Source organism: Capra hircus, chromosome 10 (assembly GCF_001704415.2).
Source record: "Capra hircus breed San Clemente chromosome 10, ASM170441v1, whole genome shotgun sequence".
NCBI lineage: Eukaryota > Metazoa > Chordata > Mammalia > Artiodactyla > Bovidae > Capra > Capra hircus.
This window is the reverse complement of record NC_030817.1, coordinates 39,734,085-39,806,173: the sequence shown is the minus strand read 5'-3', so window position 1 is coordinate 39,806,173 and position 72,089 is coordinate 39,734,085. Positions and strand designations below refer to the sequence as shown.

Sequence of the window (72,089 nt, the reverse complement as noted above, 5' to 3'; positions counted from 1 at the left end):
TGATGTCTAATGTGGAGCTTGGGTATGATGTTTGAGCAATTGTTAGCAATATGTAACTGACATAAAAAGTTATCTTCTGCTGTTGTAGGTGAGTGTAGACATGTGGTGTTTATGTAGGTTAAGGAACTTGGAACAATTACATGTTGAACATTTATTGACAGTGTGCTAATCTTGGGGAGGAGTGAAGATAACGGTAGAGGATAGGGATAGATTTAAGTTTGGTAAGCCATACTGCTAACCTCAAGGCCTGACAATACATACAAGTCAGAAACACAAAGAACTTATTGAAATGCAAGGAAAATTTCTTAGAAAATTTTCATCAGTTTTGATTAGTGCTTAGGGATTGCAGGTTACGTTAGAAGAAAGCAAGATATAGAATAATTTCCTTCTTGCACAATATCAGATTTCCTAGTTTTAGCAACAGGAAGCTGCTTTTAGTTTCCTTGAACCCTTGAGATTGCCTGGGAGGGTGGTGGTAAGTAAGATTGCTACTGAATGAAGACTTTGGCAGAGAAAGGAATTATCTATCAGTTATTGGATAATAGCTTCTTATAATTATGCTACTTTCGCATTTGAAATGGGACTGATACTAACTCCAGGTCAGGTTTTCCAAGCACACTGCACACTCAACTACCTTCAGTATTGGGCTAGTCCCTGCCCAAACTGAAAGCATTTGAGAATATTGAATCAGAATTCAGGCAGATCTGGAAATAGGATTGCTGCTCTAAGTCCAGTATCAAGGTTCACAATGAATCATCAATTTCTTACTAACCAAGTCTAATGAATTTTCCCATTAGTTATAATTCATTTTGCCTTGATTACATATCAATACAATTCCCCTACTGGATCTGCATTACTCTCCCAAATGTTTTGATTGATATACTGACAAGTCGCCTATGGCCTTTTGGTTACACATTCCAGTAACTAGTGTGTCCATGTGTGCTTAGCCACCACAGTCGTATCTGACTCTTTGTGATCGCATGGACTCTAGCCCACCAGGCTCCTCTGTCCATGGGCTCCTCCAGGCAAGAATACTGGAGTGGGTTGCCATGCCCTCCTCCAGGGGATCTTCCCGATCCAGGGATCAAATTTGCACTGGAGGCAGGTTCTTTACTACTGAGTCACTGGGGAAGCCCTCCAGTAGCTGAAGTCTCCTTTAAAATAAAATCACTCACATGGCCATGCTTGTCTGATACTATCTCTATGTATCAAATAAATGTTTCAGTATCAATAGCAGCTTCATTCAAGTTTGAATTTGTCTTGTTTTGGGTGACAGATCTGTAGCTAAGTTGAATTCACCTTTCCCCTCTGGCTCAATGTTATCTTCTTTCTCTTACAGTTACCAAGATGCCGTTTTTCCTTGAGGCTAGGAGAAGGCAATGGCAACCCACTCCAGTACTCTTGCCTGGAAAATCCCATGGACAGAGGAGCCTGGTAGACTACAGTCCATGGGGTCACTAAGAGTCAGACACGACTGAGCGACTTCGCTTTCACTTCTCACTTTCATGCACTGGAGAAGGAAATGGCAACCCACTCCATTGTTCTTGCCTGGAGAATCCCAGGGACGGGGGAGCCTGGTGGGCTTCTGTCTATGGGGTCACACGGAGTCGGACACGACTGAAGCGACTTAGCAGCAGCAGCAGCAGCAAGCCTGTTAGTATCTGTATTGCTGCTGCTGCTGCTAAGAGATTTCAGTCGTGTCCGACTGTGCAACCCCATAGACGGCAGCCCACCAGGCTCCTCTGTCCCCGGGATTCTCCAGGCAAGAATACTGAAGTGGGTTGCCATTTCCTTCTCTAATGCATGCATGCATGCTAAGTCACTTCAGTTGCGTCCAACTCTGTGGGACCCCATGGATAGCAGCCTACCAGGCTCCTCTGTCCATGGGATTCTCTAGGCAAAAATAAAGGTGTAGGTTGCCATTTCCTTCTCCAAGTATCTGTATTGAGAACCTCTAAACCTATGTCTTAGTTGACTCTTTCATAATATTCTTCATTATGAAAAAATACATTCTAAACATTATTCCCATTCTAAGAACCTCAGCTATTTCTTTGCAACAAAAATGAAGTGGAAACTTGCCAAGTGCTGTGGTAGTAAAAGAAGGTAAAATCATTGTTCTGAATTATTCATAAAATCACAAAATTTAGGGGCAAACACTAAGCAAGAAAGCATTACTCAATGACCTGAAACTGAAAGATTTTCTCTAGTTTCTCATGTAATTTGAAATGTACTGCAATTCACATTCTTGCTATTATAAATGTATGGATGATTCTCTTAGTGAAAAGCACCCAATAGAATTATTAGACAAACAAGATGAGCTTTTCTCCTCTTCCCTTCTCTGAAAGCAATTTTCACACTGACATGTCTACAAATGTGTGTTTTAATAGACCCAGTCTCTCCATGATGTCATTTTCCCCCTGAATATCAGAATATATATTTATTTCTGTAGAATTATTTAGCTCTCAGGTGCTGAGTTACTATTTCCCTGGAGTTGCATTGCCCGAAGTAATATGGACATTTTTCTCATTTTAACTCTCACCTCATACGGTCCCTTGGTTTGTAACATTTTGCAGCTGTTTTGATTTCTTTTCCTCTCCTTGGAAATTCTTTGCAAATTCAGGAGAAAAGGTGTTGATGTTTTTTCCTTATTCAGAAATTATGGTGGATAAAAAAATCTGATTAGGTGACTCCATTGCAGCTGGTCCCAACTTTTTACTAAAATAATTGTGAGGGAACTGAAAAGGTGAGAACTCAGGCCATGAACAATTTAGAATATAGGACCACAGTATGCCGCAATTTGAGGAAGAGCATCAATAACTTAGTGAGAGATGGTGGTGAATTTGTAGAAAGCAATAAATAGAAGAAAAATGCTTTGACTCCTCTTTTTTGTGACAAAGAAAAGAAATCCTGAAAATAAGTAAGAAAAGTCTTTTATTTCATTTATATTCAATAATTGTTTCCTAACAGAATTGAGGACCTATGCCAATAGGAAAACCATGTAGTTAGATGTCTTTATTCTTTTGGCACTGGTGTTGACATAGGAGAGGAACTTTCCCTCTTCACTATTCCTCTAACCTCCATTTTACTGTACTGTATATTATTATATCAAATAATATCAAAACATTTAAACTGAAATAGACTGCTGATTCTCTAAACAGGATCTCGATCTAAGATGTAGCAGAAGTAAAAGGATTATGTTTGCACATGAGAAATGAAAGTAAGAACTGTGAAGAAACTCTGGAGAGTCCAGAAGTCTTTGAGCCTAATGTCTGGAAGAAATGGCAGCTGGAGGCTGATGACCTCTCATCACCTTTACTGTTTCTCATATAACAATATTGCAGTATGCACCTAACTGATTGTGCTTCTAGCTTTGCAGTACAGTATCTACTCCTTAAAACAGAATAATCCTTTTGAAATATAAGGCAGATCATTTCACCTTTCTGCTTAAAAACCCTATTCTGCTTTCTATGGCTTCACATTTTATCCAGCATAAAATTCAAAGTTCTTACAGAGCCTATAAATGCCTTTAGGGTACTGTCCCTCAGCTATGTCTCTGAAAAACTCACCAGCCTCCTCACTGATCATTCTTGTCAGTCACACCGGTGTCCTTGGTGTTGTTTTGAAGTAAGCCAAGCATGATTTCCCATCATGGTCTTTATCCTCACTGTTTTCTCTGTGTGTCTTACTGGATGCCTTGGGCATTCCGCATGGTTTACCTCCTCACTCCCCAGTTCTTTGCTCATATACTATTTTAATACAGAAATATTTATGAACTAAAATTGTACTCACACATTCTTGATTCCTCTTTTTTGATATGTTTACAACATTTAAGACTACTATTTACTAGTTATTTGTCCTTTCCCATAAAATGTCAGTTCAACAGAAATATTTTTATAGTGATAAGAAACATATAACATGAAATCTATCCTCTTAACAATTTTTAAGTGTACAGTACAGTATTGTCAACTATATTGTCAACTATTTTCATCTTCCTATTTAAAACTCATTGAAAAGCCAACTCTCTATTTCTTTCTCCTGCCTTTCCTTGGAAAATTTAATTTTACTTTATCTTGAGAGTCCCTTGGACTGCAAAGCGATCCAACCAGTCCATCCTAAAGGAGATCAGTCCTGGTTGTCCGTTGGAAGGACTGATGTTGAAGCTGAAACTCCATTACTTTGCCTACCTGATGTGAAGAGCTGACTCATCTGAAATGACCCTGATGCTGGGAAAGATTGAGGGCAGGAGGAAAAGGGGATGACAGAGGATGAGATAGTTGGATGGCATCACCAACTCAATGGACGTGAGTTTGGGTGAACTCTGGGAGTTGGTGATGAACAGGGAGGCCTGGCATGCTGTGGTTCATGGGGTCACAAAGAGTTGTACCCGACTAAACAACTGGACTGACTGACCTCTGTAAGTTAGACTAACTTTGTTGTTGTTCAGTTGTGTCCAACTCCTTGTGACCCCATGGACTACAGCACACCAGCCCTGCCCACCCATCACCATCTCCCAGAGTTTGCCCAGTTTCATGTCCATTGAATTGGTCATGCTGTCCAACTATCTCATCCTCTGCCACCCTCTTATCCATTGATTCTTTTTTATATATTGCACAGATTTCTACAGTGAAATCATCTGGTTCTGGGATTTTAACCAACATGTAATAAAGATTCATGTAAAAATCAGCTACTTACTAATTGGTTGTATGTTCATTTGGTGAAAGAATTTATAAATTCTGCTTTTTATGTAAGATCTCCACATTGTTAGGGAAGATCTTATTTCAGATAAGCTCTGGTTCCATCTTTCAGTTTTGAATTTGAACATCTTTTCTTCATTTTTTTTTATCAGGACCTTGTCTTGTTTTTAATTTAAAATTCATTCAATGTCTATGGTCATTGAGTTAACAGAGAGAGCTGGTTTATACAGAAATACAGTTTCTTGGGTGAATGTAAGGTATACTTTGCTTTTAAATCTCTAACATATAAATTCTAAAAATAAAGTTTGGGCAGTTTGCTTGATTCCTGAATATATGTAATGAATAATTTTACCAAAGTAAGCAGGCATTCTTGGAACACTTTAATATAATTAATAACTAGAGAAAGTTTTTAATATAATGTTAGCAATTCTATTTAAACAAAGAGAATCTACCAAAATTTTAATTTTTTATAAGACTAAAGTTCACATTAAAGTCACTTAGTACTCTTCATTTTCATTACTTTAGAAAATTTCTATTAATTTCTGATTTTCTATGTATATGATGTGTGGTGAAGGTGAAGTCGCTCAGTCGTTTCTGACTCTTTGCGACCCCATGGACTGTAATCTACTAGGCTTCTCCATCCATGGGATTCTCCAGGCAAGAATACTGGAGTGGATTGCCATTTCCTTCTTCAAGGGATCTTCCTGACCCAGGGATCGAACCTGGGTCTCCCGCATTGAAGGCAGACGCTTTAACCTCTTGAGCCACCAGGGAAGCCCATATGATGTATAGAACACTAGTATTATATACACATGGTGATTCAATATCTATTTTTCACATATAACAATGAGCTTTTAAAATTCTTTTTTTAACTGTTATATGCCTCTTACCCTTATCCCTCAGAGGGCAGACAGAATGAAAACCACAATCACAGAAAACTAATCTGATCACATGTACCATAGCCTTCTCTAACTCAGTGAAACCATGAGCTATACTGTGTAGGGCCACCCAAGACGGATGGGTCATGATGGAGAGTTCTGACAAAAAGTAGTCCACTAGAGAATGAAATGGAAAATCACTTAGTATTCTTGCCTGGAGAACCCCATGAACAGTATGAAAAGGCAAAAAGATAGGACACTGGAAGATGAACTCCCTGTTGGTAGGTTCCCAATATACTACAGGAGAAGAGTGGAGAAATAACTCCAGAAAGAATGAAGAGACAGAGCCAAAGCAAAAACAATGCCCAGCTGTGGATGTGAATGGTGACGGAAGTAAAGTCCAATGCTGTAAAGAGCAATATTGCATAGGAACTTGGAATGTTAGGTCCATGAATGAAGGTAAACTAGAAGTGGTCAGACAGAATGGGAAAGACTAGAGATTTCTTCAAAAAATTAAAGATACCTAGGGAACATATCATATAAAGATGGGCGCAATAAAGGACAGAAATCGTATGGACCTAATAGAAGAAGAAGATATTAAGAAGAGGTGGTACCAATACACAGAAGAACTATACAGAAAAGATCTTCATGACCCAGAAAATCATGATGGTGTGATCACTGATCTAGAGCCAGACAACCTGGATTGTGAAGTCAAGTGGGTGTTAGGAAGCATCACTTTGAACAAAGCTAGTGGAGGTGATGGAATTCCAATTGAATATTTCAAATCCTAAAAGAAGATGCTGTTAAAATGCTGCACTCAACATGCCAGCAAATTTGAAAAACTCAGCAGTAGCCACAGGCCTGGAAAAGGTCAGTATTCATTCCAATCCCAAAGAAGGGCAGTGCCAAAGATTGTTCAAACTACTGCACAATTGCACTCATCTAACACGCTAGCAAAGTAATGCTCTAAATTCTCCAAGCCAGGCTTCAACTGTACATGAACTGTTAGCTTCCAGATGTTCAAGCTGGATTTAGAAAAGGCAGAGGAAGCAGAGATCATTTTGCTAACATCTGTTGGATCATTGAAAAAGCAGGAGAGTTCCAGAAAAACACCTACTTCTACATTACTGAATACACCAAAGCTTCTGACTGTGTGGATCACAACAAACTGTAGAAAATTCTTAAAGATATGGGAATACCAGACCACCTGACCTGCCTCCTAAGAAACCTGTATGCAGGTCAAAAGCAACAATTAGAACTGGACATGGAACAACAGAGAGATTCCAATACAGGAAAGGAGTATGTAAAGGCTGTGTATTGTCACCCTGCTGATTTAACTTATATGCAGAGTTCATCATCCAAAATGTCGGGCTGGATGAAGCACAAGCAGGAATCAAGATTGCAGGGAGAAGTGGCAATAACCTCAGATATACAGATGACATCGCTCTTACAGCAGAAAGCATAGAAGAACTAAAGGAACACTTGATGAAAGTGAAAGAGGAGAGTGAAAAGTTGACTTAAAACTCAGCATTCAGAAAACGAGGATCATGACATCCCATCCTATCCCTCGATGGCAAATAGATGGGGAAACAATGGAAACAGTAAGAGACTTTATTTTGGGGGGCTCCCAAATCACTGCAAATGGTAACTGCAGCCATAAAATTAAAAGTCGCTTGCTCCTTGGAAGAAAAGCTATGACCAACCTAGAAAGCATATTAAAAAACAGAGGCATTACTTTGCTGACAAAGGTCCATCTAGTCAAAGCTATGGTTTTTCCAATAGTCATGTATGGATGTAAGAGTTGGACCATAAAGAAAGCTGAGTGCTGAAGATTTTATGCTTTTAAACTGTGGTGTTGGAGAAAAGACTCTTGAGATTTCATTAGACTGCAAGGAGATCAAACCAGTCATTCCTAAAGGAAATCAGTCCTAAATGTTCATTGGAAGGACTGATGCTGAAGCTGAACCTCCAATACTTTGGCCACCTGATGTGAAGAACTAACTCATTGGAAATGACCTGATGCTGGGAAAGATTGAAGGCAGGAGGAGAAGGGGATGACAGAGGATGAAATGGTTGGATGGCATCACTGACTCAATGGACATGAGTTTGAGCAAACTCCGAGACTGGTGATGGACAGGGAAGCCTGGCATGCTGCAGCCCATGGGGTTGCAAAAAGTCAGATACGACTGAGTGACTGAACTGAATTGAACTGAACTGTTATCAAACTACGAAAAGTTAAAACATCTCTATTTACATTTTTATGATGATATAGAGGTCTTTACTTTCTTCCCCAGAATAGCATGGGCAAAATCTGTAACTCATACATTGTGATTTTAATTACTAAGGCTCTTTCCATTCTGTGACAAATTTTAATTTTCTCTTTTGTGTTTCATGTCACTAACTTTAAAACATTCAATTTTCACCCAATTTTGCGCACTGTAGGACCTTCCTGTCATAATAGTTTCTAACTTCTTTGATGGACTAGCTCTATTATGAAAACAAAATAATTGCATATTCTTTAAACTAAAAAAGAATTTTAAAATAATTTCATTGTAGAGACTGTAATGAAAATGTAAGTTAATTCTAAAGTAAAGATTCCAGTTAGAAGGAAAACATTTGAAGATGAATGTTTCAATACACAGCTGTTATGTTGAAGCTGTATTTGGCTATAAGCCGCATTAATTATGCCCTTTTGGTTTGAATGTCAGAGTAGCAGATAATACCTTTTTGAAAGTGAATCAAATCTGAAACATGGTAGTGAAGTCTAATCCTTAACCAAGATATTTTTGTGGAAGACATGGGTTGATCTAAATGAATATTACTTGAAGTAATGAACAATCTCCTATTTTACTTTTTCAGAAAACATGCAATTAAGAAGTTTTCTAAATGTATACATAGATACTTTTGTGTAAATCATATATAGAAAGTACCTGATTAATTTAGATACGTGAATTCTTTAGGTTCTGAAGTAGACTTATAGTCACTTAGAAGAAACATGTGGTTAGTTTCTTTGACTTTTATCCCTTTCAATCCATCATTAATTCTGTGGATATAATAATTTATAATGTGGCTTTAATCATTGCATCTTTTGATCAGAAACCTACAAATATTCTCAATTTTCTTCTTTTTATATTTAAATTCTTCTTCATTGCTTTAATCTTTCTCCTTTCCTTGGTCCCATAGTACTTAACTAAGATTTTTTTTTTAAGCGTTTTAAACTCTGCTCCTAAGCACATTGAGTATTCTTTTCCTTCCTTCCTATTTGTTATCCTTAGGTCAAACCCATGACCTCTTTTGTGTTCTCCTGGCCAAGAAAGTTCTTCTCCATCCTGCCATATAACTATTAGCCTTCCTTCATTGACTGGATTTCATTTTTTCCCCATTCTTAACTATTCCCTCCTTGATCGCTGTCCTTTTTGAATTTTTTTCCGTACTTATAAACCATCCCCTAAAACATAGAGCTTAATTGTATACTCTTGGATGTTATTTTAGTATTTGTTTTTGTTTAAATTTTAAAATAATCGTGAATAGGTAGGAATAAGCAGGCCAGAAATCATTCTGAGACAAACAGCTTGTATTATTGCTGTAACTACATGATCTCAAAAGGGACTGAAAATGTCACTGAACCACAGTTTTTCCTTAGCATAGTTAATGTACCATTTTTTCGTACCTAACATGATGTTTTCACCACTAAGAAAATGTCCTTTGGCAAAAATAACATTTCACTAGTGCATATGGAAACTTGGACTATGTGGCTTCCCAGCTTGCTCAGGAACTGGTGAAGCCAGGGCACATAGTTGGGTAATCTTCCTTTTGTTTATTCTCATATCCTCACTGCATGCAGCATGGAATCTGTCTCTTTCCCTAATATGTACCCATTACCATGACATGAAGGCAAGAAATAGTCATTTATGAATACTAGAATGGCTGCAGTTGTTACCTGGTATTCTCTTTAAAAAAATTTGAAATACCATTTTAAAAATGATTATTGTAAATACTCTAACAGTCCAGAATGGACAAAGTGGATTAAGTATAATAAGTTAAAAATACCATCTTCTCTGTATACATACATATATAAAAATACTATTTATGGTATATAGTTTCTGACAGGGGCTTCCCTGGTGGCTTGGACAGTAAAGTGTCTGCCTATAATGCAGGAGACCCGGGTTCAATCCCTGGGTTGGGAAGATCCTCTGGAGAAGGAAGGGGGTTCATTAAAAAATACATTGAACATCTTACCATTATTTGAAAGTCTGTAAAGTGCTATTTTTTAACCTATATTTATTTTTCTAAGTTTCCTCTAATTGGATTTTTTTTTTACAGTCTTTCTTGAATTTGTTGCAGCATTGCATCTGTTTTATGTCTTAGATCTTTAGCCTTGAGGCATGTGAGATCCCAGCTCCCTGCCTGACTAGGGATCAAACCCACATTCCCTGCATTAGAAGGCAAAGTCCCAAGCACTGGGCCACCATGAAATTCCTTTTACATATATTTAAATAAGTCATAATTGATGAAAATGTATGGCATTTCCATTTTATCCATTTTGTAAACAATTGTATAATGAAAAACCTTTCATATATTGGTTTGCATATTTATTCCAATATTTAATTGGGTCTGAAATGAGAAGGGGAGTTGAGAATTTTCAAATGTCTCTCAGGACCACTCCCCTCACATGCTTTTGGGAATGTAAGTCATCTTAGGTTTAATCAACGACAGGGACATGGCTTGCTTTTACCAAGTAGAGGTCAGAGACGGTGTGCATCCTGCATTGGGCAGACAGTCCTAGACAAGGAAGAATTGTTTAGTCCTAGACAAGGTCCAATTGTGTAACCTTTGGAGAAACATGGCATCAGGAAGTATTTCACTATCTGCTCTAAGAAATTTTGGAGTAAATATGTATTACTCATAATCTGGAAAACAATATGCTTCCATTTAAAATATTAACCTTCCTCCATAACAACCAATAGAATTTTCATATAAATGAAAGGCTGTTTTTTTTTCCATACAAATGCATTAGACACCCCCTCACCCAAAAGAGAAAGAATATAAATAGATAAATCAAGAAGAAAGAGAAACTGGATGATTTAAATGGTTCTGAAGAATAAAGTATGTAAATATTGGCCAACATATTTAAAGTGTATGTGAAAAGGTTGTTTTAGAAAAAGTGTAAAAAAAAGTCTGAATTAAGAGAAATTAAAGCTTTTTGAATATTCCAACAACATAGAAGAAATGGAAAAAATTGTAAGGTCATACCACCCAAATAGCTTAAGGCCTACATGAATATCTCAAGCAGGTCCTATTAAACTTAATGGAAACGTTAATTCTTGTACTGTTTAAAGGTTTTTTCTTGTTAGTGAGAGCACAGGAAATAAATATAGTTCTGCCTTCAAGTGTGCGTGTGTGTATGTGTTTAAGATTGCTTTCATTTTTATTTCGATTTTCATAGCAATATGCATATCTAATTAAATTGGAGGAAATATTTCCCTTTAACTTGATTACAGGATCTCACAAATTTATTTCCTTTTTTCTTTTTAATTAAAAAAAATTAGCGCATTTCTGTTACCCTTTACCTCATGCCTCTGGTAACCAGCAATCTGTTACTGTTATCTGTATCTCTGGGTTTTTCAATTTTTTTTTCTTTGATTTCACATAAGGAGAGCTCATATAGTATTTGTCTTTCTCTATCTGACTTATTCACTTAGCATCATGCCCTCAAAGTCCATCTGTGTTGTCTGTGTTAAATATTTCATTTTTTTATGAATCAATAATACTCATATATTAAAAAGCGGAGACATTACTTTGCCAACAACAGGTCCATCTAGTCAAGGCTATGGTTTTTCCAGTAGTCATGTATGGTTATGAGAGTTGGATTATAAAGAAAGCTGAATGCTAAAGAATTGATGCTTTTGAACTGTGGTATTGGCGAAGACTCTTGAGATTCCACTGGACAGCGAGGAGATCCAACCAGTCCGTCCTAAAGGAGGTCAGTCCTGAGTGTTCATTGGAAGGATTGATGATGAAGCTGAAAATCCAATAATTTGGCCACCTATGTGAAGAGATTACTCACTGGAAAAGACCCTGATGTTGGGAAAGATTGAAGGCAGGAGGAGAAGGGGACGACAGAGGATGAGATAGTTGGATGGCATCACTGACTCAGTGGACATGAGTTTGGGTAAACTCTGGGAGTTGGTGATGAACAGGAAGGCCTGGCATGCTGTGGTCCATGGGGTTGCAAAGAGTTAGACACGACTGAGCGACTGAACTAAACTGAACTGAATACTGATATATATATCAACTTGAATAATACTCTGGAACAGTATTATATATTGAATAATATTTCTGAATAGGGTGAAATGTATTTCAATTAGGTTATGTTCCTATCTTGGCTATTGAAAACAATACTCAGTGAGCAAGGGACATTATTGGAACATATGGCAGTTCTATTTTTAACTCTTTGAGGGCCCTCATACTGTTTTGCATAGTGCCTACACCAGTTTACATTCCCACCAGCAGAGCTCAGTGGTTCCCTTTTCTCCAGATTCTTGCCAACACTTGTTGTTTCCTGTCTTTTTGATAATAGCCATTCGAAACAGGTGTGAAGTGACATCTCATTGTGGCTTCAATTTACATTCCCTGATGATTAATGATGTTTAGCCACCTGTATTTATTTTTTTTAGAAAAATGTCTATTCAGATTCTTTGCCCATCTTTTAATTGGATTGTTTGTTTTTTGGTTATTGTGTTTTATGGATTCTTTATATATTTGGGTTATTATCCCTTTATCAACTATATGACTTTCAAATATTTTCTCCCATTCAGTGTGTTGTCTTTTCCTTTGCTTTTACTGCTCTTGTTTTGTTTTGGTGTTAGATTAGAAAAATCATCACCAAGACTTATGTCAAGGAGCTTACCACCTATGTTTTCTTCTAGGAAATTTTTGTTTTCAGAAGATCTTACATTCATGTCTTTAATCCAGTTTAAATTAATTTTTGCGTATGGTATAAGATAGTGGTCTTGTTTCATTCTTTTGCTATAATGATCCCATTTTCCCAACACTACTTATTGAAAAGACTATCCTTTTCCCATTGAATATTCCTGGCTCCTTTATTATAAATTAATTGACAATATATGTGCAGGTTTATTTCTTTTCCATCTGTTTCACTGATCTATGTTTTTATTCCTGTATATACTTTTATTAATAATTACTATATCTTTGAAATATAGTTTGAAATCAGGGACCTTGAGGCCTCCACTTTTGTTCTCTTCTCAAGATTCACTTGGCTGTTCTGAGTTGCTTGTGGCCCATATCAGTTTTAGGATTATTGCTTTGAATCTATAAATTGCTTTGGGTAGTATGTTTATTTTAACAATATTGATTCTTTCAACCCATGAGCATGGAATATCTTTTCATTTATTTGTGTTATATTCATTTCTTTTTGTATGTGTCTTGTACTTGTCATGTCCTTGGTTAAACTTATTTATAGATATTTTACTCTTTTTGGTACAGTTATAAATGGGATTGTTTTCTAAATTTCTCTTTCTGATAATTCATTATTAGTGTGTAGACATGCAACCCATTTTGGCTTGTTTATTTTATATACTATAAATTTACTATAAGATTGATGGCTCAGATGGTAAAGCATCTGCCTACAGGGTGGGACACCCGGGTTTGATCCCTGGGTCAGGAAGATCCTCTGGAGAAGGAAATGGCAACCCACTCCAATACTCTTGCCTGGAAAATCCCATGGTTGGAGGAGCCTGATGAGCTACAGTCTGGGGTCACAAAGAGTCGGACATGACTGAGGGACTTCACTTGTTCACTACTATAAGATTTATTTGAAAAAAAAATTTAAAAAAGATTCATTGTTCTAACATCTTTTTGATAAAGCCTTTAGATTTTTCCATATATAATACTATGTAATCTGTTAATAGTGACAGATTTACTTCTTACTTTCCAATGTAAATGTCTTTCATATATTTTTCTTGCCTAAATGCTCTTGCTTATACTTCCAACACTATTTTGTACAAAATTGGTGAGAGTAGCATCCTTATCTTGTTCTGATCTTAGAGGAAAAGCTTTTAGGCTTTGACCATTGAGTATGATGTTAGCTGTGGGCTTGCCATGTATGGTATTTTTATGTTGAGGTATGTGGCCTCCACACCCACTTTATTTGAAGCTTTTGGTATATATGACTGTTGAATTTTGTCAAATGTTTTATCTCCATCTGTTGAAAAGATCATATGAGTTTTATCCTCTTATTGGATTGACCCTTTATCTTTATGTAACACTTACCTTGTCTCTTGTTACTGTTAAACTCTATTTTTTCTGATATGAGTATGTTACTGAAAATGGGGTCTGCTACTCATCACTCAAAAGCCACTAGAGAGGCAAGTTTGGTGGAAAGGAAGATTTGCGTTATTTCAGATGCAGGCAACCATGGGGGGTGACAGACTCCTGGTCAGAGGCTCCTTTGACAATCAGTGGGCAAGAGCTTTTATAGACTGAGGGAGGGAGCTCCAGGCAGAAACAGCACACTCAACTCTAATAGTCATTTTGATATTAGTCATGCAATGGTCTGATCAGTATCATCTTAATTGTTTTAAGAGCATTTAGTTGTTAGTTCCAGGGTCAGTTTGTCTCCATCTCTTTAAGACAGGTCATTGGAATTGTGGCATCTTATATCATAGCCACAGTCTGGTCATCATAGTTAACTTCTTATACCTGAAGGGGTTTTAGTATCTATAAGATAACTCAAGAATATGGCTCAGAATATTATCTAAAAAATAGCCCTTGCATAGAAGCTAAAGGTCCTTGACTAAATGACTAAACTATTATTATTTAGTCTTGTTGGACTGTTTTCCTTTGTTTCTGCATTTTCTCATTTCTCTGATTAAGGTTATTCTTTGGCTAAAATTATTCCCTAGACAAAAGGCAGGCTGTAGACATGATCGGGGAGGACTATAGGTTCCTGCTCTATTTCATATGGCTACCCCAGGTTTTGTTTGTTTGTTTCTTTTTTTGCATGAAATATCTTTTTCCATCCCTTCCTTTCAGTTTGTGTGTATCCTTATATCTGAAGTGAATCTCTTGTAGGCAGCATATAGATGGATCTTATTTTTGCATATATTCAGCCACTCTGTCTTCTTATTGCAGAATTTAGTCCATTTACATTTAAAGTAATTATTGATAGGTATGTACTTATTGCCATTTTGTTGTTTCTTGACTCTTTTAGTAGTTCCTCTCTTCTTTTGTGGTTTAATGACTTTCTTTAGTCATATGTTTATATTTCTTTATCTTATTTGTATTTATTACAGGTTTTTGCTTTCTGATCACTATGAATCTTATATATAAAAACGTCTCAGAGAAGGAGTAGAGAGAGAAAAGGATAGAAATTTTAAAATTGAAGAAATAATAGCTGAAAACTTTCTATATCTTGTGAAGGAAATAAGCATCAAGATCCAGGAAACATGGAGAATTTCAAATAAAATGAACTTAAAGAGATTCACGTGAAGACATATTAAAATTAAGTGTCAAAACTTAAAGACAAGGAAAGAATATTAAAAGCAGTAAGAGAAAAACAACTTATTATGTACAAGGGACTAACAACAGGTTTTTCAGCAGAAGCTTTGTAAGCCAGTAGGCACTGGCACAATATATTTAAAGTGCTGAAAGGGAAAAAAAAAAAATTTAACCAGGAAAACCTGGAACAGCTATAATTCAGAATTGAAATAAATATAAAGCTTTTTCCAGACAAGCAAAAGCTAGAGTTCATCACCACTAAGCCAGTCTTATAAGAAATGTTAAAGGAACTTTTATAAACTGCAAAGAAAAGGTGCTAGTTAGTAACAAGAATATATTGAAGGAAAAAATCTCACTGGAAAAGCAAATATATGGTAGAAGTAGTGTATTCATCACTTATAAAGCTGGTATATAAAAGACAGTTCAGTCACTCAGTCATGTCTGAAGTTTTGCGACCCTGTGGACTGCAGCACACCAGGCTTTCCTGTGCTGCACCATCTCCCGGAGTTTGCTCAAACTCATGTCCATTGGGTCGGTGATACCATTCAGCCATCTCGTCCTCTGTCATTCCCTTCACCTCCTGCCTACAATATTTCCCTTTCCCAACTTTGAACCAGTCCGTGGTTCCATATAAGGTTCTAACTGTTGCTTCTTGACCCACATACAGGTTTCTCAGGAGGCAGGTAATGTAGTCTGGTATTCTCATCTCTTGAAGAATTGTTCATAGTTTGTTGTGATCCACACAGTCAAAGGTTTTAGTTTAGTCAGTGAGCATAAGTAGAAATTTCTCTGGAACTCTCTTGCTTTTTCTATGATCCAGCAGATGTTGGCAATTTGATCTCGTTTTCCTCTGCCTTCTCTAAATTTAGCTTGTGCATCTGAAAGTTCTCAGTTCATGTACTATTGAAGCCTGGTTTGAAGGACTTTGACCATTACCTTGCTAGAATGTGAAATGAGTCTAATTTTGCAGTAGTTTGAACATTCTTTGGCATATGAAAGACAAAAGTAGTGAAAATAACTGTGATTATAATAGTTAAGGGATACATAAGATAAAGAGAGGTAAAATGTGACTTATAACAGTTTTTCATCATTAAAACAACTGAAAAAATGAATATAAAAGAGAAAACACAAAACCCAGTTATGTTAAAAATAAACACCATGAAAAAAATCCTTACGTAAACTCTGAGGAATAGTTGCTCAATGCCATGACAATTTATTTTGTTCTTCAAAATAAGGCAAGAGTAGGCGCAGAAACCTGAACAAATATGTCATATCAAATGCATATAGATTAGTCTCTCTTGAAATTACATAGTTTGATGGTAAATAGTTTAATAAAATGATATAAACTTATAGGATCAAAGAGAAAACAGCAATATTTTTGAAGATAGGACATGTAAATATTAAGGAGACTAAAGAGAACTGAATTTTACACTGACAATGGGGAAATCTGATCTCCCTAAAGTCTCTTGAATTAATGGTATAAGATACTATTGGGAAGTATAGAGAAAAGCTAAGATAAAACTCAGGAAAATTGGTTAGAAGTATGTTTTAAATGCTCAGATTACCAAGTCTAGTGAATCCCTTTTGGCCCCTCTGGCAGAATAGTAGAGGTTTATCCTCTGATCAGGTAAAAGGGAATCTTGGGATGGGAGAAATCACCTTTTTGTTGATACATGAAATAGGGGCTAAAACAAACATTTAATACTAAAAGCTGAGATATCTCCAGTCTTTAATCCTCTGTGGGCTCACAATATCAAGATCTATAAGTCTTGTATCCTCAGAGGAGGAAACTGAATCTGCTTTGAAGAATCTACTTTAGTTCAGTGAAATAGACTAAAGGATATGTGTATAAGGGCTTCCCTGGTGGCTCACAGGTTAAAGCATCTGCCTCCAATGCGGGAGACCTGGGTTCGATCCCTGGGTCGGGAAGATCGCCTGGAGAAGGAAATGGCAACCCACTCCAGTATTCTTGCCTGGAGAATCCCATGGATGGAGGAGCCTGGTGGGCTACAGTCCATGGGGTTGCAAAGAGTTGGACACGACTGAGTGACTTCACTTCACTATGTTTATAAGGGGCTATCCCAAGGAAATAGTCCACTTAGATTAACCTGTAGTGAAGCCACAGTTGAAAAGTATTCTTCATGAACTTAGAGATTATTGTCAACATTTGTTGACAATGTTATGACAATGGTTATGTTCATAACCATTATGAAAGTCTAGGAATAACCAGTAAGGTAAAAGAGACAAAACTAAATAAAATCTCTACAAATACACTAAGTTTATACAGGGAGGAATGAGACTTACCATTAATCTCCTCAGAGATAATACACCTATACAACAAGAATAAGATATGACATAAAATGAATCACTAAAATTATTGAAAATTTAAAAATATTGCAATAATATAATAGTATTATAGATTTGGAAGATAAAGTTGACTGAATTTCCTAAGAAAGTGAGAAAAATATAAAAGATGAATATTAGGAGAGAACTGTTTGGTAAAACAAAGCATCAGTCCAATAGGGCAGCAACTAAAATATATAGGAGAATAATTCTATAATTAAAGAGCAGATAATACAATGGAGTGTGGTATACATAAATTAAATAATTTGTAATGGATAACAATTAGAGTTCATAAGTTTGCACATTGAATTTATACACCGGGGTTCAACCCAGTAGATGAAAATAGACCTACCAACACTAAGAATAATAATGAAAAAAATCAGCTCACTGAGAAAAAAAACAGAAGATAATTCCTGCTGTTTGAGAGGAAAAACAAAAATAGGTCACTAGAAGTCAATGAAGCAAAAGTTTATAAATTGGAAAATTATTTGCAATGTAGCATAATATACTTAGCCAAACTATTAAACAGATATGAGAAAAATCACAAAAAGCATTTTTGACATTAAAATTTCCAAAATGATACCTCCAATGCATAGTATGTTAGAAAGTTATGAAGAATGTTCTACTAAATTGAACAGTAAGTGAAGAAAGAGAAGGGCACGGTGTATAAGGAATCTCTAGGTTGTTAAAGAAGTAGAATATATTTAAGTGATAATCTGTTTATATTAGCAGTAAAGAAAAAAATCTTCAGAGATAAAATTTGTCTTTTGAATGTATTAATAGACTCTTTAGACAATGGAATTGAGCTCATTTTTTGAGACATATATGCAAAACTAAACAAAACAAAAATAAGAGAATTATCAACTCAAGGAAGGAAAATATTGGAAAGAAATATGATCATTTATACTTAAATGGATCAGTTGTGAGTAACATTAACATAGTCATAATAATATGAACACTAACTATTGACCAAGCAACTTTAAGATATAATTATATTGAAAGGATGGGAAGAAGAGTTAAATCTTTGGCTGTTAGAGTAGTGATTGATAGAAAATACTTAATGATGAACAATAATGAAGTTTGAGTATTAGACTATTATTTAGAGATACAAAAGCGAAATCTAAAAGCAATGCTAAAGTAATTGAAAGTAGTATCTTCTGAGGAGGGAGAAATGGGATGCAAGGAATAGGATACTGCCATCTTCCATAATAAGATTTGAATAATTATTTGACTAACCTGTGTGATATATTAATATAACATTTTAAAATTAAAAATAAAATAAGAAGGAATTGATGTGTAATCCTCAGATCATGGAGATTAAAATCCATACAGGATCTATAGCTAACTAAAGTTTTACAGTAGTTTTATCAGTTTTACACTGATAGTGAGCATGTCGAGCTTTTTACTCTGATTTTTGAATATATAAAGGAGTCTTAACAGTAAGTACAAATTTTAAGTTAACATGCAGCATATTAAATTTTTTTTAACACTTACAATTTTATATTTTAAACTAGGAAGCTTTATTATATATAAATCTAATAAATTTAAAAATAATTTAAAGGGGGACTTTGATTAATATTTGGTTCCATTTACAACTTAATTAGACTCCCTTAATGTTTTTAAACTGCATTTATAAATTTAGTGTGCTCAATTATCTTTGTGAACATTTTAATTATCTAACAAACAAAACCTTCCAGAGTACTTAAACAGTCCTTATAAAGATAATAAATCAAACTAATAACATGGTGAATCTTAAGGTGTCTTAAATGTTAAAACACTATTGCCAACTTAGTAAAATTTCTTATATCTTTCAACTCAAAAAACAATGCTTAAAATAATCACTCGGTTATGTACTTAAAGTGTGAATTTAAAGTGCTAATCTGTAGATATTTAAATTACTAACATCAATTATTGATGTGTATAGCATCTTTAAAATATGAGTATTATAGTTTTGATCTATTTAATCATTTCTCTACTTTGAAAAAATTCTTTTCCCAGGGAAAAAATTGCCATGAAAACGATTAAGCTTTCTCAAGCAAATGGGGTTTTCAACTCAAGTAAATTGTAGCTACCGTTGCGGGCTGCTTCATTAATGGACATTTCACTTGGATATTGATTTCTGGAGTTGCAGATATTCAGGGTGATTTCCTTTATAAATATGGTGAACAAAATTTGAGCCTTTTATCAAGTTGTACTAATAAATAGAGATTCCAAGTCTATGAACTCTGAAGAAGGATGAAGTAATGGAGGGACAACTCATGTTCATTAGATTCCAATACCATACCAATGTGTTGTCTTCACATTATCTTACATCCAGTTTGATCTTAATTCATTTCCCTGCTCAGATTGTTTAAGGACTATGTTAGATGAAAAATCTATTTATTGTATGATTCTTGTCAGAGTACTTCTTATATTCTTGTTATCTGCCAAAGTCATAACTTTTCTAGATATTTAAATGACATTAAATGGATTTTTCAACTCATATCTATATTTAAGATATTATATCTATATTTAAGATATCTATATATTCCAAGGCTAAATTAATGATAAAGCCAGACCAGTTTACTGCTGGCCATAAAAAAAATGATTCCCACAGATTACTGAGAAATTGCTGAGAATTGCTGAGAAAATGTTCAGGGAAAATAAAATGAAATTGAGGCTGCTTGTTGACATAATTTACTCTACGAATCTCCTCCTTCACCATAGGTATATCAATAAATGTGATCCTCTAAATACCAAAGCAATTATATAGAGAGCAAAATCCAAACTATAAAATGTTCATCTTTTATAGCAAAATGCTCCCAAACTGGGAATTAGAATACAGAATTTACATAAGGAAAACTAAAACCATCAATCAAGATTAAGAACTGAAATGATGCTGAATATCAGCAAATTGAGAGGTAACAATTTTAAAGTTGTAGGTAATCTAGAGAATAACAAAAGTGAGAGCCTTAAGACTATTGACAAAATGAGACCTTCAAAGGGGAAGCCAAAAGAAAGAGCATAACTAATGTAATTCAGGAAATTTCCAACACAGTGTTTTAGAATTTTCATGAAGAGACCATAGCTCTACATAGAATTTTGTGTATAGCATTAAACAGCTTTCATGAGTGAAGAAGAAAATCAAAGCTAAACAGAAGAATTCATAACTAATTCAAAACAATCTCAATGACACTAAGAAAAGTAAAATAAAGGTGATATTATTCAAACACACTTTGATATAATACAAAACTGAAAAAATAAAAAATGAACAACTGATAAAACTAATCAGAATTTTTTTAATAACAATGATGCAAAACTCGAATTTCCCTTCAAACTTCTGAACAACGACTAATAAAATTAAAGCATAAATCTCCCCCAAAATGTAAACTTAAAGCATAAAGAAATAGAAAGAATGATAATGATTCACTTTATAGCTGGAGGAAACTGAAAAAATATATCCTAAGGAAATAATTAGAACTGTATTAAAAATATATGCTTTTAAATTCATGGCTGCAGTCACCATCTGCAGTGATTTTGGAGCCCCCCAAAATAAAGTCTGACACTGTTTCCACTGTTTCCCCATCTATTTCCCATGAAGTGATGGGACCAGATGCCATGATCTTCGTTTTCTGAATGTTGAGCTTTAAGCCAACTTTTTCACCCTCTTCTTTCACTTTCATCAAGAGGCTTTTTAGCTCCTCTTCACTTTCTGCCATAAGGGTGGTGTCATCTGCATATCTGAGGTTATTGATATTTCTCCTGGCAATCTTGATTCCAGCTTGTGCTTCTTCCAGCCCAGCATTTCTCATAATGTACTCTGCATACAAGTTAAATAAGCAGGGTGACAATATACAGCCTTGATGTACTCCTTTTCCTATTTGGAACAAGTCTGTTGTTCCATCTCCAGTTCTAACTGTTGCTTCCTGACCTGCATATAGGTTTCTCAAGAGGCAGGTCAGGTGACTGCAGCCATGAAATTAAAAGACGCTTACTCCTTGGAAGAAAAGTTATGACCAACCTAGACGGCATATTGAAAAGCAGAGACATTACTTTCCCAACAAAGGTCCGTCTAGTCAAGGCTATGGTTTTTCCAGTGGTCATGTATGGATGGGAGAATTGGACTGTGAAGAAGGCGGAGCGCCGAAGAATTGATACTTTTGAACTGTGGTGTTGGAGAAGACTCCTGAGAGTCCCTTGAAGGGCAAGGAGATCCAACCAGTCCATTCTAAAGGAGATCAGCCCAGGGTGTTCTTTGGAAGAAGTGATTCTGAAGCTGTAACTCCAGTACTTTGGCCACCTCATGTGAAGAGTTGACTCATTGGAAAAGACTCTGATGCTGGGAGGGATTGGGGGCAGGAGGAGAAGGGGGCGACAGAGGATGAGATGGCTGGATGGCATCACCAACTCGATGGACGTGAGCTTGAGTGAACTCTGGGAGTTGATGATGGACAGGGAGGCCTGATGTGCTGCGATTTATGGGGTTGCAAAGAGTTGGACACGACTGAGTGACTGAATTGAACTGAACTGAACTGAACTGAAAAATGTATGCTAAAGTTCTCTTCATAGCACTATTCATAAATCTAAAATGTTATTAGCAATAATTGGATATGATTATATTGATTATGGTGTTTCAATATCCTGGGACATAATGTGGTAATTTTTAAAAGTTCATGAAGCATTTTTAGTAAATTTGAAAAACATTTTTGATTTGTCAAGTTCAGAATTCTGAAGACTAACTTACATATAGAGTGTAATTTCAACTATTTTCTAAATTGTGTAGAACAACCCTGATAGTAAATGCAACAAACTACCAGTAGTGGAATTTTATAGTAAATAATGAAACAAATCCTTTGAACTACTACTTATATTCTTATATATTTTCTCCATGACTTTCCACTAAGTTTACACCATTGACTTTCCACTAAGCATTGTGGCTTTATTCCTATTCCATTCAGTGGACTATAGGTCATGTAACTGTATGTCTAAGTTTATGATTGTAGTTCTGATATTAATATTAACCCTCTTATTACTATTGCCCCTTTCACAGTGTCCTAGTTTGGACAGTAAATTATATGGGTATCTGAGCTATAGTTTTCAGTGGTCATGTATGGATGTGAGAGTTGGACTGTGAAGAAGGCTGAGTGCCGAAGAATTGATGCTTTTGAACTGTGGTGTTGGAGAAGACTCCTGAGAGTCCCTTGGACTGCAAGGAGATCCAAGCAGTCCATTCTGAAGGAGATCAGCCCTGGGATTTCTTTGAAAGGAATGATGCTAAAGCTGAAACTCCAGTACTTTGGCCACCTCATGGGAAGAGTTGACTCATTGGAAAAGACTCTGATGCTGGGAGGGATTGGGGGCAGGAGAAGAAGGAGACGACCGAGGATGAGATGGCTGGATGGCATCACTGACTCAATGGATGTGAGTCTGAGTGAACTCTGGGAGTTGGTGATGGACAGGGAGGCCTGGCATGCTACGATTCATGGGGTCGCAAAGAGTCGGACATGACTGAGCGACTGAACTGAACTGAACTGAACTGAATGTTCATCCTGATTTTACATTGATAGCTTACAAAATTCTGGATAAGTAACTGATATATTACCATTCAATATCACAAATTCAGTATCACAGTAATCCAAGTCTATGCCCCAACCAGTAATTCTGAAGAAGCTGAGGTTGAATGGTTCTATGAAAACCTACAAGACCTTCCAGAACTAACACACAAAAAAGATGTCCTTTTCATTTTGGGGGACTGGAATGCAAAAGTAGGAAGTCAGGAAACACCTGGAGTAACAGCCAAATTTGGCCTTGGGAGTACAAAATGAAGCAGGGCAAAGGATAATAAAGTTTTGCCAAGAGAACACACTAGTCAGAGCAAACACCATCTTCCAACAACACAAGAGAAGACTCTACACATGGACATCACAAGAAGGTCAACACTGAAATCAGATTGGTTATATTCTTTGCAGCCAAAGATGGAGAAGCTCTATACCATCAGCCAAAACAAGACTGGGAGCTGACTGTGGCTCAAATCATGAACTCCTTATTGCAAAATTTAGACTTAAGTTGAAGAAAGTAGGGGAAACCACTAGACCATTCAGGTATGACCTAAATCAAATCCCTTACGATTATACACTGGAAGTGACAAATAGATTCAAGGGATTAGATCTGATAGAGTGCCTGACGAACTATGGATGAAGGTATGTGACGTTGTACAGAAGGAAGTGATCAAGACCATCCCCAAGAGAAAGAAACGCAAAAAGGCAAAATGGTTGTCTGGAGAGGCCTTACAAATTGCTAAGAAAAGAAAAGATGTGAAAGGCAAAGGAGAAAAGGAAAGATATACCCATTTGAATGCAAAGTTACAAAGAATAGCAAGGAGAGATAAGAGAGCCTTCCTCAGTGATCAGTGTAAAAAAATAGAAGCAAACAATAGAATGGGAAAAACTAGAGATCTCTTCAAAAAATTAAAGATACCAAGGGAAAATTTCATGCAAAGATGGGCTCGATAAAGGACAGAAATGGTACGAACCTAATAGAAGCAGAAGATATTAAGAAGAGGTGGCAACAATATACAGAAGAACTATATTAAAAAAATCTTCATGACCAAGATAACCATGATGGTGTGATCACTCACCTAGAGACAGTTTTCCTGGAATGCTAAGTAAAGTGGGCCTTAGGAAGCATCAGTATGAACAAAGCCAGTTCAGGTGATGAAATTCCTGTTGAGCTATTTCAAATCCTAAAAGATAAGTGCTGCACTCACTATGCCAGCAAATTTGGAAAGCTCAGCAGTGGCCACAGGAATGGAAAAGGTCAATGTTCATTCCAATCCCAAAGAAAAGCAATGCCAAAGAATGTTCAAACTATTGCACAACTGCACTCATCTCACATGCTAGCAAAGTAAAGCTCAAAATTCTCAAGCCAGGCTTCAACAGTACGTGAACCACAAAATTCTGCATGTTCAAGTGGGATTTAGAAAAGGCAGAGGAACAGAGATCATATTGCCAACATCTGTTGGATCATTGAAAAAGCAAGAAAATTCCAGAAAAACTTCTACCTCTGCTTTATTGACTATGCCAAAGCCTTTGATTGTGTGAATCACAGCAGACTGTGGAAAATTTTAAAGATGTGGGAATACCAGACCACCTGACCTAAGAAATCTGTATGCCAGTCACGAAGCAACAGTTAGAATGAGACATGGAACAGCAGACATTTTTCAAATCGGGAAAGGAGTATATCAAGGCTGTATATTGTCACCCTGCTTATCTGAGTTTATGCAGAGTACATCATGTGAATTGCTGGGCTGGATGAAGCACAATCTGGAATCAAGATTGCTAGGAGAAATACCAATAACCTCAGCTACACAGATGACACTACCCTTATGGCAGAACGCAAAGAAGAACTAAAGAGCCTCTTGATTAAAGTGAAAGAGGAGAGTGAAAAAGTTGACTTAAAACTCAACATTCAGAAAACTAAGACCATGACATCTGGTCCCATCACTTCATGGCAAATAGATTGGAAAACAATGGAAACTGACAGGCTTTATATTTTTGGGCTCCAAAATCACTGCAGATGGTGACTACAGCCATTAAATTAAAAGACATTTGCTCCCCGGAAGAAAAGCTATGATCAACCTAGACAGCATATTGAAAAGCAGAGACTTTACTTTGCCAACAAAGGTCCATCTAGTCAAAGTTATGGTTTTTCCAGTGGTCATGTATGCATATGAGAGTTGGACTATAAAGAAAGCTGAGTGCTGAAGAATTGATGCTTCTGAACTGTGGTGCTGGAGAAGACTCTTGAGAGTCCCTTGAACTGCAGGGAGATCCAACCAGTCCATCCTAAAGGAAATCAATCCTGAATATTCATTGGAAAGGCTGATGCTGAAGCTGAAACCCCAATACTTTGGCTGCCTGATGTGAAGAACAGACCTATTAAAAAGAATGGAAGAACAGACCCATTTTCTCAGACCTGATGCTGGGAAAATTGAAGGTTGGAAGAGCAGGGGACAACAGAGTATGAAATGGTTGGATGATATTACCAACTCGATGGACATGAGTTTGAGTAGCCTCCAGCCTGCCCTGCTTTAGTCCATGGGGTCGCAGAGTCGGACATGATTGAGTGACAGAACTGAACTGATACATATATAAGATTTTGGTCCCTATTATAAAACAGAAATAATCTCTCTACTGGTTAACATCATAGGAATGTTGTAAGGATTAATGAAGATATATTTGGAAAGAAAACTTTGTGTTCCTCAAAGAAAAGTACTACGTCATTTTCACTATTACTTTTCTCTACTAGCTTGCTGAGTGGGAAGTCAGAGGAAATCAAGATTTTGTGAGTATCAGCAGTGAAACCAAATCAATCACACATGTTCTGGAAGCACATTTTATACAACTGCTTCAGCACCCAGTGAACCTAAAACTCTCCTAAATATATAAATTAATAGAGAAAAATAGACTAAATTTTGGCTTTAAATTGGCTGTTCAAGTAGGAGTTGTGAGTAAACATATTGAGCTTTCCTTTCTGAATGAAAATATTGTTCTCTATCAAGTATGAACCATAAGGTGTGTTTGGAAGCTGAACAAAGACTGTTCATTAAGCTTGAAAGGGACAGATCTAAGCCATCCTGCACTTTTGTAACCTGGCATCAGGCCTCTAAATCAAACTTATTATTTTAGGGGCCAATTAAATGCTTTTCAGTAACTCAGTAGAAAGACAGCATCTTCACAAGATATTTCAAGCACCTTTTAAATTGGATACCTTGGTCTGGCACTAAAAGATCTTTCTTGAAATTCTTACAATTCAAAATCAAAATCAATAAATCAATCCAGTTCTGAGACAGCAAAGTAGATGAAAGGCAACAACAAAGTTGATTAAAGTTCTAGTGGTGATTTCCCAAGTGTAATGGGTCCTTAGTTTGATTAAGACTCAGAGGAGGCATCTGGAAGCAGTGCAGACAAGTCTGGCTCTTGGTCGCTTTGTTCTCCCTGAAACTAACATCCCTTGAGTTAACTATCATACCATACCAGATACTTTGAAGTTGAAACGTAATACTTTATTTTTTCTGACATTGCAAGTGCATTACATATCACCAAGATTTTTTTTTTAATCTTTTCACAAGAGACACTGTTTCCCTGTCTATCTAAAATTCATACCTTGACCTTACATGTTTGTCTTTGAGAACAAATCATCTTTCTTCCAGTGTCTCTTTGGCTGTTTTGTCAATTTTGTCTCTTACTCTTTGCTGTTTACTGGAGTCAAGGATGGCATATCTGTGTGTAAGTTGCTTCAGTCATGTCTGACTCTGTGCAACCCAACAGACTATGTAGTCTGCCAGGCTCCTCTGTCCATTGGATTCACCAGGCAAGAATACTGGAATGGATTGCCATGCCCTCCTCCAGGGTATCTTCCCGACCGAGGGATTGAACCTGCATCTCTTAAGTCTTCTGCAATGGCAGTCAGGTTCTTTACCACTAGTGCCACCTTGAAAGCCCTTATCTGTATCATTTGGCTATTTGTCAGAATGAAATGAAGGCTTTCCTGCTAGCTCAGCTGGTAAGGAATCCACCTGCAATGCAGGAGACCCTGTTTGATTTCTCAGTTGGGAAGATCCCCTGAAGAAGGTATAGACTACCTACTCTAGTATTCTTGGGCTTCCCTGGCGGCTTAACTGGTACAGAATCTGCCTGCACTGTGGAAACTGGGTTCGATCCTAGGTTGGGAAGATACCCTGGAGGAGGACAAGGCAACCCACTCCAGTATTCTTACCTGGAGAATCCCATGGACAGAGGAGCCTGGCGGGCTACAGTCTATGGGGTTGCAAAGAGTCGGACATGACTCAGGAACTAAGCACAGCACAGAGTGACAGTTCTTGGAGAGTGTTGAGTGGTTATTTATTCAAAAGTGAACTAGTTATTTACTATTACACTAGGTGCAAAAGAGAAATGCTAAAAACTGGCATTTCTTAAAATATTCATTTTCTTCCATTTTATTTTACTTGGAACACAGATAAAAGGCACATTTTAATTCAGTTAGGAGTAATATTTAGTTATTAGTCTGTAAAAATGTTTATATCTTGGAATTCTTTTCCCATTTCTGATTCTAAGAAATTTAATTGAGGAAAATATTTTTAGAGCTCAATATTTCTAAGTAAGAATTACATGAATATATATAGAAATAAAAAAGAATACAGCAATGAGTGTTACCACACCTGGACTTGGATCTGCTTGCCTGCTGGCAGTAAGTCAGTCTACTGACACCAGGTTGTGGTAAAGGAAAGCACAGTGTTTACTGCAGGGTGCAGAGCAAGGAGAGTGGACAGCTAATGTTCAAAAGACCCAGCATTCTAATGGCTTTCAGGGAAGGGTTTTTAAAAACTCAGTGTGAGGGAGGGGGCTTCAGGGCATATCATCAACTCGTGCTCAAGTCAGCCAATTTTGTGTGACATCCTGGCATCAAGGTGAAGTTGCAAGTGTCATCAGTCTTCTGGTTTCAACCCATCATACCCCTACATGCCTTCAGTTAGCAGTTTTCACCTGAGCTGGGGAGGGGTGGGTCTGCTTCATGTAAAAACAACTGAGGAAGTGTGTCAGCCCTTTATATCTTTCAGGGAACTGGGATTTCAGTGACTCTACTGTGTGGTTGGTTTATAGTCTAAATTTTAAACTCTTGAACCAGCTGTTTGAGACACAGAGGAGGCTTGGGAAAATAAAGCAAAGCCTTCTACTTCAAAGGAAAGGGACACAGGCTTTTGTATATGGTTTCAATCCCTCCTTTCCCTTGATAGTTCTCAGTCTTGAGGGGAACAGATTTATGACAAGAAAGGGAATATTTTTGAATAGAGGGGTTAATCATAAGCTCAGCAGACAAACTCAGTTTTAGGGGAGCTTGATTTTATGAGAAGATCATCTGAACTTGAGAAAACATTGCGAATGTGAAAGGAAATCATTTGGTGCATTCATTTTAGTGATTTTTATAAATACATTTTGTAAATTCTTGCCTTTCAGTTCAGTTCAATTGCTCAGTTGTGTCTGACTCTTTGCGACCTCATGGACTGCAGCACACCAGGCTTCCCTGTCCATCACCAGCTCCTGGAGCTTGCTCAAACTCATGTCCATCAAGTTGGTGATGTCATCCAACTATCTCATCCTCTGTTGTCTCCTTCTCCTCCTGCCTTCAACTTTTCCCAGCATCAGGGTTTTTTCCAATAAGTCATTTCTTTGTGTGAGGTGATCTAAGTATTGGAGCTTCAGCTTTAGCATCAATCCTTCCAGTGAATATTCAAGGACTAATTTCTTTTAGGATGGACTGGTTGGATCTCCTTGCTATCCAAGGGACTCTCAAGAGTCTTCTCCACCATTACAATTCAAAAGCATCAGTTCTTTGGTGCTTAGCTTTCTTTATGGTCCAACTCACACATCCATACCTGACTACTGGAAAAAACCATAGCTTTGATTAGACAGACCTTTGCTGGCAAAGTAATGTCTCTGCTTTTCAATATGCTGTCTAGGTTGGTCATAGCTTTTCTTCCAAGGAGCAAGTGTCTTTTAATTTCATGGCTGCAATCACCATCTGCAGTGATTTTGGAGCCCAACAATATAAAGTCTGTCACTGATTCCATTGTTTCCCCATCTATTTGCCATGAAGTGATGGGACTGGATGCCATGATCTTCATTTTTTGAATGTTGAGTTTTAAGCCAGCTTTTTCACTCTCCTTTTTCACCTTCATCAAGAAGCTCTTTATTCTTCTTTGCTTTTTCCCATAAGGGTCATCTGCATATTTGAGGTTATCGCTATTTCTCCAGGCAATCTTGATTCCAGCTTGTGCTTCATCCAGTCTGGCATTTTTCATGATGTGCTCTGCATATAAGTTAAACAAGCAAGGTGACAGTATATAGCCTTAGAGTACTCCTTTCCCAATTTGAATCAGTCCATTGTTCCTTGTTCTTTTCTAATGGTTGCTTCTTGACCTACATGCAGGTTTCTCAGGAGGCAGGTAGGGTGGTCTGGTATTCCCATCTCTTTAAGAATTTTCCACAGTTTGTTGTGATACGCATTCAAAGGCTTTAGTGTAGTCAGTGAAGCAGAAGTAGATGTTTTTTCTGGAATTCTCTTGCTTTTTCTATGATCTAATGGATGTTGGCAATTTGATCTCTGGTTCTTCTGCCTTTTCTAAATCCAGCTTGAACATCTGGAAGTTCTCAGTTCACATAATGTTGAAGCCTAGTTTGGAGAATTCTTGCCTGTAGGGTGTTTTGTTATTGGAAAGGGCTGCATGCTCTTTCATTGACTGTACTTACATTGGGATAATTAGGAATATTAAATCTGAGTTCATTGTCTTTATGTTTTCTCATGCAGGTTGAACATTGTGGCTGTAGCTGCTTTGCATTCATATTGGCTTAATAAGTACTAGTTGGAGTTTTATGAAAATACAGACTTATGCACTTTCTCTGATAAGAGACAGTTTCGGTTCCTGGTGGTTTTCTTTTGCCTACATTTATATAGCACTAATCTCATAAAGTCAAGCTTTAGACTAGCATGTTACTGATTTGCATATTAAACAAGCAATTACCTCTGAATTGCTTTCCTTTATGACATTCTCAGATGCAAATTCTTGAAAGAGAGAATGTGGTCAGAGTCTTATTTGATTTCGTTTGATAATCTTTTTGCCTCTTCTCGATTTAAGTTGACCTCACTTAATGGAAACTATGACAATAGTAGTGAGAGGTTTTATAGTAGCACTGTTGTAACATCTGGATATGGCGGCTATGGACTTCGTGGACTTTATCTTTTTGTATGGGAAGCAGACAAGAGATTACTTGCCTACTACCCAAGCTCTAGTTTTGGATCCAGCGCTTCTGCATGTGTGTGTACAAATATATATATATATACACATACACTTATATACACACTCATTTGCTTCAGTCATGTCTCTTTGTGACCCCATGGACCATAGCCCCCCAGGATCCTCTGTTCATAGGATTTTCCTAGCAAGAATACTTGCAGAAAATTCTGTACCCCTGAGTCACCAAGGAACTAATTGTTATTTGTATGTATCATGAGTATTTTTGGGGAGGGGTTAGGTAATGGAGAATGAAGAAGGAGTACAAGATTTAGGGAGATCACAGAAGTGTACATAATTCATGATGGGTTCACTGAACAACTATACCTATGAAATGCCAGCAACCTCATCTGATTCAGTCATAACTGAATCCAAATACTTGTAGGTGGAGCATATCAGAGTCTTTTCTTTTCATTCTGAAGCCAGATGACTCAAGTACCATATCTGAAAATACCTGTTTTTTGGTCATGCCACTTTTACTTACAAAGCACTTCTGCTTCCTCAGCTATAGTATAGATGAGACATTCTATTTTACATGTCTCTCTTGTCAAATTATTGTCACATTTAGAAAACAATTAAAATCACATAAGATAATTCATAATATACTTTAAGTGCTAAATAACTTGCTATGTAAATAGCAATCCCTCTTTTCGTTATTCTCACTGTTATAATCTATGAAAAAAGTGAAAGTGTTAGTCACTCAGTCACGTTTGACTCTTTGTGACTCCATGGACTATTGTCTGCCAGTCTCCTCTGTCCATGGGATTTCCCAGGCAAGAATATTGGATTGGCTTGGCATTCCTTTCTCCAGGGTACCTTCCTGACACAGGGATCCAAATCCTGGTCTCCCAATTGCAGGCAGATATTTTTACCATCTGAGCCACCAGAGAAGCCAATTTCACTTAAGTGATTTTTATAGTAATAATTTTCCCTTTGAATACTACATGCTTATCATTTAAAAAATTTGAACAATATCCAAAAGGTGCAAAGAAGAAACAAGCATATATCCAAAATTGCCAGATATAATCGTGTTAAGTGTCAAAGTTCATTTTTGGTGATTTTTCTGTTTCCTGTTAGTAGCTTTTGGTATTGTTTAAATTTTAAAAATAGTACGCATGTACTATCATTATAAGGCTTCTCTGATGGTTCAGTAGTCAAGAATCCTCCTGACAATAGAGGAGATACAGATTCAATCCCTGGGTCAGGAAGACCTCCTGGAGGAGGAAATGGCAACCCACTCCAGTATTCTTCCTGGGAAAATCCCAAGGACAGAGAAGCCTGGCAGGCTACAGTCCATAGGGTCGCAATGCACTGGACTTGACCAAGTACACATGTGTGCATGCGTGCGCATGCATGCACACACACACACACACACACACACACAACTATCATTATAAAAACTATAAAATTGTATCTGGTTCAAATTTCATATATCCTAAAAATTTGAATGGATTGATTGGTGTGTGGGGGTGTGTGTGTGTGTGTGTGTATGAAAGATAGACATATACAGGTAACAAAAGATAAGAGATATTTCTGAGAATCTATTTTAGGTAAAAGTAGTACATTTATTTCCTTTAGTGCATTCTGTCCTATAAAATTCACATTTTCATTAAGAGAAGATAAATCAGATGATTGAGTCATGATGGTCTGTTAAATTTTTATTATATTTGGTGGTGTCAGTGGTAATGAACATGCTTACTAATGCAGTTAGATGTAAGAAACTCAGGTTTGATCCCTGGGTTGGGAAGATTCCCTAGATCTTGCCTGGAGAATCCCATGGACAGAGGAGCCTGGTAGACCACAGTCTATGGGGTCACAAAGAGTCGGACACAACTGAAGCAACTTAGTTGCATGTGCACACACACACACACACACACACACACACACATATATATAGCAAAAACTTAAAAGTACTCAAAATCTATCCTATTAAAGGAACTATCACAAAACAAATACCTCAATAATTATTAAAAACATTTTCTGCAAAATAGACCATTACTTCTTACTTTGTTTTCAAAGGTATCCACTGTTCAAAGTATCCTTTCGTTGGTGCTATGGAATTTATATATCTACTATGTGGCAGGCTGAGAATGGCTCCCAAAGATATGCCCACATCTTAATCGCTGTAAAGTTTATTTGAGAAAAAAGGGTCTTTATAAATGTAATTATTTAAGGATTTTGAGATGAGATTGTCCTAGGTTGTCTTGGTGGTCTTTAAATGTCATCACAAGTTTTTTTAATAAAAGAAGGTAGGGGGCAATGTGACAGTGAAAGCAAAGAGATTTGAAAGTGTGATGCTGCTGGTTTTGAAAATGTTATATAGGGCCACTCATCAAGGAATGTAACTTGATAGGCTGGAAGAGGTGATGAATAGATTATCTTCTAGAGTCTCCATAGGGAGTGCAGCTCTATGAAACTGGGCTAAGGAAACTGACATTAGACTTCCAGCTTCATCTAGCCTGAGCTATGAAAGAATAAATTTCTGTGTTTTAAGCTACTAAATTTATTGTAATTTTTTAGAAGAACCACAGTAAACTAGTACAGAGTCCTTTTTTTTTTAATCAGTGAAGTTGCATGCTATTCTAATTTGTTGATTTTTGTTGTTGTATAGTATTCAATATGGAGTTTTAAATTTTTTTCTACCTTTTCTTTTTAAGGCGAATAATGCTGCTGTGAATATCTGAATATATATGTACATGTCTTATAGTGTAAATGTGTAAGTGGGTAGCTCACACATTTATTTTCTTCCCAACATTGTTTGAGAATTATTGTTCTATATCTTAATTAATAGTTATTCTTGTTAGTATTTTAATACAAGTTAGTCTGGTATCTGTACAGTGGTATCTCTTTATAGTTTAAATTGAATTTCCCTAATGAATAGTGAACAATTTTTGTCTATATTGGATATACCAGGACAATACCAGGATGAGTCAAGAGAAGCATGTAGGTACACAACATAAGAATGGAATTATTTTTTCTCCTTTCTTTTCCTATTTTTGGTGCATTATTTCTAATTTGCAAGCAAAAAACACATTACTTATAATAAATAACATATTGTTCTTTCTTCTTTTTTCCTAACTTTGTTGTACCTTAGATGTACATTTAAAGCTAAATCCATATCTGTATCTATGATAAAAGTGTTGAATATTGGAAGAATAGGTACTTTAAATGTTAGCAGCAGCAGCAGCAGCAGCAGCAGCAGCAGCAGCAGCAGCAGCAGGCACTTTGATGTTATTCAACCCTCTAATCCTTCCTGAAGAGGAACTAAAAAGCCTCTTGATGAAAGTAAAAGAGGAGAGTGAAAAAGTTGGCTTAAAGCTCAACATTCAGAAAACAAAGATCATGGCATCCCGTCTCATCACTCCATGGGAAATAAATGGAGAAACAGTGGAAACAGTGTCAGACTTTGTTTTTTTGGGCTCCCAAATCACTGCAGATGGTGACTGCAGCCATGAAATTAAAAGACGCTTACTCCTTGGAAGAAAAGTTATGAGCAACCTAGATAGCATATTCAAAAGCAGAGACATTACTTTGCCGACTAAGGTCTGTCTAGTCAAGGCTATGGTTTTCCCTGTGGTCATGTATGGATGTGAGAGTTGGACTGTGAAGAAGGCTGAGCACCGAAGAATTGATGCTTTTGAACTGTGGTGTTGGAGAAGACTCTTGAGAGTCCCTTGGACTGCAAGGAGATCCAAGCAGTCCATTCTGAAGGAGATCAGCCCTGGGATTTCTTTGGAAGGAATGATGCTAAAGCTGAAACTCCAGTACTTTGGGCACCTCATGCGAAGAGTTGACTCATTGGAAAAGACTTTGATGCTGGGAGGGATTGAGGGCAGGAGGAGAAGGGGACGACCGAGGATGAGATGGCTGGATGGCATCACTGACTCGATGGACGTGAGTCTGAGTGAACTCCTGGAGATGGTGATGGACAGGGAGGCCTGGTGTTCTGCGATTCATGGGGTGGCAAAGAGTCGGACACAACTGAGCGACTGAACTGAACTGTACTGAATCCTTCAGTATGGTCTATTTTGTTTGTGGATCTGATTAATTTTTTCAGTACTCTTTCATAGTTTTCAGTGTAGAGGTCTTACACATCTTTTGTTGATGTTGTGTATAATTATATAATTTTGTTCTTTAAATGACATTTTAAAAATTTCCTCTTCCAATTGCCTATGTATAGGTAAGCAGTTTTTACTTTTTGTGCATTTGTTATAATTTCAGCTACCATTTTAAACTTATTTTTACTTCTGATTTTAGTTAATTTTGGATTTTCTTTGCACATAGCCAGGTCCTCTTAAAATATTTACATTTTCTTTGTAGTCTTTATAAATGTAAATTCTTTTTATTGTCTAAATTCTTTTTATTTTATTCTTTTATTTACATTCTTTAAATGTAAATTCTTTTTTATTGCACTCACTGGGACCACTAGAATATCTTTGGTAAATGTTTTGCTTTCTATAGAATCTGTATAATGTTCTCTTTCATTTATTGGTAAACTGTGTTCTTTCTCTTTGTCTCCCTATCTTTTTTTCCTCTTTCTGAAATAACTTAAATACATTATTATTCAAGAATTATAAAGGGTTTATTGATTTTTCAAGGAGAAACTTTTTCTCTTTAATTTTTAAAGATTGTATGTCTTTTTTCCTCCTAGTGATTTCTTTTCTTTCATATCTTCACATGTGCCTATTTATTTCTATTTGTTTTGAGTACTAGGCCTTGAAAATAATTTGAAATTGAGAAAAATATTAACTTTCCTTAGAGTAATTAAATTTACTCTACAGGAAGTTAAGGGCACTAGCATTTCAGTGTTATTTTAATACAACTATAGAAGTACACGATCTAGAAACTGATCTTGTGTACCTGTGTAGGCTGGTGTTTCTAGAATGTGATTCTGGCCCCAAATCAAAGCTTTGAGGGCCCTTTACTCTTTACCCCATGCTCACAAACACACAAAAATATATATATTTGGCTGTCAAGATACTCAACAGTTTCACAATCTATTTAATGATGCTGTAGAATTAGCAGAAATCTGAAACTGAAAGGAAGTTCTTAATGTCAAGCTCACTTTCTCTTGGATCTTACTTTTGTAATCCTTCATGTTTACATGTATTGTCTTGAGGAAAATTTTCTTTAGGTGGTATCAATGAAGTCTGTTATTAATGGTAATAGAAGTCCTGGTGGTTCCTCTTTTAAGTTCAGATTTCACTTTTAGATAGTATAAACTTATGTATTGTTATAAGAGATTATTTAGCACTCTTCCAGCTTTTTTTTTTTTTAAACTTTCTTTATGTAACCTGTAGAATTTTGTGCCTTGCATTATTTTTATTTCTCTGATTCTGGGAAAGATTGAAGGCAGGAGGAGGAGGGGACAACAGAGGATGAGATGGTTGGATGACATCACCAACTCAATGGACATGAGTTTGAGTAGGCTCCGGGAGTTGGGTGATGGACAGGGAGCCTGGCATGCTGCAGTCCATGGAGTTGCAAAGAGCTGGACACAACTGAGCAACTGAACTGAAACAGCGACAACCATTGAAAGACCGCTGCCTTACCATCAGTGATTGCAATATAGGATCCTCTGAGAGACATTCTAATTTCAAATCTGTTAAAACCTAAAAGGGCATAGTTAGTTATTAAACATGGTAATTATCTGAGTTTATAATGTGCCTAATCTTTGACTCAGCCTTTTTACCTATTATCTGTAGCAGATACTTTTGGTTATCTGGCAGGATTGGTAACAGTACCTTGCCAAGCCATGTGGAAGCCTGAAGCAAAAGGAAAAATCAGTAATATTGATTGTGTCTTAAAAAAAAATTGCTATGTTGCTTATCATAGATTTTTTAAAAATGAACTTTGATTTAATAAAATATTACATTAAAATACTGTTTACTTTGAGTGCTTAGCTTTTTTGGCACCACGCCTGTGGCAAGGGCCTCACTGGCCCACTCTAGATCAGGGTCTGCACAAGACCTAGACATTTTACATTTATATCCACTTAGGAGCATTTAACCAACAGATGAGACCTTGACCTTCTATGTTTCTCTGTAGCTTATTACAAAGAAATATTATATTACAAAGACATGGTAAGAGATACTGGGAGAGGGCTAAATTTTCATGTGTAGTAGTTCCAGAAAGATATATATAATATATAAGATATATAATCCTGACTGAATTACAGAATTTAGAGATTCCTTATTTCACTGCTATATTTATTCTTTGTCCTCTCCAGTTTGTTGCCCTTCCAGAGAGCCAGATAATGGGCATTGGTATTAGACAAATATGGATAGAAATTCCACTTAATATGACCTTGGATGAGTTACTTTACTTGTCTGAGTCTCAGTTTTCTTGTCTGTAACATGAGAGTGATTTTCAGCTTATGAGGTTCTTGTGTGAATAAATAACATGTACAGAAAAATCCATCACAAGCCTAGTCCTTAATGTAAGCAATAAATATCATTTCTCTATTCTGCTCTTTCGCTTCCTACTCAACTTGGTACAATATGGTACATGCAGTGTATTATTCCGTTCCATCATATAGAACTGAAAAAAAAAATTCAAATGCTTCTACTACTGTCTTTTATTGCTGTGATCATAAAGTGTTATATAGACCTCAATGATAGAATTTCTTCATTTGGAGTTGGCTCAGTTATATATAAAAACAGTTTAATACTTCAAACATAGCAAGAGGACGGAGTTGGTTTGTTATGTATAACAGAAGGAGAGAAATAATCAATAGGACTATTAAACCCACTCTAACTCCTGATCTAAACCCTAATATTCAGTTAATTTATTATGGTGATGCACAAGATTAGGAATTCATATTGCTGTTTCTAAAATCTTCATGTGTTTTTAGTTGTGGAAAGAGAAACAAAGGAAAAAGAGAAAACTTATTTATTTTACTCCCTAAGCTTGTTCTCACTCTGGGGGGGTATAAAAAGATATTTACATAGAATAACAAAATCATCAGTAACTTCATCTTAAATAAACTTCAGCAAACCATGTTCTAATATTTGTGTAACAAAATATAAACCTCACTTCTTGAATTATTTTGAAATTACATAAGCTTTTGTTTAAAATTTTAGTGATATTACTGATATATCAAATAACTATAATTAATATCAAAACTTGGAAAATTGACACTGAGTCTCAGATACCCTGTGTAGAAACCCAGCCTTATAGTAAAAAAATTAACTGACCATGATTATTTAAAATTGTTTACAAGTAAAACAGTACTATCTGAAAAGGAATTACTAACAAATGTAATGAATGATATTTGAATTAAGAACTAAAAATCTGAAGAACAAATGTGTTTAAATCTTTGCTTCAAAGTAAAAAAAAAAATCAGAAATTTTGTAGTTTTCTTTATCTTATTCAGGTTTACTTGCAATAGAATATGAATATTCATATGTAGATAGGTTAAGTCAGTACTAACATGCAAAGAATCTCTTCTGTGGATTTTATTTCAATTGCATCAGTTCTGTTCTGAATTAAAATATATAATTAAAACCAGTAAACTGGCATATCTTTCTACAACTACCCTTTTAAAAAATGGTAAATAGCAAACATGTTCAAAAATAAACCATCATTTAATGTTTCATCAAGAAAATGTTTCTTCATTAAAGAACTTTGTGGCCTAAACTTGTGATAGTGCTCAGTCATGTCCGACTCTGCAGCCTCATAGACTGTTGCCTGCCAGGCTCCTCTGTCCATGGGATTTCCTGGGCAAGAATACTGGAGTGAGTTGCCACTTCCTTTTCCACTGGATCTTCCTGACCCAGGGATTGAACCTGTGTCTCTCACATCTCCTGCACTGGGACTGTCACGATGGATAGTGATATAAACTTGGGGGTACTGACATGCTTAAGGAGGCGAGGTACATGTACACACACATGCCAGTCTTTGTGCCAGTGTGATTGTATCCATTTATTCCTGTTCTCTGATACATCTGTCATGCAATCAATTTCTACATTTATTATATCAGTTCAGTTCAATTCAGTCACTCAGTCGTGTCCAATTCTTTGCCACCCCATGAATCGCAGCACACCTGACCTTCCTGTCCATCACCAACTCCTGGAGTTTACCCAAACTCATGTGCATTGAGTCAGTGATGCCATCCAACTATCTCATCCTCTGTCGTCCCCTTCTCCTCCTGCCCCCAATCCCTCTCAGCATCAGGGTCTTTTCCAATGAGTCAACTCTTCACATCAGGTGGCCAAAGTACTGGAGTTTCAGTCTCAGCATTAGTCCTTCCAATGAACACCCAGGACTGGTCTCCTTTAGGATGGACTGGTTGGATCTCCTTGCTGTCCAAGGGACTCTCAAGAGTCTTCTTCAACACCACAGTTCAAAGGCATCAATTCTTCAGCTCAGCTTTCTTCACAGTACAACTCTCACATCCATACATGACCACTGGAAAAACTGACTAGACGCCTCGACTAGACGGACCTTTGTTGGCAAAATAATATCTCTGCTTTTGAATATGCTATCTAGGTTGGTCATAACTTTCCTTCCAAGGAGTAAGTGTCTTTTGATTTCATGGCTGCAATCACCATCTGCAGCAATTTTGGATCCCCCCAAAGTACAGACTGCCACTGTTTCCACTATTTCCGCATCTATTTGCCATGAAGTGATGGGACCAGATGCTATGATCTTCATTTTCTGAATGTTGAATTTTAAGCCAACTTTTTCACTCTCCTCTTTCACTTTCATCAAGAGGCTTTTTAGTTCCTCATCACTTTCTGCCATAAGGATGGTGTCATTATTGATATTTCTCCTGGCAAACTTGATTCCAGCTTTTGCTTCTTCCAGCCCAGTGTTTCTCATGATGTGCTTTGCATATATACCACACAATACATTAATACTGTTTTTAATTGAACAGTCATGTTTTTAAATAAATTATGAAACTATATCTTTTTAAATTTATCCACATAGCTCTCATTTCTGATACTCTTTATATCTTTAGTATATTTGAGTTTACATTTTTTATCATTACTCTAATACAAAGATCTTGTTAAAAATATTTCTTCTAGTGCTGTTCCATTGGTAACAAATTTTCTTACCTTTTATTTTAACCCCAAAATCTTTGATTTTGCCTTTTCTTTTGAAGGTTGTTTTTGCTGGGTGTGTAATTCTGAAATGATACTTCTTTTCAGTGCTTAAAATATTTTTTCAGTTGTTATCTGGCATAAATTTATTCTGATGAGAAGTTAGTAGTATTCTTTATTATCATTCACTTTTATATTATGTGTCTTCCCAGCTGGATATATTTACAATGTAAAATTCTCATTTCTCTCCTGATATTCCTTATATCTTCTTTCTCTTTCTTTCTTTTTTTTTTACTTTAAATCTTTGCCATATTTTAACATTTAATATGAGCTTGTCTTCTGTTGATAATGTTCTGTTTATCTACAGGTCTACTTCTATAGCGTATTTGTTCTGATTATGTCACAGTTTCCTCTTTTTTGTTTTTTTCTTTGTTTAATAACTTTTAAAATTTGCTGCTTGATATTTTTCAGGCTGTGTTATTAAATGTCTTGATCTTTGTTTTCTATGAAATTGTGTTGAATTTTTTTCTGAGCAGGTAGTTTACTATCAGGTAAACGATTCAGTTATACTTGATTTCAAGCTTTCTAAAACTTAGATCGTTTCTTTTGATAGGGCTAGATTGTCCCTAATTATGCATTACTCTTCTGAATTCTTAAACACCTGAGGATGTTTAGTGAGGTCTTTTCACTTTGACTAGTTGAAACTTGAATATTACCCAACATTGTATAGCCTCTCAGTTAATTGGTGTTCAGTAAATATTTTCTCTCTGGCCTTGTGAAATCTTACTTAGTGTCCATACAATTTAGTATTCAGTCAAAAACTCAAGAAGAGTCATATGTATGGTTTTGGATTTCCTCCTTGCTGCCACTCCTTTCTCTCTGGGACCTTGCTCATATTCATAAATTCCAGTCATCTCAGCTTCATCCTATAATCTCTTTCCCTATCTAGAAAAATTACTTTTATCTATTTGGGCTTCTCCTTCCTTTATTGCAGTTTTAAAAGTAGCTATATATATAGAAACTCAGCCTTGAATATGGAGTTCACTTTAGGAATAGCACCTCTGTATTGTTTGCTGTGCAATGCTTGAAAACCATTGCATCATATATTTTTTCTAGTGTTATAGTCATTTACTGCAGAAGAATAGTCTGAAATCCATTATTTTGTTATGACTAGAACCAGAAATCAAACACTCTGGTTTTAAAAGAGCATGTATTATGTACCTGCTATCTGCTGTGCACCATACTAAATGTTTTCAAATATGTAATCAAATCAGCCTTTACTATTTGCTATTCACCAGATAGGGTTTACATTTTATTATTTTGGGAGAGAGGGAGACCTTGAGCAGACTGTTTTCACCACTATGCATTTTCTCATGCTGAATATTTTTGGTATGTTATTTGCATACTGCCTAAATTCTGTTTATCTTAAGGGATTTATGGCACCTTTTTTCCCCTGCATTTTCCCCCAGTTCATTTCCCAAACCTACCCTCTTTTCCCAACTTTATATTTTCATAAAATGCTTTTTGATTCACCTCTGTTATAGCATTTAGCCTGTTGAATTATAGCTGTCTTTTATGTGCCATAAACCCTAGCAGAATTTTAGGCTGTAGTTGCATCTTGCTCATCTTTGAGTCTATGCCTGTAAGACTGTATTGCACATATTAGGTCATCCTTAAGTGCTGCTAACTTGAATATGCTCTATCTGACTTAACTCACATAATAATCTTGTGAGATAGATAGTATAATAATCATCATTTTTAGCATAATAACTAAGGCCCAGATTTGGTAGATGTTTTAATTCCAAGTTGCTAGAGTCAGTGCTGGAGAAGGAAATGGCAACCCACTCCAGTGTTCTTGCCTGGGGAATCCCAGGGACGGGAGAGCCTGGTGGACTGCCGGCTATAGGGTTACACAGAGTCGGACACGACTGAAGCAACTTAGCAGCAGCAGCAGAGTCAGTGCTGTAATTTCATTCAATTGCAGAACATCAGAATTGAAAGGGTCGATAAACTGAATTAATCTAACTCCCCAAACGCCCAAATTTCAGTGCCTAAACTTCTTCTACAGCATCTTTTACCAACAGATCTCTATTATGACCTTTCTATTTGTATTACTAACCCGTTAAAGCAATCAATATCTGATTGTTACCATTAATTCCTTATAGTAGTTCAAATTTACTACTCTAAAACTCCTAGTTTCTTTATCTACTCATTATTGCAATATAAAATTTGTCTCCAAGTTCATCTACTGTCAAGACTTCAAATATTTGAAGACAGCTCTGATATCATCATAAACTCTTTCTTTCAAGCTAAACATCTCTAGTTGTTTATCTGCTCTTGATATGTATAACCTGGTTTCTACTCCTTACATCAAACATTCCACAGGTGTAGCTCAATTTTTTTTAAGTAATCTTGAACCCCAAACAGACTATTTTATATGATTACACTGATTACTATGAGACTGTTATCTTAGGTGTTATTCCAAAGTTCTTATTTTACTTTTCCAAGTTAAACAATGTATAACATAAATAAAAGAAAGTTTCCCTCTGGTAACTGGAAGAATTGGTTATGATTTACAGATGGAAGTGTAGGATAGACTTCCTACACTAGTAGGACATTAGACTACCTTTTCAAGAGATGGATCATACATAAATTTTTTCAGTTGTCTGGCCTCTTCCCCCAGTCCTGTTGCTCCCTATGCTCCTTTGTCTAGTGAACAAAAGGAAATAAGAGAGGCAGTGAATGAGTTATCTGTGAAACATACTCTATCTTATTTCTGACCACTGTTTCTAGATGAATAAGCAGTGAAACAGGTGAATATGGATTTTATGAATCTATAGAATTAGGGAATACAAGTTCAAAAATTAATTCTACTGTCTTAAAAAATAGCTTTCACTGTAAATCAACAGCTGATGGGTAGGAGTTGTACATAATGGGGAAAATATGGGCTTAAAGAGATTATGAATAGGTATTATAAAGAATTAGCATTTTAAGTGAGTGAATTAAGTAAACTCTTGGCTGGATTGAAAGTTTAGATTCTGGTTGGCTGTAGTTTTCTCTTCAGTTCCAGAAATATGACAACTCCTAATTTAGAACAAAGACCCAAATTCACAAAAATTGGGAAAAGCACCCTTCCTCTTACCAGGTGGAGGATATTAACACAGCCATCAAATCATTCATAATGCCATTATTTTGAGATTTTCCTTCCACTATAATAGTCAGTGAACTTTCAGTGATACCTCACTTAATTATTTGATGTATATTGGAAACTCAGAATCTTTCTCTGTGAATTTGGTTTAGCCCATGAACCAGTATCTCCCATGCATAAAGAAAACGTCAGTGTTCATGTGTTCCTGAATAGGCTATCTCAGCCACTACTTTTCCAGGCCCTGGAGAATTCCTTTCTCATATAAGCACATGTAGACACTCACATGTGTGCACAGTCGCAAACCCATACACACATGCTACTGCTAAGTCACTTCAGTCGTGTCCGACTCTGTGTGATCCCATAGACGGCAGCCCACCAGGCTCCCCCATCCCTGGGATTCTCCAGGCAAGAACACTGGAGTGGGTTGCCATTTCCTTCTCCAGGCAAGAACACTGGAGTGGGTTGCCATTTCCTTCTCCAGTGCATGAAAGTGAGAAGTGAAAGTGAAGTCGCTCAGTCGTGTCCAACTCTCAGCGACCCCATGGACTGCAGCCTACCAGGCTCCTCCATCCATGGGATTTTCCAGGCAAGAGTACTGGAGTGGGGTGCCATTGCCTTCTCATCATACATGCATGCTCATACACATAAAGAATGCACCAACATGGACTTCCCTTGGTGGTGCAGTGGTTAGGCATCTGCCTGCCAATGTGAGGGACATCCTTGGTCCAGGAGGATTCCACAAGCCTGGGAGCAGCTGAGCCCATGTGCTGCAACTACTGAAGCCCATGCCTAGAGCCTATGCTCCACAAGAAGAGAAGCCACCACAACCAGAAGCCTGTGCTCCACAATGAAGAGTGCCCCTCTACGCTCCTGCACTGCTCACTGCAACTAGAGAAAGCCTGCACAAAGCAACAAAGACCCAGGGCAGCCAAATATAAATTAAAAGAAAGAAAGAAAAAGAAAGTTACTGAGTTGAATTATACCAGCTTTGCAGGAAAGCTAAAAAATGTGCAGATTTACAGTTATCTTCCTTTTAAAAAAAGAAAATGCACGAACTTTTGGCTTTACACTCTGTGTTGGCTCAAATCTCCATTTGCCTTCAGATTTTGGGAGACCAAATTAGACAAACCTATTCTACCGTCATTTCTGTCATCCTTGAGCTTGCCTGGGAGCAATGATCTTATAATCCTTCAGATTTACTATAAATATTTGAATATTTACTTTCAAAGGTTTATTTGTCTGGGTGGAACCTTAAAATCTTCAGACATACTATGTGATATGAATACAGTCTCAGAACTGGTTTATCACTAATCTGTGTAATATGAATCAGCAACAATTACACATTACAATGTCTGCTGGACCATACCTTAATAGCAATACTTTGCATAGAGGGACTTGTTGACATCCAATGCCTGTTTGCAGAGAAGTTAATTATTTGCTGGAATTTTCTGAGGAAATATCCAACGCAGTATGCCAATAGAATGTACATATTTCTTATAAAATACCTGCTGTGAAGACCATCTTGCTATCCTAACCTGGGTAAATTAGTGTGTATGGTGAAAGTTTCAATGTGGGTGAAAACTCAGGGACAGTTGTTTTATCTTGAAAATCAATTTCATTCTTCCATTGCCACATTTTAAAAACTAAGACTTATAGACAATTATTCTGAAGTGATTTCATGGAGCAACTAGTACAAGCAAATATAGAGATAAGAAGTTTTGAGTCAGGGTAACAATCCTAGTTCTGCTTCTGAAAATATTGTCATTGTGCAAAGCTTTGGTTGGGATTGTTACCAGAAGGGGAACTCCTTCCAGGGCCCCAAAGTGCGCTCTTGTCTAACACTTGGAAATAAATGTCTAAGGAGATACACACACTGACAAAGCATAAGACTTTATTGCGAAATGGCACCCAGGCAGACAGTAGCAGGGTAAGGGAACCCAGGAGGACTTCTCTGCCACATGGCTCATAGTCTCCTGGCTGATGGCAGTGGCTTGCTTTCTAGGTTGTTTCTGGCCAGTCTTCTTGCCTGTGTCCGTATTTGGTCTGACTCAGGTTCCTTCCTGGGGACTCGTGCATCTCTCAGCCAAGATGGATTCTAGTGTGAGATGTTCTGGGAGGTTGGCAGGACATAGGATGGGCTGGCATCTCCTCCCTGCTTGTAGCCCCTCTCAAATTCTGCCAGTTAGTTTGCTGAGGTGGCACCATGTTTCCTATCAGGTCATTCTGTTGTGAGACTACTCATGCAAGTGATTATTATTGTGCCTGGCCAAAGTGGGTGGTTTCAGTCAACAGTTCCCTAACAGGATTGCACCAATAAAACTGTATCAGTACCATCAACCACATTTGAGGATCCAGAATGTTCATACCTGTACCCTAGTTCTTTAATATCATAAAGGGAAAAAATGTAATAATTTGATGGCAATGTCATCATAAGTACAATAATGGAAAATGTAGTCATTAGCAGAATTTTGATAACAAAATTAGTTACAACTGAATTTAATAAGATTTTGGATTCATTTTATGATAGTAATGTTTAGCTTCAGGTGAACACTGAATTTGATGCTCAGCTTCTGACCAAACATTTATTTGGTTCATGTCTATGTAATAGATATTTGCATATTTAAAAGTCAGTTTAAAATTTTTTTGCTGCAACCTTCATAACAAAGACATGCACATTGATTCATAGTCTGATAATATGAAGGGAAATAAACTCAAATATATACATACAGGGATATATTACAGGAACATGTAAAAAAGTAGAACCATTCAAAGGAGAAACAATTACATAAGATGACAAAACTCAAACTAAACATATCTTTACTAGGATATGTAAATGAAATAAAAATGAAAGGAAAAAATACTCATATTGGACAAGAAAAAAAGTGTTGATTTTCCCGTTTCTTCCACCAGATCCCTCCTCCAACTTTTGCTGCTCCTTTGTGTACTCTGGGAGGCAAACTTCAAACTCTATCACTTGGTTCTCCTGCCAGCTGGCTTCTAGTCAAACTGGGTTAATTCAAGGTGCTAGCAAGAGATCAGAGAGCACGGAGGGAGAAAAATCACGGCATTTCTTCTCTATTTCCCTGCTGATTCTGCATGACTATACTTTCTACCAAATAACCCTTCTTAACATGACCAGCTCTTCCTGAGCTTACGTAATGCTACTTATACCCTTTGTCTCTTCAGGTCTAAGTTAAAAGTTTTTCACTATTTCTAGTCTCTGAGTACTGTAGCATTCTTTGCTGGGTCCCTAAATTCTGCGCACATTGAGGAAAATAGACCCTTCACTTAAGTCTGTAAGGTGGATCACTGAAGCAGAAATTGGTTTCTTGCAAGGATACTAACTGATACAGTGGCTGTTACAAAGTGAAGTATGGAAGAATATCTCTTTTACAAAGAACACCAAGCAATGGCATTTTGTACTGCCCAACATGCAGAAAGAGCACTTTGCAGCAGGTCCAGTTGGCCCTGTAAGCTCCCCTGCCATGTAGGCATTATGACTCATTAGATCTAATGGTGCAGAGAGTCTCTGAGACTGAGAGTGATGGTGTCTGAAGTTTCCAGCTAGCTCCTAGAGAAGTATTGCAGTTCATTTGGCTAAGATTTTTAAAGCCAAGCCACACCTGATTTTCAAATATTCTGTATATGAAAAACCATTTCTGACTTGCTAAGGGGCCCAGGAATAAATAAAATGCTTGAGAATGGGATACTGGGTATGTGATTTCAAGTGTTTATACCAACTGGGTGTTATTGCTGAGTTATCAAATCCTAAAGTGCAGGTACATTAGCATTATAAGTTATAAAATGGAAATTATTTATATGAAATGGCCTGAACAGGTATGGGAATCACAAGTCCATTAAATAAGCAGGTAATTCAGTTTCCTACAGTGTATACTTATTTGCTGAATTTCCCTCAATCCACATTTGTATTATCAGAATAATTGTCTGAAGAGAAGGTGTTCAGTAATCAGGTGAGTCAGATGTGTGACCTCTCCATGGATAGCTATCTGTAAACTTCTTTTACCAGTGACTCTGGTGCTTACTTATTGGGTCCATGTGGTGATCCTGGTAGCACGGATGGTGAATATGCATGAACTGAACAAAATGGACTACCCTTTAGTAAGTCTGATCTGCCAGCTATCGCCGGTGTCTAGCCAACCACTTCCAGAGGTAATGCTGAACTCCTAATATGCTACCATTCCTTAGGGACCACCAGTCTGGTGGCAGAGTGATTACATTAAGCTCTTTACATTATGGAATAAGCAATGACTTTTCCACATAGAAATAGATATACATTCTGGAAATGGGTTAATCTTTTCCTGCCCTTAATGCTTCTACCAGTATCACCATACATAGCCTTACAGAATACCTTACTCATTGCCATAATGTCCAACATTATGAACATTATGCCTTTGATCAGGAAACTCATTTTACAGCAAAGGAACTGTTACAACAGATTCATATCCATAAAATTCAAGTTTCCCCACATGTCCAATCACCAGTAAGCTGCTGGCCTGATAGAATGATGGAATGGCTTCCTGGAGGTTCAGCTACAGTGCCAGCTGGGAGACAATATTATTTGAAATTGTAGTACTGCCTAATGGATTATACCATCAGCCAATTCATGTTTCCATATGCCCCAAAGCCAGAAGAATATGAAGGTCTTGGAACTAAGAGGTACAATTGAGAGAAATCTTTCTCATTATTTTACCTAATATTCTAGTTATAAAATTTTGTTTCTCTTCCTGAAACCTTGTACATATTAGGTGACTTTGGGGGTTTCTTTTTCCAAGGGAAGACTTCTGCCTATGTATCTATTAAATTGGATTTTATAACTATACTCTTTTGATGTTTCACTTCTAATGCCAGTGACCTAACTGGCAACAATAAAGTTTACTCTATGATTAATTCTGTAACAAGAGAAAATTACGCTAGAAGGACTAGTCTGGAGTCCAGATGATTCACTATAGAGCCTTTTATCACTTACATGTACCATAAAAATAGTCAGTGAAACAACCTGGGCACCAAATAAAGACAGACTTACCAAAGACTGTCAAAGACTGAGATGAAGATTTGGGTCATCTCATGAGACAAATATTCCTGTCCTTCAGAAGTTTAGCAAAGTGTATTTTGAACATGAAATGGATAATAGAAAAAAATTCTAATGATCAAATTGGCTTCATGATCAAAGGCAAGAACAGTAGCATCTAATTAGCTTATTTTATGTTAATTGAGCATTTCTTTCCTCTTGCCATACTCTTTGCTATCTTATATGAAGATTACTGACGGTGTGTAATATTAAATTTTAAATTTCAACTGGGAGTATGGCTGAATTTCTGATACTCTGTCACAGTTTAAGTCATCATGGAACTGTAGTTTTCCCTGCACTGGGGATGCAATTTTCTTAATAAAAGCCAAAAATGGATACTGAGTGGGCTCAGTGATCTGGTACTTTTCTGTTTGCTTCCTAGATCTATTTTCTCTCCTCTCCAGCTTTCTTTTAGGTCATGGATGCAGAACTGGGCATCCAGGTCCATTATGGTCTGAATTCTAGCGGAATACTCTCAGTGGGTGACTTCAGTAGGGTTCAAGTTGGGAAGAGGGAGAAGAGGGTATTTATCCCGTTTCCTCCCTGCTTTGGTCCTGTGCCTCTGGCAGCATGTCTCCCTGTATCGCTTCTGCTGGGGGCCTTTCCTCATAGCTCCAGCACTCACTTGGCTTTCGTGACACTTTCCATCCCTTTGTCCCTTTATGGCTTACTGCAGTTGCTGTGTCTCTGTTCCCAATCATCTCTTTTTTTCTCTCATGAATTCTTTAAATCCCAGCTATAATTCTGTAAACAAGCTCTTTATTTAGTTCTCTACAGTTGAACCTCAGAGAGGAATCATGATTTCTTTCAGAATTATCTCTAGTATCAATGCCACTGATTTATTGTGTATAAGAAACATGATAAAAATTAACTCAAAAAGATTGAAAGGGAAACTTTAGGCAAAGACGTGGCAGGCAAATTAAACTAAGTGAAAAGCATGGATCATAATCTTAATATCAAGTTAGATTGATTCATGATTGGTAAGAAAAAATATTAAAAGGATAAATTGTTGTTGTTGTTGTGTAGTGACTAAGTCCTGTCTGACTCTTTTGTGATCCCTTGGAGTATAGCCCACCAGGCTCCTTTGCCCATGGGATTTCCCAGGCAAGAATACTGGAGTGGATTGCCATTTCCTTCTCCAGGGTATCTTCCAGACCTAGGGATCGAACCCACATCTCCTGCACTTTCAGGAAGGTTCTTCACCACTGAGCCTCAAGGGAGGCTAAAATGGACAAATACAGACATATTTTAATATGAAGATAATATACACAAATAACTATTATAAATATTAATTTGCTAAATACTGTGTCTACAAAATTTATAAAGTAAAAACTTCAGGAAGTAGAAACATATTTTTAAAAGAAAATTTACAGTGTTCTTTTCTCAGCTAATAAATGATCAAGTGGGCAAAACAGTGAGATTAAGGAGGGTAAAAATAACTGTTGGGGGGAGAACTAATGGTGGATATTCATTTGTATGTTCATGGACTAAGCTAACGTCAACAAGGTATTGGGCCTCAAGAAAGACCTCAGGATATTCAAAAAAGGAGAAGCAATGCAGAGCTTAATCCATGATGATAATGTAATATGACTAGATATTAATAATAACAATTATAAGCAAACTATACCAGTTGGTGTAGAAGATTCTGTCATCTCATTGGATCAAAGAACAAATCAAAATTATAACTGAAATCTAACTAGAAAATAATAATGAAACACCATGCTTTAAAACATTTAGCATAGCTGTAGCAGCATTCAGAGGCTATTTACTATAAATAATTTAACATAAAAAAGAAAAACTTAAATTAGCAAGATAGCAACATAAAAGAGTAAACATATAAAATTATAACGTAGGGGAAGTTACCATAGGTTATAATAAAGGTATAGTTCCATTTGGCTGCAAAGAATATAATCAGTCTGATTCTGGTGTTGACCATCTGGTGATGTCCATGTGTAGAGTCTTCTCTTGTGTTGTTGGAAGAGGGTGTTTGCTATGACCAGTGCATTTTCTTGGCAAAACTCTATTAGTTTTGCCCTGCTTCATTCCACATTCCAAGGCCAAATTTGCCTGTTACTCCAGGTGTTTCTTGACTTCCTACTTTTGCATTCCAGTTCCCTATAATGAAAAAGACATCTTTTTTGGGTGTTAGTTCTAAAAGGTCTTGTAGGTCTTCATAGAACCGTTCAACTTCAGCTTCTTCAGCGTTACTGGTTGGGGCATAGACTTGGATTACTGTAATACTGAATGGTTTGCCTTGGAGACGAACAGAGAGCATTCTGTCGTTTTTGAGATTGCATCCAAGTACTGCATTTTGGACTCTCTTGTTGACCATGATGGCGACTCCATTTCTTCTGAGGGATTCCTGCCCGCAGTAGTAGATATAATGATCATCTGAGTTAAATTAACCCCTTCCAGTCCATTTTAGTTCGCTGATTCCTAGAATGTCGACATTCACCCTTGCCATCTCTTGTTTGACCACTTCCAATTTGCCTTGATTCATGGACCTGACATTCATGCATGGTCCAGTATTCCATGCAATATTGCTCTTTACAGCATTGGACCTTGCTTCTATCACCAGTCACATCCACAGCCGGGTGTTGTTTTTCCTTTGGCTCCATCCCTTCATTCTTTTTGGAGTTATTTCTCCACTGATCTCCAGTAGTGTGTTGGGCACCTACTGACCTGGGGAGTTCCTCTTTCAGTATCCTATCATTTTGCCTTTTCATATTGTTCATGGGGTTCTCAAGGCAAGAAACTGAAGTGGTTTGTCATTCCCTTCTCCAGTGGACCACATTCTGTCCTTATTACCAAATTCAGACTTAAATTGACGAAAGTAGGGAAAACTACTAGACCATTCAGGTATGACCTAAATCAAATCCCTTATGATTATACAGTGGAAGTGAGAATAGATTTAAGGGCCTAGATCTGATAGATAGAGTGCCTGATGAACTATGGACTGAGGTTCGTGACATTGTACAGGAGACAGGGTTCAAGACCATCCTCATGGAAAAGAAATGCAAAAAAGCAAAATGGCTGTCTGGGGAGGCCTTACAAATAGCTGTGAAAAGAAGAGAGGTGAAAAGCCAAGGAGAAAAGGAAAGATATAAGCATCTGAATGCAGAGTTCCAAAGAGTAGCAAGAAGAGATAAGAAAGCCTTCTTCAGCGATCAATACAAAGAAATAGAGGAAAAGAACAGAATGGGAAAAACTAGAGATCTCTTCAAGAAAATTAGAGATACCAAGGGAAAATTTCATGCAAAGATGGGCTCGATAAAGGATAGAAATTGTATGGACCTAACAGAAGCAGAAAATATTAAGAAGAGGTGGCAAGAATACACAGAAGAACTGTACAAAAAAGATCTTCATGACCCAGATAATCACGATGGTGTGATCACTCACCTAGAGCCAGACATCCTGGAATGTGAAGTCAAGTGGGCCTTAGAAAGCATCACTATGAACAAAGCTAGTGGAGGTGGTGGAATTCCAGTTGAGCTATTCCAAATCCTGAAAGATGATGCTGTGAAAGTGCTGCACTCAATATGCCAGCAAATTTGGAAAACTCATCAGTGGCCACAGGACTGGAAAAGGTCAGTTTTCATTCCAGTCCCAAAGAAAGGTAATGCCAAAGAATGCTCAAATTACCGCACAATTGCACCCATCTCACATGCTAGTAAAGTAATGCTCAAAATTCTCCAAGCCAGGCTTCAGCAATACGTGAACCGTGAACTTCCAGATGTTCAAGCTGGTTTTACAAAAGGCAGAGGAACCAGAGATCAAATTGCCAACATCCGCTGGATCATGGAAAAAGCAACAGAGTTCCAGAAAAACATCTATTTCTGCTTTATTGACTATGCCAAAGCCTTTGACTGTGTGGATCACAATAAACTGTGGAAAATTCTGAAAGACATGGGAATATCAGACCACCTGACCTGCCTCTTGAGAAATCTGTATGCAGGTCAGGAAGCAACAGTTAGAACTGGACATGGAACAACAGACTGGTTCCAAATGGGAAAAAGAGTATGTCAAGGCTGTATATTGTCACCCTGCTTATTTAACTTCTATGCAGAGTACATCATGAGAAATGCTGGGCTGGAAGAAGCACAAGCTAGAATCAAGATTGCCGGGAGAAATATCAATAACCTCAGATATGCAGATGACACCCCCCTTATGGCAGAAAGCAAAGAGGAACTCAAAAGCCTCTTGATGAAAGTGAAAGAGGAGAGTGAAAAAGTTGGCTTAAAGCTCAACATTCAGAAAATGAAGATCATGGCATCTGGTCCCATCACTTCATGGAAAATAGATGGGGAAACACTGGAAACAGTGGCAGTCTTTATTTTGGGGTCTCCAAAATCACTGCAGATTGTGATTGCAGCCATGAAATTAAAAGACGCTTACTCTTTGGAAGGAAAGTTATGACCAACCTAGACAACATATTAAAAAGCAGAGATATTACTGTGTCAACAAAGGTCTGTGTAGTCAAGGCTATTGTTTTTCAGTGGTCATATTTGGATGTGAGATTTGGACTGTGAAAAAAGCTGAGCCGTGAAGAATTGATGGCTTTGAACTGCGGTATTGAAGAAGTCTCTTGAGAGTCCCTTGGACTACAAGGAGCTCCTACCAGTCCATCCTAAAGGAGATCAGTCCTGGGTGTTCATTGGAAGGACTGATGCTGAAGCTGAAACTCCAGTACTTTGGCCACCTGATGTGAAGAACTGACTCATTGGAAAAGACCCTGATGCTGGGAGGGATTGGGGGCAAGAGGAGAAAGCGACGACAGAAGATGAGATGGCTGGATGGCATCACTGACTCGATGGCCGTGAGTCTGAGTGAACTCCAGGAGTTGGTGATGGACAGGGAGGCCTGGCGTACTGAGATTCATGGGGTCGCAAAGAGTTGGACAAGACTGAGCGACTGAAATGAACTGACTGATAGTTCTATTTCTATCTATCTATCTGTCTGTTATCTTAAAATATAGTTTTGTACTGGAAGGGCAATGTAAGTACTTAAAATCTTTGTCTTTCATTATCAATTTTCAGAGTAAGGTGTTGTTTTAATAGCTGCCTCAAAGGATAAAGGGTGACAAACAAATTTTTTTAGTTTTTCTTTTTTAAAAATCATTATGGAGTCTTGGATTTTCATTGATCCAGTGTGTTTCAACCCACTAAAATCATTTTTATTTTTGAGGCTAAAGTTGTCACACAGTCGACCTGTGGGAAACCTTCTATCTTTATGACATAATTCTGTTTCTCCACTAAGTAAAATGTTACCATTTTATCATCCTGTTTCTCTTTTTTGAAACTTTTCATTAGAATATAATATACATACATTAAATTATACAAATCATAAGCATACAGTTCAGTGGATTAGGGCTGAGTGAATAGATTGTTGAATCTATACACTAGGTTAAGAAGTGGAAGACTAACAGGATCTCAAAAGTTCCTCCTGCCCCATCATAATCACTATCCTAAGCCCTTCTGCCACAATGTAGCCTCTGTCCTGATTTCTAATGGGACAGAACAACTTAAACCTAAAAAGTTGATATAAGTGTATTAATGCAGAATGTGCTTGTGTTTATTTACTCCTCTTGCTCAATATTATGACTGAGAATCACATACATGATTATATCTTTATCATATTTATTTTGCTAGATGTATAGTAGTCCAGTATATGTATATAATACTATTTTTTCTTTCCTATCTATCTTGTTAGACATTGTTTTCAATTTAAATTATAAATAATTATAAATAATTTTTGTGAACATTTATAAATATTTCTAGTAGAGCATATATACATATACATATTTCTATTGATAAGATACCTAGAAATGAAATTCCTGAGTCATACAGTAAGTGTAAAATATAGTGGATACCATGAAACCTTTTCCCAAAATAGTTGTTTAGGTTGCATCCCCAAAAGCATTGTGAGAGATTTCCAGTTGCTCCAAAACTTCATCAACACTTTAAATTTTCTTTTTAACTTTTCATTTTGTATTTGGGTATAGCCAATTAATATATGTTTTGGTAGTTTCAAGGGAACAGTGAAGGAATTCAGTCATACATGTATCCATTTTTAAAAGGTATTCTGGTAGGTTTGTAGTGGTTTCTCATGGTAGATTTAATTATCATTTAGTTGAGGATTAGTGAACTTGAGTACTTTTTCAAGTATTTATTGGATATTTGTAGAGCCTCTTTTGAAAATGTTTCTTCAAAATTTTTGCCATTTTTCTGATAAGTTGCCTCATTGTTGGAGACTGTGTATTCTGTTAGTAAACCATTTGTCACCTGTATGAGTTGCAAATAATATTCTGATTGGGTTGCTTTTGAACTCTTACTGGCACTTTTTGCAGGACTGCGATATTTAATTTTAATGTAGTTCAAATGATTAATGTTTTATTACCTATTAAAAATCTTTGCCTGTCAATGCCCTGAAGATATTTTACTATATTATCTTCTAAAATTATAATTACTTTACATTTCCCATTTAGATCTACAATAAATGAAAGTGATTCTGAGGATTGATGTGTGGTAAAAAATCTACTTTTGTTTTTTATTATGGATAGTCAATTGCTAAGAATTGTTTATTGAAAAGATCATCTCTCCTACACGACATTGCCCCTTTTGTCAAAGAACCAGGTTGTTCTCTTTCAGGACTCTATTCTTTCATATTGGTTTATCCTCCCTTGCAATAATCCTCCCTCTCTTCATTTATATGATAGGTCTTTATATCAATAACTTCAGATATGCAGATGATATCACCCTTATGGCAGAAAGTGAAGAGGAACTAAAAAGCCTCTTGATGAAAGTAAAAGAGGAGAGTGAAAATGTTGGCTTAAAGCTCAACTTTCAGAAAACTAAGATCATGGCATCTGGTCCTATCACTCCATGGGAAATAGATGGAGAAACAGTGGAAACAGTGTCAGACTTTATTTTTTGGGGCTCCAAAATCACTGCAGATGGTGACTGCAGCCATGAAATTAAAAGAAGCTTACTCCTTGGAAGAAAAGTTATGACCAACCTAGATAGCATATTCAAAAGCAGAGACATTACTTTGCTGACTAAGGTCTGTCTAGTCAAGGCTATGGTTTATCCTGTGATCATGTATGGATGTGAGAGTTGGACTGTGAAGAAGGCTGAGCACCGAAGAATTGATGCTTTTGAACTGTGGTGTTGGAGAAGACTCTTGAGAGTCCCTTGGACTGCAAGGAGATCCAAGCAGTCCATTCTGAAGGAGATCAGCCCTGGGATTTCTTTGGAAGGAATGATGCTAAAGCTGAAGTTCCAGTACTTTGGCCACCTCATGCAAAGAGTTGACTCCTTGGAAAAGACTCTGTTGCTGGGAGGGATTGAGGGCAAGAGGAGAAGGGGACGACAGAGGATGAGATGGCTGGATGGCATCACTGACTCGATGGACGCGAGTCTGAGTGAACTCCTGGAGTTGGTGATGGACAGGGAGGCCTGGTGTGCTGCGATTCATGGGATTGCAAAGAGTCGGACACAACTGAGTGACTGAACTGCACTGAACTGATGAATACTGTAGTCTTATATTTAAGATGTTAGTGACTCTTAGCTTTTGTATTTTCACCTAAATTTTAGAGTTAATGTGTCAGTTTTGAAAATTAATAAGTCTGCTAGAACTATGATTGCCGCAGTAATCAGTTTATTACATTAGGACAATGAGCACATTTATACATTTGGGTTTTAAATATGTGAACATATTTTATCTCTTCATTTATTTAGATTTGATTAAATTTTACTCAATAATGCTCTATAGTTCTGTTGGAATTTTACATTAATTTGATTAGATTTTTTCAAGGTATTTGATATTTTGATGGTATTCTAAATAGTATCATTTTTTATTTTAGTATTCTCGCTGTTGTATAAAGAAATAAAATTTTAAATATTGATCTTGTTGCTTGACTGTGTTATTTATAATAATTTAGTAGAAAGTTCCCTTGTATATGAACACAAACATATAGACTGCAATCAAAAGTGAAATTTATCCCTTTCTCATCATTACTCTTTTACTCCTGTCTTTGCATTGGCTTTGGATAAAATGGAATGAAATGGAATGAAAATGATGATAGTAACAAATATTGCCTCACTTTTTATCTTGCAGGGAAAACTTTTAACATTTCAGATTTTTTTCTCATATTTTTTGAAGATGATGTTTATCAAATTAAAAATCTACTAGTTTTCTGAGCTTTTGTATAAATGGGTTATGACTTTGAATTGGTTTTTATTTCTAATCTATGCCATTCTTCATAGATATTTCTTTTCATTCACTAGTGAAATATACTGATGGTTTTTAAATGTAATTTTGGCAAATTTGGGGAAAGGAGGTAATATTTCAAATTAATAGAAAAGTTGAAAGAAAAATATAAAGAACTCCCATACATTCAGATTCTCCAAATGCATAAATTTTCCCCGTTATGATTTTCCCTCTTTTTCTTTCTGAAGCAGAGTAATTGGCAATATTGCTCCCTTTATCTATAGTTCAGTTCAGTTCAGTCGCTCAGTCATGTCTGACTCTTTGCAACCCCATGAACCACAGCACGCCAGGCCTCCCTGTTCATCACCAATTCCCGAGTCCACCCAAACCCATGTGCATTGAGTTGTTGATGCCATCCAACTATCTCATCCTCTGTCTTCCCCTTCTGCTCCTGCCCTCAATCTTTCCCAGCATCAGGGTCTTTTCAAATGAGTCAGCTCTCCACATCAGTTGGCCAAAGTATTGGAGTTTCAGCTTCAACATCAGTCCTTCCAATGAACACCCAGGACTGATCTCCTTTAGAATGGACTGGTTGGATCTCCTTGCAGTCCAAGGGACTCTCAAGAGTCTTCTCCAACACCACAGTTCAAAAGCAACAATTCTTCTGTGCTCAGCTTTCTTTATAGTCCAACTCACATCCATACATGACCACTGGAAAAACCATAGCCTTGACTAGACAGACCTTTTGTTGGCAAAGTAATGTCTCTGCTTTTTAGTATGCTGTCTAGATTGGCCATAACTTTCTTTCCAAAGAGTAAGCATCTTTTAATTTCATGGCTACAGTCACCATCTCCAGTGATTTTGGAGCCCTCCAAAATAAAGTCTGCCACTGTTTCCAGTTTCCCCATCTTTTTGCCATGAAGTGATGGGACCGGATGCCATGATCTTCGTTTTCTGAATGTTGAGCTTTAAGCCAACTTTTTCACTCTCCTCTTTCACTTTCATCAAGAGGCTCTTTTGTTCTTCTTCACTTTCTCCCATAAAAGTGGTGTCATCTGCATATCTGAAGTTATTGATATTTCTCCTGGTAATCTTGATTCCAGCTTCTGCTTCCTCCAGCCCAGCATTTCTCATGATATATTCTTCATATAAGTTAAATAAGCAATGTGACAATGTAAAGCCTTGACGTACTTCCTTTCCTATTTGGAACCAGTCTGCTGTTCCATGTCCAGTTCTAACTGTTGCTTCCTGACCTGCATACAGATTTCTCAAGAGGCAGGTCAGGTGGTCTGATATTCCCATCTCTTTCAGAATTTTCCACAGTTTCTTGTGATCCACACAGTCAAAGGCTTTGGCATAGTCAATAAAGCAGAAATAGATGTTTTTCTGGAACTCTCTAGCTTTTTGGATGATCCAGCGGATGTTGGCAATTTGATCTCTGGTTCCTCTACCTTTTCTAAAACCAGCTTGAACATCTGGAAGTTCACAGTTCATGTACTGCTGAAGCCTGGCTTGGAGTATTTTAAGCATTAATTTACTAGTGTGTGAGATGAGTGCAATTGTGCAGTAGTTTGAGCATTCTTTGGCATTGCCTTTCTTTGGGATTGGGATGAAAACTGATCTTTTGCAGTCCTGTGGCCACTGCTGAGACTTCCAAATTTGCTGACATATTGAGTGCAGCCCTTTCAGAGCATCATCTTTCAGGATTTGAAATAGCTCAACTGGAATTCCATCACCTCCACTAGCTTTGTTCATAGTGATGCTTCCTAAGGCCCACTTGACTTCACATTCCAGGATGTCTGGCTCTAGGTGAGTGATCACACCGTCATGATTATCTGGGTCGTGAAGATCTTTTTTGTACAGTTCTTCTGTGTATTCTTGCCACCTCTTCTTAATATCTTCTGCTTCTGCTGGGTCCATTTCTGTCCTTTATTGAGTCCATTTCTGCATAAAATTTTCCCTTCGTATCTCTAATCCAAAAGCTATTAATAATTAGCCTGTTTTCCTAAGAACTAAGCATCTCCCCAACAACTGTCAAAATCAAAAGTACAACTATAAAATGAAAGTTTACTTATTTATATTTAAGAATTAAAACACTTTTGTATATAAACACCAATACCATATATTAACATATATGTGTGGAATTTAGAAAGATGGTAACGACAATCTTATGGCCACAAAAGAGACGCAGATGTAAAGAACAGACTTTTGGACTCTGTGGGAGAAGGCAAGGGTGGGATGATCTGAGAGAATTGCATTGAAATATGTATATTACCATATGTATAATAGACAACCAGTGCAAGTTCAATGGATAAAACACAGCACTCAAAGTTGGTGCTCTGGGACAATCCAGAGGGATAAGATGAAGAGGGAGGTGGGAAGGAGGATCAGGATGGGAAGACACATGTGCACCCATGGTTAATTCATTTCAGTGTATGGCCAAAACCATCACAATAATAAAATATCCTCCAAGTAAAATAATAAATTAATTTTTTAAAAAAGAAATCTTTTAGGCAGTTTTCAATTTTTATATGTTACTGGCATTTTTCTGTAAAATTTTTGTGTAGGATTTTTGTATTGCATCAGTTTTTATGATAAGGCTAGATTGTACTTTTCTTTCGTGTGGTACATTGTCAGATTTTCTATCAAGATTATGTTGGCTTCATAAAATGTTCTGAAAAGGGTTTTCACAGTTTCTATTTTCTGTAAGTATTAGTCTACAATTATTATTATTTTCTTAAATCTTTAAAAAATTTTATAAGTGAATTAAAACATTAGTATTCCAAAATTAATAATAGTAAACATTTAATTTCATAATATATCACTTAGCTCAGATTTTCTGTTTTTCTTGTGTCTATTTTAGTAAGTATTTTTCTTGATATTTATCTATTTATTATGTGTTTAAATTGTTGCCATAAAATTAGTCATAAATCATCTTAATAAAATCATGTTAATTAGTCATTAGTCATCAATAACATTTTAAGAGCATATTTATTATTGCATAATCTACTTTTATTAAAACTCACCCTTTTTATATATATGGTTCTTCTGTTAGGTCCTTATCTTTACTTTCTTTATCGTGCCCATCCTTGTATGAAATAGTCCCTTGATCTCTCAATTTTCTTGAAGATATCTCTAGTCTTGCCCATTCTATTTTTATCCTCTATTTCTTTTCATGTTCTCATTTAAATGTACATCAATCAGCTAGAGATAAACAAATTGTAATACATAGAAACAATAGATTGTTAGCAATTATAAAAGGGCAAACTTCAAATCAGTGCAAGAATATGGATGAATCTTACAAAAGACATGAAGAAAGACAAATAATTTCATTCCATTTATATGAAAATCTGGAGAAGGGAAAACTATAGACACAAATCAGATCAGTGATTACCAGGGCCCACTGCCTCCTGTACAATGCCATAAACCTCTGTCCATAGTTCTTCAGGCACTCTATCATATCGATTCCCTTGAATCTATTTGTCACTTCTACTTAATAATCATAAGGGATTTGATTTAGGTCCCTCCTGAATGGTCTAGTCATTTTCCCTACTTTATTCAATTTTGCAGTAAGGAGTTAATGATCTGAGCCACAGTCAGCTCCTGGTATTGATTTTGCTGACTGTATAGAGCTTCCCCATCTTTGGCTGCAAAGAATATAATCAGTTTGATTTCAGTATTGACCATCTGGTGATGTCCATGTGTAGAATCATCTCTTGCGCTGCTGGAAGTGGGCGTTTGCTATGACCAGTGCATTCTCTTGGCAAAACTCTGCTAGCCTTTGCCCAGCTTCATTTTGTACTCCAAGGCCAAATTTGCCTGTTACTCCAGGTATCTCTTGATTTCCTACTTTTGCATTCCAGTTCCCTATTATGAAAATGACATTTTGGGGGGTGTTAATTCTAGAAGGTCCTGTATATCTTCATAAAACCGTTCAACTTTGGTTTTAGTTTGCATTTTTCTAATGAATAATAATACTAATCATCTTTTCGTGTGTTTACTGGCTATTTGTAAACCTGTTTTGCTCAAGCATTTGTTCAGGTCTTGTTCTCCTTTTAATTTTTAAATTAAAAGATGACTATTTCATATTATGCTAATGTTTTACCTCTTTAGTTTTCAAATAACTGAAAGGGTTAATTCAAACATACTGGCACAATGTATAGTATTTTATAATCTATATATTTCGAATAAAATGTGTAAAGTTGTGATACTGATTAAAAGTCTGAAGAAGTAAAAGAGACAAGAGCTTTTGAGCTGTTAGAGAATTTATCATTTTTTGGACTGGATATAAAAACCAAAACTGATCTTTACCTACTTGGTATTGGTCATGCTGAAAGAACATCTTCAGGAGGTTTTTCCAAACATGCTAAAAAATGTTATTTTTATTTTCAGTCTACTTTGGTCCTTTTATAATTATTTATCCAAGTCTCCATACACTTATTCCAGGCAGTTACTTTATGATTCTCTAATTCATTTTCAAGTAGAATTTTAAGCTCTTTTCCACTCCCACCCCCCTGGATTTCTTGAACTGATGATATCTGTGAGAATTATGCTTTAAAAAGCAAAACAGAAAGTTAACCAAAAGTCAAAAATTTGATGAGCAGTGAATACTATCATAGCAAATATCAGTACTCCATACTGTCAATATGATTCTATAGTTTGTTTGCAGATCTAATGAAATAACATATGACTCTCAGAAAATAAAAAGTTAAAGATTGACTTCTTAAATATATCATGTCTTAGACTAAGACTTTTTTTTGGGTCCAGGTAGGAGGCTGTATCCATTTGCTTCTTAGCTCTTTCTCCAATAAAAATATATCTTTATCAGGAGGAGAGTTTTTATTTTTCTTTCTTTCTTTCTTTTCTTTTTTTTTTTTGATAAATGGTAGTTAAAAACATGTAAGAAATGAGCAGCTCTCTTTTACTGCACCAGTTACATATAACCCCATTGTAAGTCACAGCAGTGCTAATCGTCTGGAAAGGACCAAGTGAGGGCCTTATCATTGTGCAACAGGGCACTCTACAGTGCATAACATGCATTTCTCTCTTTGGACATAATCTGAATTAAAATGTTACTATTTCATTAATAAATATGATATTTAAATCAGCAAATTAAAAATCACCACTATGTGTTAAGACTCCCTCAGATGACACTTCACTAGGCAGAACAAGGTAATTATTTTGAAAAATCAGCTATTCCAAGATAACTGGGCAGGTACAATATTTTATAAGGTAAATTACCAGTTACCATCAACATTCATCAGGGACTCATTTGGATTTTATTACAGGTTGACATTTACTTATTTGCCCAATTTTAAAAATTACAACTGTTGCGTGACTGCCCCAGGGTGCAGCTGTAGAAAATTAACACACTAATCACATTAATTATCATAAATAAAAGGTTATGAAAGTAATAGCATACAATTTTTTAAAAGCAACTTATGACATCCCTAATAATACCTTAAATATACATAGCACATTGAAATTGTCAAATATCTTTTATCTCTATAGTTTGAAGTTTAGAAACTCTGGCATAGGAATGCTGTTATTGATACCATTTCAGAAGTGGGGAAGCAGAAAACCTAAAATAGCTGTTCAGCTGACCTAGGATTAAACAGCTAGTTAGATTCAAAGTCAAGTCAAGAGTTGAGTCTCCTGAACTCCCAACACTCCAGTTTTTTCCTCTGTATTTCTCTTTCAATGAAGAGTAGAATATCATTTACCCTCTGTGCTCCAATCTATCAACACATTTAGTGAACTGAAGATCACGAACATATCCTGATCTACCTCCAGAGCTGCCAGTCTTGTCTAAGCAAACATTGTCTCTAGTCTGTACTACTTATTGTGATAATGCCCCTCCTTCTTGCCCCCATAAAATGCATATCCTACAGAGTACCCAACTGATTAAAAAATATGTAAATGTTTTACCATTTTAATTCTTATAGTGATCTATGGATCTATGTAATGTGACTCCCTCTTCAATGTCATCTCTTATCACTCTCTACCTCTGCTTCCTTTTCCCTGACTGTTGAGCATGCCAAGATTGATCCTACCTCTGAGTTTTTGTTGTTCTTATATTTTGCCCTGTTTGGAATGTTCTGTTCCCTGATTTTTTTTTGCAGAACTTATTTCAAATTCCTCTTTCTCAGAGACTTCCTTTGATAACTGAACCTAATTTGGCTTCTCCTCTTTTCTTTTTCTTTCCCTCATCCTGTCCTCTAGTCATTCTTTATCACATGATTCTGTTTTATGTGTATAGCATATGTCTTTTGTTACCAGGAATTATCTCACCCATGTATTTACTTGTTTATTGTACATCAATTCCGATGAATTTTAAAATCCACAAAAGCAGAGATTTTGTACATCTTGGTCACTTTCTATAACAGATGCTGTTCATCCTCTACTCCTCCACTCATGTCTCTTGAGGCCATCTTAGAAATCACCTGCACCTCCATGTGACCCTTGTTTTATATTCCAAAAGCTCTCTATTTCCACACCTTCCTGCTTGAGGGCATTCTTTAGTCATTCTTCCTGGAAGAGAAGAAATGCTGGAAAGTTGATGGTTCCAGGTACAACACTCAGTCAGTAAATAAAATCAGGAAATCATAAGTAAAATACACAGTTTTCTCATTACTTGGGTGGACAGTTATAAGGTGAAAATTATAGGCGTGTCTTATATCTTTCAGAGTCTCCAGGCTAACCACACACAGTAGTAAATAACTTATTCATGTACACTTCATTGACTCTTATTTCTCTTTTCTTTGTTGTTCTTAACTAAAATTGAGATGTTTTTACATTTCCATATCTCCAGTGCTTGATCAGATTTGTCCTTCATTGTACTGTCATCTCCCCACTCTTTGTTTCTATCTTCCTTTTTTTTACCCTAGCTTCTCTTGCCAATGCTAATGATTTTTCTTTACGATTTCCTTCTCTGGTTTGTAGTAATTTATTTTCATCTGTATGATATTTAAGAGCAATTTATGTTAGTATACAGTGAGCACTGAATATTTTGGTGATTGGTCAACAATTCTTGTAGGGTATATTTAGGTAAAAATGAGAATGAATCCCTTGTGACATTTCTTTCCTATACAAAGGAACCAATTTTCATGGCAGATGCCTGGTAAGTCACTCCAAATGACTTTGGCTCCTTTTCCACAATATCCATGCTTTCTTCTTCTGTAGTTGAATTTGTGGCCACTATATTTTCTTGCCTCTTTCAAAAAGATGAGGCCCTATGAATAAGTTTTGGACAAAAAGATGAGACTGTGAAGGAGATATGGGCAATTTCATATTTATACCTTTGAAAGGAGCAGATGTGTCTTTTCCTTTCCATAGTCCCCTACTTTGTGGCTATAATAAAGATGTGGTGGTGCAACGTTCTTGGGTAACATCCTTGTAGCATGGATGGAACTCCATATCCGTACCTGGTTTCTTAGGACCCTGTGAAGCAAGCTGCTATACCAGTGTAGGCTTAATGTGAAGGAGATACAAACTACCTCGTTTCAACTAACCATGTTTTGCATCTTTGTTCAGTGGAGCTGACCCATGGATGGTCCTAATGATTAGGGATGTCTAGCAGAAGATCACATTGTTACAGTCTCTCTCTTTTCTTCCCTTCTCTTCATCCTCTCTTTCTTTCTCTCTCTCTCTTTATATATATATATATATAAAACATATATATATAAAAAACATACATTTATTTCTATAATAAATTGACACACACTCATAGAAATCAAACACATATAACTAGAACATGTGATGTATAAAAAGAACACATTTCTTAAAAAGGATGGATTATTTGGAATGTTTTCTCCTCAAAATAATGTGATATGTATTTAGTCTCTTTGGAGTTGTTTGTGAGATCTATGCATGGGTATGATAGTATGCAGGAATAATAGCAAGGATACATTCTGTAGTGTTCTCCCATCATGGTGTAGGGGCCCCTAGCTTGATTCTTTTGACAGATGTTAATACAGAATTTCAATTACAAGTAATCTAACCATGGGTGAAAGATAGTAGTGTTTGACGTAGCTGTTTCAAAGTATCACTGGAGAAATTGTAACATGTGAAAATTAAAATTTATTTTGCCTCTTTTGTGGTTACGTCTGAGTTAGTTGTATTATTCAGCCAGTTATACTCTCAAGTATTCTAATTCTGTTTTTAAAATTATAATAGAGAAACTCTACATGTTTGTGTGAATTGTAAATAAGAAAGTATATATACTAAGTAGACCGCCCCACAGTTCTATAGCCCTCTTCCACTTTCAAAGCATGTCTTGAATGGCTCAAAACAAAGCAAGTGGAGTGTGGGTATGTGCTTGATTCTTTCTCATGTACTCCTGTAGCTTAGGAATCTGTTGATATGGAGCACCTCAAGGTGCTCTCTTGTCTTCTGACTTCTGGGTGGGCACTGTCAATGATCATCAAGGAAGGAGATAAAAGATCTGACTTCTTCTGGGTGACCACAGCATGAATCGTCCTCAAAAGAAAAATCACTGCTCTTCAAGGTGGCTCTCTTCACATAGACATTTTGTTTCCAGGTTGTGATGAGTCTGTTATTCTCTGCCCCTTTAGGCCTAGAGACAGTACCAGCTGCAGAGTACATACAGTATTATTCTTTTTGGTATATCTACTCACAACTTGTGAATAGCTCATTTTTTAAATACTGTATTCAGTTATCCCCATTTAAGTGTATCATATATTTCTTCCCAGAACCTGACTGCTGTAGTTTGAAAAATTAGCTTTTAGTGAATATTTCAAGGGAGATTTCTTCTTTCTTTTTTCTTACAATATTTCTCACATATTCTTACACTTGTTTAAATGTTACAGTAGATTCAGTAGTTAGAGCAGAAAAGATTTAGGACTGAAAATCATTATGCCAAATTGGAAAAGCACACCATGCTGAGTTCTTTGAAGACAGTAATATTACTTTGCTATACACTATATTCATAAAGATTGCAATCATTTTTATCTATTTCTGCTTTTTTGATTCCCAGAAAAAACACTTTTTTCCCCCGATATATATTCTTTCCTTGGGCGTCCTGGAGGGGGGTTCATGTTTGGGAACGCATGTACACCCGTGGTGGATTCATGTCAATGTATGGCAAAACCAATATAGTATTGTAAAATAAAGTAAAAAAAAAAAAAAAAAAAGAATCTGCCTGCAATGCAGGAGCCACAGGAGATGCGGGTTCAATCCCTGTGTCAAGAAGTACCCTGAGAGGAGGGCATGGCAACCACTCCAGTCTTCTTGCCTGGAGACACCCATAGACAGAGGAGCCTCTGGGCTATAGTCCATGGAGTCATGAAGAGTCAGACATGACTGAAGTGACGGAGTACACACGCATCTTCTTTCCTTTGAAGCCTTAAATAAAATCTCTCTCAGACTTCTTTTTTTGGAGGCAAACCTCCTATTTAGATTAGCATGGAAGCTTTTTCTTTGATTTACCTCTCTTCAATGTTTGTAATGAGTATCATATTTTCATGAAGACTCTTAAAAATATTACTTTTTAAAAAATTTCTAATATGTTTATGGAAGACAGTAATTTCAAAGCTTTTGGCAGTTTTCTGTATTAAAGAGGTGGTGACATGAATTTACCTTTGCAGTTTCTCTTTTTAATAAAAAAATTGCAAAACTGTGATCTTTAATTATGCAAATATAAGGCACATATTGAACAATTATTCCTGAGAAAGGCATGAGTTAAAATAGAATCCTTTTATTTTTAACAAGTTTTTCTTGGTGTTACTGAAGGTCCAAAGTTTTAATGTAGATTATTAAGAAATGTTCCAGATTATCCCTGAAATTCAAAAGAAATAGAAACTTTCCTCCTAAAAATCAGTGATAAAAGTAAGAAATCAGTGAATAGACATTTTAAGACTAGAAAGCCAAGTATTCTGGTTTGTACATGTGAATGGGAGTCTAGTCAGATATTCTGCAGATATTCTGCCTTGTGGTCAAGCAATGGTTTCTTTTTTATGTAACAATTTAGATTTCATCATCCCTGAAAATTTTCACTTACTCTTGGGAGGAATGCTTTTATTTTATCTTGTCCAACAAGTCATTTTATTAGGTTGGCAACAGGTGTCACAGAGGTAGTAAGAAAAGTTGTGCAAGCCTGATTTTCACCCCAGAGCAGTGGAAATATAGTCAAAAGGAGATTGGGCTGGGCAACAGAAACTCGTGTCCAATATAGTCAAAAGGAGATTGGGCTAGGCAACAGAAACTCGTGTCCAGTTTCTGGACCAGAACTGGTGTCCCAAAACTGAATCAGTGCTTAGCTTTAGGATACAATGTCCTGCAACTGTATGTGCCAGAATCATTCTATGGTTATTCATCAAGTAGGTTCGCCTTAAGATGTGGAGAGTTTTGGAAATACTGAGTATAAATCTTTCTTGCGAGAGGAGACAAGAAATGAGGACTGGATACATGAACTGGGGTTTTGGCCATGAGATGTTTTCCTCTCTGAACCCTGTGGTTATTGCCCTTGGGATAAGGGCAGTTGGGAAAGACTATGTCATTGTGCAATAGGTAGTTCACCTTGTGCTTCAGGTGAAGTGAAATATATACGCCTGCTCTGAGGAATCTAGAAACTATTTGGGGAAGTAAGACTAATGAACAAATTGCTACAGAATACTAAGGTACAATTTTGAGGTATTGTAATTTTGAGGTACTGTAATTTCAGAACTTCAGAATTTCAAATAATATGACCGGTTTTGTAACTGAAGAAAGAAATGGTAACTCACTCCAGTGTTCTTCCCTGGTGAATCCCATGGATAGAGCTACCTGGCAGGCACTAGGTCTCAAAAAGTTGGAAATGCCTGAAGCAACTTAGCACATTATATAATTACAAGCTTGCCATGTATAAGTATTTTCATTTAATTTTGTAGAAGATAACCAATGAGGTTTGGTTTCTCCATTCTTGACCAGGCTTGATTAGAATAAAGGTGATGCTTTCTGCATAAGCTTCCTATCTTTTCTAAGTATCAACCAGAGTGGGGGTTGGCATTAGCAGTAGAAATGCAAGGTTCTAGAAATTCAAATTACTTTATTTTCTATCTTCATTCATTTATACCTAAGTGCCATCCAGTTAAACATAAACGGCAGCCTCCCAAGAGAAAATAATCTTCAGTTCAGTTCAGTTCAGTCGCTCAGTCATGTCCGACTCTTTGCGACCCCATGCATTGCAGCACGCCAGGCCTCCCTGTCCATCACCAACTCCTGGAGTTCAGTTAGACTCATATCCATCGAGTCAGTGATGCCAACCAGCCATCTCATCCTCTGTCATCCCCTCTTCCTCCTGCCCCCAACCCCTCCCAGCATCAGAGTCTTTTCCAATGAGTCAACTCTTCGCATGAGGTGGCCAAAGTATTGGAATTTCAGCTTTGCTGCTGCTAAGTCACTTCAGTCATGTCCGACTCTGTGTGACCCCATAGATGGAAGCCCACCAAGCTCCCCCATCCCTGGGATTCTCCAGGCAAGAACACTGGAGTGGGTTACCATTTCCTTCTCCAATGCATGAAAGTGAAACGTGAAAGTGAAGTTGCTTAGTCGTGTCTGACCCTCAGCGACCCCCTGGACTGCAGCCTTCCAGGCTCCTGCATCCATGGGATTTTCCAGGCAGGAGTACTGGAGTGGGGTGCCATTGCCTTCTCCTGTTTCAGTTTTAAGGGCTCTCAAAATTGGGCAATTTGTAGCAAGGGGTAATCATCATATTATCAGTTTATAAGAAAAGCTACCATTTATGAAGAACCTACTGTTTTGCTAATATGCTTTGCATATTTTATCTGTAGTCCTTTTTTAAAACAATGCAGATGAAGTGTTATTATTCTTATTGATGACAAAGCTAGAGACTCAGAGATGTTAAGTGACTTACTATAGATAGCATGGCTAATAAGTGGCTGTGTAAAGATTCAGATTGAATTTGGGTTGGATCCCATACCAGTGAGTTCAGCCAGCCAGGGTACTGCCAGAAAGTTTTGTTCAGATGATGTATCTATGAGTTCTTTGGTCTTTTTTTTTCCCCTTTTCTTTTCACTTTTACTTCATAAGCTAACGAAGCTATCTTCTTTCCACAATACTGTCTATGACTTGGTCATCCAAATGATAAATCTGTTTTGTCATTACCTATTGATATATCTCTTGAATAACACTTAAGTTAGTTTATGACTTCTAGTGAGTAGCCAGTCTCTTTTCAGAAAGTAAGAGGCTATAGGTTCTTTGACTGACATAACATCATTTGCTACATCAGTTCCTGAATTATTTGAATTGTTTGCCTTATTCATCTCCACTCACAACTAATCCAAAATTGACTAGAGTTGGGATCAATGAGATTCAAATTAAATCTTATACCTTTATTTAAATCATTAGTCAGATAGATTTGATTTACCTCTTTCTATTCCCTACTCCACCAGAAACGCTTGCTTGACACAGCTTAAGCCATATTACATAATCTTCACAACTCAGACAAGAATGTCAATTTAAGTTTTAGAAACTACACAGTGTATGTTTGCAGTAATTTATAATGTTATCTTATTAGATTAATTCTACAGCTGCATCAGAAAACTGCACATCTATATTTGCACATCTAGACAGTTTTACATTCATCATCTTCAGTTTCTTCCAGAAAGATGCATTTTTCACAAGGTTTGAGCTGTTTCTTAGATGAGCTGCTTGAATTTTGCATAAATGAAGTCTCTCAAATATGGTGGGAAACTTAACTAAAATATTCTGCAACAGAAGGATCACTTTTTGGTTACACTGCAACTGTTGGTTTTGTTTCATGCCATCTTGTCATTAAGTCTCAGATGAATGAAGGCTAGTAAGTAGAAATACAAATAGTTATTTGCTAGGTACTGTGCCAAATGCTTCACTTCCATGATTTTATTTAATTCTTATACTCACATTCAGAGGCAGGTTTTATTATGTGTATTTTATTTATCAAAACAAAACAAAACCACACACAAAGAGGTAAGCGATAATGTGTCAAAAGCCACGATGTCCAAATTACTCTAAAACCCATTTTTTAGCCACAACAATGTGTGCTTCTCTGGGCTGCACTTGACATCTAACTCATTATTTCTGGACTGTTTTATTTACTGGTTGCCCTGCCCCTTCTTTGCACCTTCCATCCTTGATTTGATCCACATTATTTTTGAAAATTATTTTACTCTTTTGAAATTTAGCAATGTTTAAAACTGCTCAAATTTGACAAGAAAGGAGGGAAAAATAGCTCAATCTAGCCTACTTATTTACTGAGGTAAAACAAAAAAAGATATGTCCATGTTATGTGTGAGATAAGTTGATGTTCAAAAATATTAAGTTACTTATCCAGGTATCAGCAAGGAGGACTAGGACCAGCAAAGGAAGCTGAGGTCTCTCTTTTCACTTTAATTCTTTGGAAAGTACATGCTGTCTTTGTCCTTGTGAGAGTGAACAGCTAAATTATGTTCTTTAACGATAGTTGTTGTTGTTGTTTAGTCACTAAGTCGTGTCTGACTCTTTTGTGATCACATGGACCATAGCCCTCAAGGCTCCTCTGTCCATTCATGGGATTTCCCAGGTAAAAATACTGGAGTGGTTTGCCATTTCCTCCACCAGGGGATTTTCTTGGCTTAGGGACTGAAACTGTGTCTCCTGCATTGGCAGGCAGATTCCTTAACCCTGAGCCACCTGGGTAGATATCACTTAAAACTTATTGTCAGGCCCTCTGATTGGAGATATGTGTAACACTGACTTACTGTGACCTAGGAAAGGCTGCCGAGGATGTCTTCCACAAAGGATATGGGTTTGGCCTGGTCAAATAGATCTGAGAACCAAGTTATGTAGAGGAGTGGAATTTTCTACTTCTGGTCATACTTATACCAATATAGGGAGGGCAACCTAGAGGTCAAATACAAAATCTGTAATTGTGGACTGACCCTCACCCAAAAGTGGTACACAGACAGTACTCTTGGAAGAGAAATCTCTTTGGCGAATAAGTTGGCTGAAAGGTTGAAACTGACTCTTGATGCCATTTTTGTACTAAAAATGGTATCAAGAAAAGAAAAGAAGAGTGGGAAATTAAAGGCCTCATATAAACAGGATTGTTTCAGTCTTGACAGTAACATTGATATAGATTTTTCTAGACCAACCACCTATGGTTGGGCTATGCTGGCCTTTGATGGTTGTTTTGCAGGCTATCAGATGAATTTTGACACAGCCAAATCCAAACTGTCACAGAATAATTTTCCACTAGGTTACGAGGCCAAAGACTTCCGGCTGCACATTCACATGAACAATGGCACTGAATTTGGAGGGTCCATCTACCAAAAGATGAACGAGATGATTGAAACATCAATAAACCTAATGTGGACGACCAGCAGTGATGACAGCTATTTTGGCATCCCTGCTAAATACAACCTGGATATAGAACTTCTCTATCTGATAAAGTAAATAACACCAGTCTGATTGGATTGGGTTGTACTCAGATCCTTTGACCCAGAGTGAAACTCACCCTGTCAGCTCTAATAGAAAGAATTTCAATGCAGGAGGCTGCAAGTTTGGGCTGGGATTTCAACTAGGTTTTGAGTAAAGCATCAGCTTTGTCTCTAGAGATGAAGAGAAATGAACCCACTATATTTTGACCTTAAAATTCTTCTGTGATTACAGTTTCAATTTCCGTGCTTGTGATGGGTCTGTTAAGATTTTCTATTTCTTCCTGGTTCAGTTTTGGAATATTGTACTTTTCTAAGAATTTGTCCATTTCTTCCACGTTGTCCATTTTATTGGCATATAATTGCTGATAGTAGTCTCTTATGATCCTTTGTATTTCTGTGTTGTCTGTTGTGATCTCTCCATTTTCATTTCTAATTTTATTGATTTGATTTTTCTCTCTTTGCTTCTTGATGAGTCTGGCTAATGGTTTGTCAATTTTATTTATCCTTTCAAAGAACCAGCTTTTGGCTTTGTTGATTTTTGCTATGGTCTCTTTTGTTTCTTTTGCATTTATTTCTGCCCTAATTTTTAAGATTTCTTTCCTTCTACTAACCCTGGGGTTCTCCAACTCTTCCTTTTCTAGTTGCTTTAGGTGTAGAGTTAGGTTATTTATTTGACTTTTTTCTTGTTTCTTGAGGTATGCGTGTATTGCTATGAACTTTCCTCTTAGCACTGCTTTTATAGTGTCCCACGGGTTTTGGGTTGTTGTGTTTTCATTTTCATTAGTTTCTATGCATATTTTGATTTCTTTTTTGATTTCTTCTGTGATTTGTTGGTTATTCAGAAGTGTGTTGTTCAACCTCCATATGTTGGAATTTTTAATAGTTTTTCTTCTGTAATTGAGATCTAATCTTAATGCATTATGGTCAGAAAAGATGGTTGGAATGATTTCGATTTTTTTGAATTTATGAAGTTTAGATTTATGGCCCAGGATGTGATCTATCCTGGAGAAGGTTCCATGAGCACTTGAGAAAAAGGTGAAATTCATTGTTTTGGGGTGAAATGTCCTATAGATATCAATTAGGTCTAACTGGTCTAATGTATCATTTAAAGTTTGTGTTTCTTTGTTAATTTTCTGTTTAGTTGATCTGTCCATAGGTGTGAGTGGGGTATTTAAGTCTCCCACTATTATTGTGTTATTGTTAATTTCCCCTTTCATACTTGTTAGCATTTGTCTTACATATTGCGGTGCTCCTATATTGGGTACATATATATTTATAATTGTTATATCTTCTTCCTGGATTGATCCTTTGATCATTATGTAGCGGCCTTCTTTATCTCTTTTCACAGCCTTTGTTTTAAAGTCTATTTTATCGGATATGAGTATTGCCACTCCTGCTTTCTTTTGGTCTCTATTTGCATGGTATATCTTTTTCCAGCCCTTCACTTTCAGTCTGTATGCGTCCCTTGTTTTGAGGTGGGTCTCTTGTAAGCAGCATATAGAGGGGTCTTGTTTTTGTATCCACTGTAATCAGAAATCTTCCAGCAAACAAAAGCCCAGGTCCAGACGGCTTCACAGCTGAATTCTACCAAAAATTTCGAGAAGAGCTAACACCTATTCTACTCAAACTCTTCCAGAAAATTGCAGAAGAAGGTAAACTTTCAAACTCATTCTATGAGGCCACCATCACCCTAATACTAAAACCTGACAAAGATACTACAAAAAAGGAAAACTACAGGCCAATATCACTGATGAACATAGATGCAAAAATCCTCAATACAATTCTAGCAATCAGAATCCAACAACACGTTAAAAAGATCATACACCATGACCAAGTGGGCTTTATCCCAGGGATACAAGGATTCTTCAATATCCGCAAATCAATCAATGTAATTCACCACATTAACAAATTGAAAAATAAAAG

The 72,089-nt window shown here is 36.7% G+C and overlaps 1 pseudogene; it reads left to right on the top strand.

Moving 5' to 3' along the window:
* LOC102177344 lies at positions 27,617-70,321 on the top strand (annotated as a pseudogene).